The sequence below is a fragment of the Alnus glutinosa genome, chromosome 12, assembly GCF_958979055.1.
Source record: "Alnus glutinosa chromosome 12, dhAlnGlut1.1, whole genome shotgun sequence".
NCBI lineage: Eukaryota > Viridiplantae > Streptophyta > Magnoliopsida > Fagales > Betulaceae > Alnus > Alnus glutinosa.
The window spans coordinates 10,235,635-10,307,723 of NC_084897.1; the positions used below are offsets into that span (position 1 = coordinate 10,235,635).

Sequence of the window (72,089 nt, forward strand, 5' to 3'; positions counted from 1 at the left end):
TTTCGTCCTGACCTGCGTTAACTTGAATGTGCTTGTGGTTGATGCGAACCTTAACCGACATGCTTTGAGACCAAACAAACAATATTGGAATATTTGCCCCAAGAAAGCTAAAATTCAGATTTTGGATAGAAAACCCCAACCCAACGTTTATAAATGAAACGCGAACCGGACGTATAAAGTAACAAACCCCGACCCAATGATTATAATTGAATCACGAACAAAAGGTATAAAATTTGAACGCCACAAGGAAGAATCCTTTATAAGTTTACAAGTTCTCTGAAGAACCAATAGAGGAAACAAACCTCATGTTTTCTTTTATTTTCATTCAATGATATTTCATTAAAATGAGTGCAGGCTATTTATAACCTTTTTCAGCCTACATGCCCACTCTAAGGAAAAAGAAACTAGCGTATTTCAAAAATAAGAAAATAGATGAAAAAAAAATGACTAAAAACATAGGAGCCTAAAATATAGCACTAATAATAGGCAAGTCAATCAGCCAATTAATTGGTATAGAATTGGCAAGTCAATCAGCCAAATAATTGGTATGGAATTGAAAAGTCAATCAACCAATTAATTGGTCTGAAATTAGAAAGTAATTAGCTACTTTCTCCTTCTAATTCCATGCCCACTCAAGCTATAATCAGTCATTAATCCACACCATTGCTAAGAAAATTACGTCCGTCAATAGCTTGGATTAAATTTATTAGGCCTTCATCTTCCTTTGGACAAAGCTTGGAATGCCCCGTTATTAGAATCACCCCAAATCTCTTGAACCAGCCCATTAAGTCATTCTTTGATCTTCTTGGATCTTGCTCTAGTAATAGGCCCAACTGGAACATGCAATGGATCCTTTAATGGTGCTTGTTGATTCTTATCATTGCCCATCCCTTCAAAAGGATTCGACCTCGAATCGTCACCTACATCAAAAAGAGAAAGATCGGAAACATCAAATGTGGCACTAATGTCATACTCACTTGGAAGATCCAACTTATAAGCATTATCATTGATTCTCTCAAGGACTTGAAATGGATCGTCCCCTCTAGGATGTAGCTTAGACTACCTACGGGCTGGAAATCTTTCCTTTCCCATATGCACCCAAACCCAATCACCTAATTCAAAGATGACTTGTCTACAGCCCTTTCTGGCTTCGGTTGCATATTGCTCATATTTCTTTTCTATGTGTTGACGTACACTTTCATGGAGTTTCTTCACCATCTCAACCTTTTTTTGACCATCCAAACTAGTCCTTTCATTAACTAGCAAAGGCAGCAAATCCAAAGGAGTTAGTGGATTAAAACCATAAACAATCTCAGATGGTGAAAAATCAGTAATAGAATGAACACTCCGATTATATGCAAACTCAATGAATGGCAAACAATCCTCCCAATTTTTCAAGTTCTTTTGTATTATAGTACGCAATAAGGTAGATAAAGTTCTATTCACTACCTCAGTTTGTCCATCCGTTTGGGGGTAACAAGTTTTCGAAAATAACAATTTAGTTTCCAACTTTCCCCACATGACTTTCCAAAAATAGCTAAGGAACTTAACATCACAATCAGACACAATACTCCTAGGAACACCATGGAGCCGTACTATCTCTTTAAAGAACAAATCATCGATGTGGGTTGCATCGGTTTGATGACAAGATATGAAATGTACCATCTTAGAAAACCTATCAACAACCACAAAAATCGAATCACTAGCCTATAAATAGAGGCATCTAGGCATGTATTATTTACATAATTCGGTATTGAATTCTCTATAGCGTAGAGATGGTGTTTAGGGAGATATTGTGAAGATCTGTTAACTCTCTAGCTGTTGCGGGTGTGTGGTTACTTTGTTCGTGTGAAGTCTAGCTTAGGGAGGAGCCCTAAGCTAAAGGAATCCATTGAAGACCCCTTCAAGTAGGAGGCTTGGTTGGGAAGCATTCTCGTTGGGTTACGTGTCAGAGTGCAAGGTACGATCGCTGCATCGGGTATGTAAATGTTACTACTTTGTTACTAGCTTTGTCTTTTAAATGGTGAAATTCCTGGGTTCGATTGCCCCAGAGTGGTTTTTTCCTTAATTAAGTTTCCACTTCATTAACAAAATATCTGTCTCATTTAAATTCCGCACTTTGATATTTTGTTACACATTATTCACACACACACACACCGTAAATTAGAAGTCTTCTTTATTTTTCAATTTGTATCAGAGCTTGGTACACTCTGTGTAGATTAAATTCTTGAGTGTGATTCTTTTGACTTCTAATTATTTTTTATCATGTCTATCAATGTTGATTTGATGGAAAAATGTGAACTCCAAAGGACGTGTGTCAAATTGTTCAAACAATTTGAAGATTTTAAAAATTCTAGCATTTATCATCTACAAAGACTTAAAAATTTTGAAATAGAAAAAGATGTTCTTATTGAAAAAATTAAGTCCTTGGAAGATGCTATGATGAAATCAAAACTGCCTTTAGAAAAAAACCTTTTGATTCTGTTTTAAGTATTGATAGTGTTGCTTCTTCTTCACATGCTATGCCTGCCTATAGAACTATGTTTATTAAACCTAGCATGTCTAAACATCATACTCATTCTACTTGTGGGGACAAGGGTAAAAGTACTAAAGGGACAGGGTATAAAAATTTCAATTCTATCCATAATTCTTATCACTGTGGCATTAGTGGTAATATCATCCCTAATTACTTTCAAATACGCTCTCGGAAATGTTGGGATAAACTGCATATGCCTAGGAAAGATGAACCTGGTATTGAGAACCAAGTTATAACCTTAAGTGATCAAGTCAAACTCACTAGTGAAAAGCTAGGAAGCCTTACCCCTAATGAGGAGAAATCTGTCATGATCAATAAAAGAAAGAATACCACCAATAAACAAGTCTAGATTAAGAACGAAGACAACCTATGTTTGGTTGCCCATACTGGTTTGAAAATACTTGATACTTGTCTGTGGTATTTGAATAGTAGATGCTTTAAACATATAACAAGTGACAAAACACTTCTAAAGGATGTTCAGATGGGTAGAGGAGGAAGAATCACCTTTGGGAATGGAAGTCAATCCAAGGTCATTGGAAAAGGGCTTATTGATATTCCAGGACTAGGAGCATCTCAAGAAGTCTTATATGTGGAAGGACTTAAGGCGAATCTCCTCAGCATCAGCCAATTCTGTGACAATAACTTGGAGATTCAATTCTCCAAAAAGGAATGCAATATCTTTGACAGCAGTGGCAAGTGGCTAATGGGAGGAGAAATGACTGTTGACAACTGTTGTGGCCTCTCAGGCCTAACTTCAAAGCCTCAGATAATCTGTAACAAGACAACCATTGATGATAGTGAGTTATGGCATCAAAGGTTGGGACACTTAAACTTCACAGATATGCTCAAGATTGCTAGCAAGGAAATTGTCACAGATCTACCCAAGATGGAGAAAACTGGGAAAGGAGTTTGTGGTCCATGTCAGCTGGGAAAACAGACTCTAGCAACTCACAAGAAAACTTCAGGTATTCTCACTTTCAGTAACTTATAATTATTGCATATGAATCTCATGGGTCCTACTAGAACTACTAGTCTAGGTGGAAGAAAGTATATATTGGTGGTTGTGGATGACTATTCCAGGTTCACATGGGCTCTTATTCTCCAGGAAAAGTTTGATGCTTTTGATGCAGCTCAACAATTATTCAAGAAAATTCAGATTGAGCAAAACTGTCCCATCATGAGAATCCGCAGTGATCATGAAAGAGAATTTGAGAATGCCAGATTTGAAGATTTTTGCCACTCATATGGCGTTCAGCAAGAGTTTTCATCCCCTATCACTCCTCATTAGAATGGGGTTGTAGAGCAAAAAGACAGGGTTATACAAGAGATGGTTCGAGTAATGATCCATTCAAAGAATCTAGCTCAATACTTTTGGGGAGAAGCTGGCAACATTGCTTGCCACATCATTAATAGAGTCTACCTGCGGCCAGAAACAGACAAGACTCCTTATGAGATATGGTGAGGAAAGAAGCCCACAGTCAAGTACTTCCAGATCTTTGGAAGTAAGTGCTACATTCTTCGAGACAGAGAAAATCTGGAAAAGTTTGATCCCAAAAGTGATGAAGGAATATTCTTGGGATACTCCACCAACAGTCATGCTTACAGGGTTTTTAACAAAAAAAATAGAAATTGTGATGGAATCAATCAATGTGGTAATTGATGATGAAGAAGTTAGGTCACCTAGTAAGGGGGAGAAAACTCAGTCCTTCCCGAAAGAGCTGCCTACTTCTTCAGCCGATATGGTCAAGCCATCTTCTTCAACCCAAGAAACATCTGTCATTCCTTCAACAACCGATACTCTACCAGATCCTCCCGTCATCTCTTCAACAGCTGATTCTTTTCCAAATTCTCCAAAAATTGTGACTTTTGGGAATACTGCCAATGCATCTGAAGATGAGGATGAATCCACGAATCCTCCTAAAAGGTCATGGGTCAAGCTTAATCATCCTTCCCAATAGCTAATTGGGAATCTTGAAGAAGGACACCATCTAAGAAACAGAGTGCTCCAACCATCAAATGAAGTAGCCAATCAAGTCACATACAGCTGTTATCTTGCACAGGTTGAACCTAAAAAGGTTAATGAAGTTCTACAAGATGAGAGCTAGATCGCTGCAATGCATGAGGACCTGTATCAATTTACCAGAAATGATATATGGATTCTAGTTCCTAGACCTTCTAGTCACAATATCATTGGCACCGAGTGGATCTTCAAGAACAAATCAGATGAGCATGGTACAGTGATCAAAAACAAGGCTCGTCTCTTTTACTCAGGGGTACACTTAGATTGAACGGGTAGATTTTGATGAAACTTTTACTCCAGTTGCTCGTTTAGAGTCCTTCCGAATTTTGCTTTCCATTGCTTGACATCTTGGATTCAAAATGTATTAGATGGATGTTAAAAGTGACTTTCTCAATGGCATACTTCAGGAAGAGGTGTATGTCGAACAACCAAAAGGGTTTCAAGATCCTCAACATCCTTAACATGTCTACAATCTAAAGAAAGCATTGTACTGCCTCAAGCAAGCTCCCCGGGCATGGTACAAGTGTCTGACCACTTACCTTCTGGCTAAAGGGTTCACAAGAGGACAGGCTAATCGGACTCTATTCATCAGGAATCAAAGTAATCATAAGCTCATTGCTCCTATTTATGTAGATGATATCATATTTGGAGCAACTCTGGATTCCCAAGCTCATGATTTTTCTGAGGAGATGAAGCAAGAGTTTGAGATGAGCTTGATTGGTGAGTTGACTTACTTTCTGGGGCTTTAAGTTAAGCAAACTTCTGAATGGATATTTATCTCTCAATCCAAGCATGCCAAAGATCTGGTTTAGCAATTCAGTCTAGATGGGAAGAGTCATGCTCGTACTCCCATGAGCACAAGTGTCAAGATCAATGCTAATCTTACGGGCAAATAAGTTGATCCTACTCTTTGTAGAAGTATGAACAGGAGTCTTCTCTACCTTACAGCTAGCCGACCAGTGATGCCGCAATGATGACAGGTGAGGAGACTTCTTTTGTTGGAAGCTTTTTGACAGTCTCTGCAAATTTAAGATTAGCATTCTCACAATTAATATTGCCCTTACCTTTCATATCTCCTATGCGGAGGGACATATTGAGAAAGAATTTTTAACTTTACCTTTCCTTGGAGCATCCTACTTAATCCAAGGCCTGTGGGATTTCAACAAATAACAATTTGGTCTAATATGACCAATCTTCTAACAATTATGACAAGTAAGAACAAACTTACCTTGTATTTCTGATTCCTTGGACTTTGGCATCACATGATTATTTAAACAAGAATTTTTTAAACAAGTTGTATCTACTATCACAAGCTTAATAACAATAGAATCTTATTCAAAATCAATAGCATGTGAAGTAGAAGCACTCAAATCATCAATAATTAAATCAGGCTTGTTAGAAATATCTGTATGAATACAAAGCATGTTTTTCAAATTGTGATAAGTGCTGAATGTTACACATTCAAGCCCCTTAATTTACATATGTTAAGCTCTTAGTTTTGTTATAGTTTGATGTTTTGTATTGTTTTTGTGTTTTCTTGTATTTGACAGGTTTTGGAAGAAAATCCATCAAATTACAAGATTATAACGAAGTTGGCAAACTCACTTTTGGATAGATTCAATTCCAATCAATTTTGAATTTAAGGAAAGAAAAGTCGGCAAAAATTTGTTATTTTTGGAAAAAATCCAGAATGAGCATGTCTTAGTAATTTAATCATAACTTTTGGTTAATGTATCAGATTGCAACGAATTGGTGGCATTAGAAAGCTATGACAAAATTCAACAAATATGTCAGAAATAGGTTTTTCCTAATTCAAAATTTTAACATGCCAAAATTGCCCCACAATAAAAGGCCGCAAATTTGTACGAATTTTAGAATCATTTTCCTACTTGGATGGAAATTTCAGAAAATGAAAAGACTTGTAATTATTCTATTTGGACTAGAAGACCTATTTATAATTGTTCTAAGATTTCTAGAGCTTCTCTAATCCCTATAAATAGGCCCCTAACCTTTGAAGAAAAATACACACAAGCTTTGAGGAAGAATCAAAGGCTACATCAAGAAGGAGGTTCTTTCTAGTTTTTATTTTCTTTCTTCATTTATTTATTTTCTGTACGTATATAATTTTAGTTTATATTAGTTGTAACTAATACTTTAGCTAGGGCTCGATTGAAGCCCTAATCATGTCTCTTTAAGTTTTTCAATTTGCTTTGCTACAATTTATATATTAATGCTTAACATGATTAATTCTAGTTTCTTGCATTTCTCGCATGTTTATGTCTGGCCATCATATGCATGTGGTATAGATTTGTTATTTATGTCAATTTGGATGACCGAGTCCTGAGCGTAATAGAGTAATGAAAGAACCCCGACATAGGTTCTTGGATTAATCAACATAAAGACAAGTGGAATAGATACCATATTCCAATCTAAGTGTGTTTGCCGGTTTTCATAGATTTATGTTTTCTTGAAAAACAACTTAATAGATACCATGCTAAATCCTTCAAGAAATAAAAGAGTTAGAATAGATACCATGCCTAACTCGTTGGAATAGATACCATGCCTAATTCGTTGCTCAGGGAAATCAATAGCTTGAGGACAAGATATCATTCCCTTGTGGCTGGTAAACATTAAGCATCATGTTATGATTGTAGTATTGTGCATATTGAGAATCTTATTTGAGTATGATTAGCGGTGAATATTGAAGCCCTACCTTTTCTTCTTATTATTTTTAATTTAATCTTTTATCCCGCCTTATTAAACATATCACTTTTAGGAATATCTTTTTAAGCATAATTTACCAATCCTCGTAGGAATGATCTCGTATTTGCCTACTATACTATCTTTCTGATCTTGTACACTTGAGAGTAAAGCTGCTACTTAGTATCGGCAAAAGGTCTGAAAAAGTATCTAAAAATATCAAATTTAGATATTTGTACCCTGTCGAAGTAAGGAACCATGGCATATATGTTTGGAATAGATTCCATTTTGAGAGAGTTGAAAAAGCATTATCTTGCTGAAATGTTCTATACATCTGCCCTTTCTCAAGGCATTTCTTTAGACAAAGACTCTGTTTTTTCCTCTTTTCGGATGGTAAATATCTACCTATTTATTTAGGTAGATATTTGCACATGTTTTTGGCGCCATTGTCGGGGATCAAACCCGGGACACCCGCGTGACATGCGGGAATACTTACCACTAAAAAACTTGTTGTTCAAATACTACCAAAACTTGTTGTTCAAGTACACAAGATCAGAAAGATAGTATAGTAGGCAAATACGAGACCATTCCCACGAAGATCGGTAAATTATGCTTAAAAAGATATTCCTAAAAGAGATATGTTTAATAAGACAAGATAAAAGATTGAATTAAAAATAATAAGAAGAAAAGATACGGCTTCAATATCCACCGCTAATCATACTTAAATAAGATTCGCAATATGCACAATACTACAATCATAACATAATGCTTAATGTTTACCAGCCACAAGGGAATGGTATCTTCTCCTAAAGCTATTGATTTTCCTAAGCAACGAGTTAGGCAAGGTATCTAATCTAACTCTTTTCTTCCTTGAAGGATTTAGCATAGTATCTACTAAGTTGTTCTTCAAGAAAACATAAATCTATGGAAATCGGCAAACACACTCAGATTGGAATATGGTATCTATTCCTGTTGTCTTTATGTTGATTAATCAAATAACCTTTGTTGAGGTTCTTTTGTTACTCTAGTATGCCCAGGACTTAGTCATCCAAATTGACATAAATAAAAAATCCATACCACATGCATATGATGGCCAAACATAAACATTGGAGGAATTCAAGAAACTATAATTAATCAAGTTAAGCATCAATATATAAATTGTAGCAAAGCAAATTGAAAAACTTAAAGAAACATGAACATGCAATTCAATTATCACTTTTTTTTAAACGAAAAGTGTGTCTCATACTCCCAAACTTAAATTACACATTGTCTTCAATGTGTAGATAGAATAGAAAGGTCATACCCAGGAGATGAGAAAATTGGTTAGACTAGGTATGGCTCGTAGCATACCCACAAACTTGAATGCAAAAACACTTGTCCTTGAACCTAGAAAAACAAAACCAATGAAAGGAGAAATAAAAAATAAAAAAGAATAGAAACTAAAATTAACTACAATAAAACTAAAATTAACCAAAATAAAATGAACTATAATTAAAAACAAAACTAGAATTCTTTAAAGGATATGGATTTTTAGTGCATGCAATGGCCTCAGTACCACTAATCTGAGCAGATGTGCTTGAGCTCCTAGACTGCTCGAGCGCTGTTGGTAGTAGCTTTTGAATTTAAATTTGAAGAACCAATCTTTTTTTCTCTTGGACCATAGAGAGTGAATTCTACCTACAGAAAGGTAGTTTCTAATTTTCACAGATCGTGGTAAATCACTCTGAGTATTCTCAAATAGTTTCTCATCCAAAAGGGAATCATGAATTGAAATACTATGAGGAGAATACTTAAAAGAGTTTTTCTACTTTGATGACCTCAGTTTGCTCGTCTAATAGCAGTAATAGACTATTCTCATGGCCTCTTGGTAATTCGAGAATAGGAGTTAATGCTGAAGAAACCTCAGTGCTCACTTCCTTGCCTTTTTCCCGATGTAGATCATATGTGACCTTAATTTGCTCCTCCTTCCCCTCTTCCTTATGATTTTCGACCACTTCTTCACTCCTCAATGTTGTGATAGCTTGCTCTTGATAGAAAGAACTCCAATCCTTCACATAATATCCACTAGGATTAGCCACCAACTGACTTTGAAGCTCTCTTTCTCATTTGATGTGATTGATGATTTGTTCATAGTGAGCTTCCATTGAGAATTCGCCACTTTTTCTCACTTAACTCTTTGGCCAACTACCCCACTTGTGTTTCCAATCTTTGAATAGCTTGACTTGTCTGAGTATTTTTCTGTTGTTGCTCAATCAAAAATTCGAGTAGAGCATTGTAACAACCCGTTTTTTTACAAAAAAACGTAAGTAATTATATTTGGATAATTACGTGTCATTAACCATTCAGAGATGATAAATCTCGCAGCGGAAAATACGAATATCTTTTTTTTTTTTTCCTATACAAACGTCAGGGCCAATTCCCTTACAATACATTCAGAGCTATGACTGAAATTCCTCAAAAAATACATTAAAAGTTCTTTACACTAATTACAAAGAAACATGTGTCACATATGACACCAAAGCATACATAAAAACTCACTAAATACAAGTAAATTCCTAAACATGTTACATACAAAATAGTATAAACATTTACAAGTGCAAAGCATTAACATCTTAACTACATATATTTAAATCTCTTAAGCTAGCAGTTAATCTAATCCATAATCTTCAGAACCTGCGCAAACATTTATGAGACGGTGGTTATAACCACAACCCCATAGTTCCATAAGTGAGCTAACTGTCATTCAACATCATGATTTACGCGTTATTTAAGGAACATAGATAACATAATGATTAAGTGACAGTTTTCTATGCAAAGTTTAACAGTTCAATATAGTCATTGTACTCCTCTCGTTTAGAGCCGTTACCCTTCAATTTCGCCTTATTTGAGACATTCGACAACGTGTCTCCTACATTACATTTTATTAGCATCTTTTCGCACTAGCAGAGTACATTCCACGTCACTCTACTAGCACTTTGAAGGACAATAGCAATCAATATGAATTATTGGGTTTTCGAGTTCAGGCACTATTCCCATCCTGAACCTTTGAGAGACATTGCGCCCAATATTAATAGGTTGATTATTCACAGTATGCAATAATCAGTCGCACGCATCCAATTAAAATAAAACATAAACACAACGCTATTGAAATCCAGTACTACCCTTAGTAAGTAATTTATACTTACAGCCCTTTTGTGCAGTCACAGTTCATCATCTGCATCAAATACATACATATATGTGCATAGAAGGTCAATAACATTTCTTTTTGAAATTCATGCCTAAACATGAATCTTAATCACACATATATGCATACATAGAAGCAATTATGTTTGGAACATCATCTACATTAATTATTACTTAACATAACATGGTTAAGTCTCAATATAAACACTTAACACTTCTAACAAAACCTAATCATTTTTAGGAAACATCAATCCAAGCACCAAATCAATTAACAAAACATCCATTTTAAAACATATTAACTCTAACAATTATTTCAACCAACATATATTAGAAATCACTGTAAAATAGCATGCTCAATTTCTATAATTAATTTCATATTAAACCATATAACAACTCAACAACATTGCTCCTATATTTTCCTTAGACTATAAAATTCATTTGCATTATAGTCAACCCTTTTCATTTTAAAATAATTCATTTTTTTTTTGATAAGTAAGAGAAATATCATTAAAAAGCGCAAAGCGCAATCAAGTACACAGGAAGTATACAAGAAAGGCAACTAAGTGGAAGTAGAAAACAATACAAGGAAATCATTAAAATTAAACGATAAGGGTGCGAGGAACGCAGCCGACCAAGAGTACAAAGAATGAAAGAAAAAGGAAATGAGATCCTCAGTAGTTCTTTCTTTGTCCTCAAACTGCCTATCATTGCGTTCCCTCCATAAGCACCACATAAGGCAACAAGGGACCATCTTCCACACGACTACACTCCGGGAGCGACCACCCGTCCACCAGCAAGCGAATAAATCTACCACTTGAAGAGGCATAACCCAAGACAAACTGAAGCGACTAAAGATGGCGTTCCACAAAGCATGAGCTAACTCACAATGGAGAAGAAGATGATCCACTGACTCCCCATTCATTTTGCACATGCAACATCTATCAATCACTATGACCCGCTTCTTCCTGTGATTGTCCAAAGTAAGGATCTTCCCATGCGCTGCCGTCCAAGCAAAGAAAGCCACTTTCAAAGGAACCTTGGTCCGCCAGATACTTTTCCAAGGAAAATGAATAGCCTCTTTGCAAGCAAGAGTCTTATAGAAAGATCTAACATCAAATTTCCCTTTGTGAGAAGGAGACCACCATAGCTTATCCTCCCCATCATAATTCACTCTGGAAGAGTACAACAAAGAGAAAAAAGAGGCCAAAACATCCACCTCCCAGTCATGGGCCGCTCGGAAAAAGCTAACATCCCACTGATAAGACCCACTCACCACAACCAAATGGTCTGCTACAAGAGCATCCTTGTCACGCGCAATATCATACAAAACTGGAAAAGCTTCCTTGAGAGGCACCTCACCACGCCCCACATCATACCAAAAACGGATCCTAGATCCATTTCCCAACATGAGTCTGATATGGTTGCGAAACGAACTCCATCCCTTCCTAATATTCTTCCAAACCCCCACTCCGTGAGACCCAGGGGGGTCTAAAGAACACCAACCATCCCGAGTAGGTCCAAACTTTGCATCCACAACAGATTTCCACCAAGCCTCTCTCTCATGGACATAGCACCACAGCCACTTCCCTAAAAGAGCCTTATTGAAGAGCCTCAAATTCCTGATGCCCAAGCCACCACTTGAAATAGGGGAACAGACCTTGGGCCAATTAACCAGATGAAATTTAAATTCTTCACCTATGCCACTCCACAAGAAATCTCGATACAACTTCTCTATACGACTGGCTACACTGGAAGGAATAGGGAATAGAGATAGAAAGTACGTCGGAAGATTAGAGAGAGTGCTTTTTATCAAGGTTACTCTGCCACCCTTCGACAAATACAACCGCTTCTAGCTAGCCAGACGTCTCTCAATCTTCCCAACTACCTCATCCCAGCTAGACTTAGCCTTAAAAGGAGACCCCAATGGAAGACCGAGATACTTTAAAGGAAGAGACGAGACTCCACAACCCAAAATGCCAGCAAAATCATCCATATTATCCACAATACCCACAGCAGCCAAAACTGACTTATCCAAATTAATCTTCAAACCTGAAACAACTTCAAAGGACAGTAATAACATTCGAAGATAGAGAAGATGATCAAAACTTGCCCCGCAGAAAACTAAAGTATCGTCTGCGAATAAAAGGTGAGAAACATTAATCACTCCAGTGCTTCTAGAGCCCACAGAGAAGCCAAAGAGAAAGCCCCTTTGAACATAAATAGAGAACAGCTTACTAAAAGCCTCCATCACAATGACGAACAAAAGAGGCGACAGAGGATCACCTTGTCTAATACCACGAGAGCTGCTAAAAAAACCAGAAGGGGTGCCGTTCACCAAAACTGAGAAACGTACCGATGAAATACAATGCGCTATCCATGAACACCATCTCTCCCCGAAGCCACATCTTCTCAACATATACAATAAGAAGTCTCAGTTAACATGATCATAAGCCTTCTCAATATCCAATTTACACAGAAACCCAGGCTCACCTGATTTGATGCGGCTATCCAAACACTCATTCGCTATAAGAACAGAATAAAGAATTTGCCTTCCTTTCACAAAAGCATTTTGGGGATTCGAAATAATCTTCGCCACCACCTTTTTGAGTCTATTAGCAGGAACTTTAGCAATGATCTTGTAGACACCACTTGCAAGACTAATAGGCCAAAAATCTTTAAGATCCATAGCCCCAAACTTCTTCGGAATTAAGGCTAAAAAAGTGGCATTAATGCTTTTGACAAACTTACTATGAGTGTGGAAGTCCTGGAATACCCCCATGAGATCGGTCTTGATCACCTCCCAACAATCTTGGTAGAAAGCAAGAGTGAACCCATCAGGACCTGGAGCCTTATCACGATTCAAACCTTTAACCACCTCTAAGACCTCCCTCTCCTCAAAAGGAAGTTCTATTGAAGAAGCTTCACCCACATCCAAATTGTAAAAAACAAGGTTATCCAACCTAGGCCTCCAACTGAGAGGTTCTGCAAAAAGAGATTTATAAAATTGAGCAACATGATCCCTAATAACCTGCTGATCAGAAGAGATAGAACCATTGACAGAGAGAGACTCAATGGAATTGGATCTCCTATTCGAATTGGCTATACGATGAAAGAATTTGGTGCATTTATCACCCTCTCTAAGCCAAAGAGCCCTAGACTTCTGTCTCCAGCTAATCTCCTCCTGTAAAATAGAATTCTCCAAATCTCTGACGACCCCAAATTTCCTCGCCTTTTCTTCAGGAGTTAAACCCCTTTGTTCCTCCAAACAATCAAGAGCACACAATTCTTCCATATGCATTTTCTTACGGAATTCCACATTACCAAACTCCTGATCGTTCCATCTTTTGAGATCAATCTTCAATGCCTTAAGCTTTTGAGAAAAGATGAAGCTGGGCGAACCTTGAAAACGATAGGACTCCCACCACATACGCACCCTATCCACAAATCCTTCAGCCTTTAGCCACATATTCTCAAACTTGAACGGTCTGGGACCCCAATAAACACCACCACAATCAAGAAGAATAGGAAAATGATCTAAACACAGTCTTGGAAGCCTTTTCTGAATAGAACCTGGAAACTTGACTTCCCAATCTGGAGAAACAAGAAATCTATCAAGGCGAGACCAATAGGGGATCTCCTGATTATTAGACCACGTAAAAGGCCCTCCTACGAGAGGAAAATCCATAAGATCCTGCTCAAAGATAAAGTCCGAAAACTCCATCATAGCCGCATTAAATCGAACGTCTCTAGATCTTTCAGTAGGAAAGTGAGTGACATTGAAATCATCCCGATGCACCAAGGTAACTCCCACCAAGAAGAGAGGCCAGCCAACTCGTCCCAGAGGGAACTTCTAAGAGAATCAAAGTTAGGACCGTAGACTCCAGCAAAAGCCCAAGAGAAATTATCAGCAACGCTTCTGAAAGAGCAGGCAACAACAAACTCACCCACATACACTTCAATCTTCTCTACAATCCTTCTATCCCACATAATCAAGATACCACCAGAGGCCCCGCGAGAAGGTAAATAGCACCAATCAACAAAGTGACAACCCCACAGACTTCTCACTAAACTATTAGACACAAAATCCAGTTTAGTTTCTTGCAAGCATATAATGTCAGCCTTCCATTGCCTTAATAAATTCCTGACTTTCAACCGCTTGGGCCCCTCGTTTAACCCTCTAACATTCCAAGAGAGGATTTTAGGCTTCATAAAAACCACCATAAGCCCTTCCTTTGCACCTACCACGTGAGGTGCTGCCACTATGGACGTCATAATTAACAGAACAAGCTAATCTGTTTAATTCCCTTTTACCTTTGATGCTCAAGCTAGAGCTAGGATCCGCTTCCTTCTTATCATTACTGACGATGATAGCCTCGAACACAGCCGAAAGCTGATCTTCAAAGCCGTCGCAAGTAATCCCCACCCATTGGCAATACGCTAAAACCGCTCTCGAAAAGCCATCTGGATTCTTCATACCAGAAACTCCCCTGACCTTATCAATAAAAGACAGAGGTACAGGCTCTTCCTATGGAAGAAAAGCAAGTTCTATCCCCTTCCTACCTCCTGGACCAGAACTATGAGTCAACTCAAGAGGAGAGAGACCCGCAGAAACCAGAGAGTCCGGAGAACCCAAACCAGCCCACACAGTCAGCATATCAAGAGAATCCTTAAGGGGTTTGGCAGAACCAACCGAGTCTTTGGGAGAGATCTTCAGAACCGGAGTGGACAAAACAGTCCCCGAGCTCAGTACCGAGGGTCTTACTGGAACAGGGACTTCAGGGATGAAAATAGAATCTCCGGCCACCTCTGGCAACTTTGGAGCCAAACCCGACTTCTCAATCATACCCCTTTCTCCCTCCGACGTTTCTCCGTCAAATTCTAGCCGAGAAACCCGCTCAGGACATAAAGAGCACCCGACACACTGATTCCCCGGAGCATGGGTATCGAAAGAAAGAAAACCCAGCCCACCGGAGTTCTTCGGAGTCGCCGAAGAATGGCCTGAGCCCACTAATCCCTTCGCCGGCGACATACCCTCCTCGGTAGACAGAACCCGATCTTTCAAGTCTAAGTCAATGGGCTTCAGAACCTTCTGAATCCAACGAAGCCTCCTCTTCTTCTTGGGTTTATTCTTCCTCTTCCACCCATTAATCTTGGGCTTTATTCTTCCTCTTCCACCCATCACACACCCTGCTGTAAGCTTGGTCCACATCAGCCTTCAACTTCTTCAGCTGGCTTTTCCAGGTCAGGAGAGAGGAAAACCAGTTCAACTCTCCTGTCAGCTGATTTCCTGCGGAAGTCTCGCCATGGACGCAACCGGTCTTGTCATGAGCAGTAGAGTCCTTCTTGGCCTTCTCAAAATCAGAGCCATAACGGTAACAGTGGTCTTTACCCACCGGGTTCAATTGAAAAATCGCGTTTTCTGAACCACTCAAAATCACAACCGGCAGCTTCTGCTTCTCCGGGCGATCACCCTTGTCCTCAGCCAGAGGAATCGCTGGTTGAGACAGCGTCCTCTCCTCCTCCAAGCGGCCAGGTCCTGAACGCAGAACTGCTGCAAAGGAAGGCGCACCATCTTTGCTGAGAGTTCTTGAAGAATCACCTTGATCATACCCTCCTATGGCGCCATCACCATACCTCCTTGACTTCTCTATAACTGTATCATGATGGCCCATTCCGAACCTAAGCGGAACTTTTAGGAATGCACTGACTTTATCCAATTCAAGGACAAAACTCCTCCAGCCCCTCCCATCGCAACCTTCTGGAATGAAAATAATACCTCTCCGACCAGCCACACCATAAACTGCCCCTTCAAGAAACCTTCCAGCTGCATTGCCACCTCGTCTAACTATGAGTACCTTAGACCCCTCTCTGAGAGACCTGATAAAGTCCTTCTCCTCCGGGCACCACTGCAAGTTCTCCATTATCAACGCCAACCACTCTATGCTTTGAGCACTAAGAAGAACCAGCCCGGAGAATGACTTCCTCCTTTCTTCCACTCTCACCACCGAAGCACCTTCTACCACCGTGAACACAAAAGTCTTGGCCTCCACGCAACACCACCGCTCCATTACTCACCACTCACTCGAATTGGGGGACTTTTTGCATCTAAAATCAAAATTCAATCACCAATTTTCAAATAAAAAAAAAATAATTCATTTTAAAACACCATTATCAAATTGTTAACAACCAAGCATAATTTGTCAAAACCACATATAGGCAACATGGATCGTAATAGAGGTACATATGACAATTTCCATAATACATACATTCGGCTATATCAACTAAAATAGAAATACACTCACAACATCGAGCATGATCCAAAACTTAGTAAATCCACAATCATCCCAATATCCAGTCTTTAAATACTACTAAACTTCTAATAATTGAACAAAACCCAAACACTTACCAAATCATCCAAATCAAAACATCACCATACTCATAATTGGTCAAAACACTATACCTAGATACCAAATTAACCAACTTAAACCAGCAGCCTCATTAAAAGCCATAAATCCTCAATTTAAACATTAAATCAACCAACAATAAAACTCGTCAATTAATTTGGTTAGAACACCCAAATACCAACACCTATCTCTCAAAGATACCATAACTGAAATAGATACCAAAACAGTCAGCAAAACTCCTATCACAGTACACACAACCATCCAAAATACCCATAGCCAACATACAATCAATTGAATCCCAAATCAGTACACATATAGATAGTCAGAGAACCACCCAAAATCATTCCCTAGTTTCAATCGGCTAACATCAAATCAAAATCTCCTACTCAATTACATACCCAATCGGCTACTTCAAATAAAACAGGGAGTTCATCAACAAATCACCCACACGGGTACACAGTCAACTGAAACAGGGAAGAACACAATCGGAACAGGGGTTTTCATGCTTTAATCGAAACACAAAACCAATACACAGTTAACAAGAAACACCCACTGCCATCCACTGAAATTCCATACACAATACTCATCAAAACAGCATAGTACCCAATCGCCTAAGCCCACAAAATTATCAATACAACACTCACGGCTCAGCCAACAACAAAGAACAATCCCCAATCCATAATTTATCAACTAAAATCAACACCATAAAATTACTGATAATCAAACACAACCCAACATCACAACAACCGAACACCACATAAGCACTCACTGGCCGGAACAACACACACAGTAAATCACAAATCGTACCAAACCAAAATTGTCAATTCTTAAACCATGCATAGCCGAAACACAATCATAGAGAACGCCCAAAAATCATTAAACCCTAATTCAGCAATAATCAAATCAATCCACAAAATTATAGGATTTATATACCTTGGGGATTTTCTCAGAAAATCCACCGGAAATCATCTCTGATTCTGCCGAAAATCGGCTTAGCCTCGCCGGAAAACCGTTCCTGGAGGGTTGGGTTTCACGGGTCTCGGGCTTCACCGGTTCGTCGGGTCACGAGTCTCACGGCTACATCGGGTTACCGGGTCTCTTCGGGTTGCGGGCTCGCCGGAAATCGCCATTGGACCGTCGGATTTCGGCTCTGGCCGCTGATCATCGAGGATCGGACCTCCCCTGGGCTACGGGCACTCCGGTTCCACCTCCGGCTCCCTCTGGCTCTCGGGTCTCTCCTTTCTCTCTCCCAAGTCTCATCTCTCTCAATCTCTCAATCTCACTCTCTCTGATCTCTCTATATCTCTCTCTCAGTATCTCATCTCTCTCGATCTCACTCTGTAACGCCCCCAAACCGCTAAGGGTTAGGTTCGTCACTTTCTCTTTAAAAACTGCAAAGATTCGTAAGGTCTGCCAAATATCTTAACTAGTATGCTGATTTAAATAAATAAAAATAATAATGGTTTCAAAATCTCAGAGTTTTTAATAAATGCGGAAACGGTCATTTAATTGTAAAAATATAATAACTGAAAAATTTTGGGGTAACATAAATGAAATGTCCTAATGCATTCCTAGATCCCATCCCGGCCACCTACGTCTCTCTGTTCATAACCTGAAAACAAAAACAAAATAAGGGGTGAGCACAAAAACAACATGCTCAGTAAGGAATCCTCAACCATAAAACAGTTGAGTTAAATTCTTTTGAAAATCTTCAAACAATTGTCAAAAACTTCTTTTAAATATCTCCAAAACATTTGTCAAAAACTCCCTTTTATAAATCTCCAAAACATCTGTCAAAAACTCCCTTTTTATACACAAGATAATATATGTATATATATATATTTGAAATAATCATTACTCATAGTATGCCCAATACACTATTACGCCCTGTGTACGTAGGGTTGCGCGGTCGTTGCTGTGACCTTGGGTGAGTAACGCGGTTTACCTGTGGCCACAGGCCCCACCCCCGTCAGCTAATTAATTGAAGTGCACTTAGACTGACATAGAGACAGATACCGCTGTCACTAAGCGAACCAGCGGGTGCGCTTCCATCTCGAGCTACGGTACCGAGCTAAATCTTGAAGGGTCTCGAATCTCTGCGGGTCTAGGGCCCAAATAATAGTCTCCTCCACACACGTGCCCTTTTCAAAAATATTTCTCCTTTATATATAACTCAAAGAGTTTTCTCCCAAAACTTTCTCATTCTTTTCTTGTATAACTTCTCACAAAAACTTTCTCATTCTTTACTAGTATATATAGGGCAACGTGTTGGAGGGTTTTTTACTCAAAATCACGATTTCAAGAATATCATTTTTATACTCAAAACTTTTATATCAAAACCAACAAATCCTTTATATAAATAAAATAATTTGAAATACCGAATCAAAATAGTTAATCAAAATTTTGCAAATAAAGGAATAATTAAAATAATATAATAATTTGAGAAGGGGTAGAGGGTTTCCCTTACTTGGATTTCCCTAATATCGGGATCGAGCTTAATCCTCTTTGTATATTTCCTTGATTTATTAAATAAGAATTTCACTAGAAAAATCTAGTGAAAACGATGCGTTCGGTCACGGGAAAATCGCCGGAAAAATTCACCGGAAAGTCGCCGGAAAAGTCACCGGAAAGTCGCCGGAAAGTTTGCCGGAAAGTTCGCCGGAAAAGTCTGCAGGAGATGGGTCACCGGCAGGTCGGGTTCCGGGTTCCGGGTCTTGGGTTATGGAAGAGCTGCGATTTCTGCAGAGGGAATGTTCAGTTTTTATAGAACAACGATCGAGTGCTGTGGTTTATAATAAAATGAAGTGGAATTGGTTTGGTGAACACTGAACTTAGTGCTGCACTGATCGATTCAGTGGAAGATTAATATATCAGAGTGGAAAAGGTGGGAATAGTTGGTGCAGTGGAGAAATCATTCGAAGCAAATTGGAGAAGAATGGGAGATTAATGAATTCGCAGTGGAGGGGACGGACTGTAGTGCAAATTTTTTTATTAATAATTAATAAATCTGAATAATTTAAACAAAATATATTTGTATAATAATATATTACGAATTTATAAAAATAGGTAAATAAATTTTTTACGTCAATTATATTAACTCAGTAATAATTATTCGGTGATAAAATAATTTATCAGTTTTCAAAAACACCGGTTCATTAAAAATCAGTTTGAAAATATTTATAAAATAGTTTAGAAAACGAATGATAAATAATCATTTATATTTTTAAATATAAAAATATATTTTAAAAACTGGGGTATTACATTCTTCCCCCCTTAATAGAATTTCGTCCTCGAAATTATAAGCTATGCTTCGTATAAAGTTTATATAAATGAAAAGTTTAGATTTTTAAGACACAAGTCTAGTAATATAGTTTTATAACATCAAGAAGGTAAACGAGGATAGACCGTCTGATTAATTATCAATTATGGAATTTATGCTCATTGACAAGAAGTATACAAATGGGTAGGACGCAGAAAAGAAAACGTTTCATTTCTCATTACAGGAAATTTCTACAACAAATTTCTTTGTGAGGATGTTTTCTGATAATCTTGGTGGAAAGCTTGCTAAATGGAAACATGGAATCCAGGAAGGAAAGTTAAGTCAAGGCAAGCAATCCGGAAAGGATATAAGTGCGGTACTCATATCGTAGTGCTCTCTCTCTTCTGTCACAGATCGCCATCACCGGATTGAAAGTAGATGCCAGAAATGTTTATGGTGATGCGAAGGAAGAGAAAGATACTTCATCTCAGAAGCGTGATCAAGGATAATCTTGCTTCTGGATGATATGATCAAAAATAATCTTGCTTCGATGTTTGTGAATCTGGTTGTGATGCTGCATTTTTCTAACTTTAGGTTTGGAAATTTGGTTATGAAATTTTCATCTTCCCTCTCAGGAAGCGATGAAAGCTCAGACCATAAGAAAAATTTTGGCTCTCAAAGTATGAAGAGTTGAGAACTCAAAGGTGTGCTTTGCAATGAAGAAGATGAGCGAATTTATAGAAAGATTTGAGAAGGGTCGGTGCAAGTGGTGCCGACAGTGGATCGTAAAATCTTCCTACCTTTCTCGAAACGCTCATCCAGCTCATTCTCGGGATGCTCTTCCACGTCTGCTAGGCACGAAAAGTGCGGCGCGAAATCCGGAAAAGTCTTGGGTGAATTTGAAATTCGAGAAGGTGAAAATGGTGAAAGTTGAAAAAGAAGAAGTCTCGTGATTCGAGAGCTGTCTGTTAGTGTTAGTGGCAGCTACGCTCAGAATGACGTTTGATTAGATTGCGTCTCGTTCACTGATTAAGTCCTCTTTTCTTCAGATCTTTTCCAACAACAGCCTTATTTCTATCTTTTCTCCTTCAGGTCCTTTGAGGAATATCTTCATTTCTTAGTCTTTTCCAAAAAAATGGCTTCTTCATCTTCTCAAAATAATTTTGATCTAAATGATGCGCCTGTAGTACCAGAAATTTGGCGTCCCTTGTTCCTATCTCAGAGAGGTCCTCTTCTGACAAATGACTCTGTGATGCTGAATGATGCAGTAGCTGCATCCGTGGCTGAAGGCATCATAACTCCTCGAGATGAAAAGTTGTTGGCGGATAGGACGGATGCTCAAGCCATCAATGACTCTTTGGCTTTCAGTATTCAGGGCGCCTCTTCGGTTTCAAATATGGCTCGGCGTCTCCAAGTCCGGGGAAATGAAGTTCAAACGCTGAAAGCTCAAATTTCGACTTTGCAGCGAATGTATATAGATTTTAGGCGAAGAAATCGGGTTCTTCAAAAAGAGAATAAAAAGCTGAAGAAGTTGGTAGATTCGTATGCGAAAGACTTGGAAAAGAGGTACGCTGACTTGGAGCAGAATTCTAATCGTCTCCAAGAACAATACCAGGATCTCTTGCGTGCAGTCCAAGATCTTAGGGTTTTCCGCTCTGAGGCTTAGCCAGGTATTCTATTTGATCTAGCAGCTCTTTACTAACAAAAATAAATAACTAACTGCAGTACTATGAAATACCTGCAGGTATGAACTCTCCGGGAATGATGCAGAAACGGTCCGATTTGCAAGTCTATGTTTTTCTTAAATCTAAAGTTGTTCATTTGTAAGACAATAATTATTCTCTATGTACTATTCTTATCATCTAATATGTCTGTAATCTTTTGAACTATGGTCTTAAACTCGGTATAATCCTTATGGTACTATGTTCTTCTTTCTATTTCTGCATAATTACTATCATCCTCAAATTTCAATAGATTAAAACCTTAGTGTTACTCCAACTTAGTTATGCAGTCAATCAATACTTAGATCTGCTAATTATAAACTTATCTGCCAAGCAAGGTTATCTAAGAGAATCAATAAATCACATGATCAAAATTTTATTTGACTTAAGCTCCATAAAGACCTCAAATATATATAAACTTCTCCAAAGTTCGTCAGATGCATAGGGAAAATAATCTCTCCAAAAATCATTAAATCATTTGATCAACTAATTTCCTCAAATATATATAAATCAGTCATCTCCAAAAATCAATGTGTTATCAACATCTAATAATCAATTATCATATTCCTGTAGCCTGATTTAGGAACAACTTCCTTTTGTCCTTCACATAGCATTACTCACATTTTCTAAAATTCAACTAGGCATCAATATAAGTGGTATATCATAACCTATTCTCCATATATGTTTATTCCTTAGACCTCAAATACGAAAATCACATCAGGAAATTACACTAAGCATCAATCTATAAATCAAGATATGGTTTACCTCAATCATCCTCAAATTGATAACTAGAGCATTTCTCAAACTTAAGATCTTCCGAAAGATTCATCTTATCATGTGGATTATCTTATCCTCTGGAAAACTTCAATAATTCCTCAATATATTCTATCTTCACTAAAGTTATCTGATCACAAAAATATAATTGCTCCAAATATCCTCAATTTACTCGATCAACTTATTCTCTTATATGTCCTTAAAACACATGAATCAGTATCTATAGATTAAGTGTCCATCTCCAAAAGGATACCAGATTCCAGATCATAAATATCTTTGTTTACATCCCACAGTAAATCAAGAAATCTCTAAACCTCAATAATAATTACTAAGCACATAAAATATCTACGTGATGCTTAATATATTTATTGACTTAATATCCATAAATCTGCCAAGTTATTAAGCATCCGAATTTCTATAATCTTTATCTCTAAAAGCATTTCATAAATCATGACTATACCTCAAATATTGTGGCCATCAATACCTAATCACCCAAAACAAGTTGGTCTATAATCGATGCAATTTGCTATTCCTCGAGAAAGATTGTACAACTTAATACTTAGTTAACAAGTCTTGAAAACCTATCATACTTTGATACTGATCATAACTTACTCCTTAGTATTGATTCCAACTTAGAGACTTCAACCTTAATAAGATCAATCCTAGGGTTCACAAAGTCAAATTGCTATGATGCAATTCCCTATAGGGGTAGCTACTGCTAGGTCTACATCTAACTACTCAGACATCAAGTTATAGTCTCGTGAAAAGAGAGTATGACATAAATGAATGCGTTGTACCAGAGTCAAAGAGCACAGTAACCTGGTGGAATGAAATCAAAAGTGTACCCGTCACTACTTCGTTTGACGCGGCTACATCACCTGGAGTTAGAGTATATACACGTGCAGGCGTAGTATTCCGTTGTTCCCCTGCAAATCCTTAGCGAGGTGTTAAAAAAATAGGGAATGATTCCCTAGCACTGAATACAAAACAAGAAAAGACGGACTCTGCTAGGCCGGAATGTGATTTCCCATTACCCCACTAAGTCTATCTTAATGATTTAGCTCCTAAAGTCTACAGAACCTTATAACCATTGCTCTGGTACCAAAACTGTAACGCCCCCAAACCGCTAAGGGTTAGGTTCGTCACTTTCTCTTTAAAAACTGCAAAGATTCGTAAGGTCTGCCAAATATCTTAACTAGTATGCTGATTTAAATAAATAAAAATAATAATGGTTTCAAAATCTCAGAGTTTTTAATAAATGCGGAAACGGTCATTTAATTGTAAAAATACAATAACTGAAAATTTTGGGGTAACATAAATGAAATGTCCTAATGCATTCCTAGATCCCATCCCGGCCACCTACGTCTCTCTGTTCATAACCTGAAAACAAAAACAAAATAAGGGGTGAGCACAAAAACAACATGCTCAGTAAGGAATCCTCAACCATAAAACAGTTGAGTTAAATTCTTTTGAAAATCTTCAAACAATTGTCAAAAACTTCTTTTAAATATCTCCAAAACATTTGTCAAAAACTCCCTTTTATAAATCTCCAAAACATCTGTCAAAAACTCCCTTTTTATACACAAGATAATATATGTATATATATATATTTGAAATAATCATTACTCATAGTATGCCCAATACACTATTACGCCCTGTGTACGTAGGGTTGCGCAGTCGTTGCTGTGATCTTGGGTGAGTAACGCGGTTTACCTGTGGCCACAGGCCCCACCCCCGTCAGCTAATTAATTGAAGTGCACTTAGACTGACATAGAGACAGATACCGCTGTCACTAAGCGAACCAGCGGGTGCGCTTCCATCTCGAGCTACGGTACCGAGCTAAATCTTGAAGGGTCTCGAATCTCTGCGGGTCTAGGGCCCAAATAATAGTCTCCTCCACACACGTGCCCTTTTCAAAAATATTTCTCCTTTATATATAACTCAAAGAGTTTTCTCCCAAAACTTTCTCATTCTTTTCTTGTATAACTTCTCACAAAAACTTTCTCATTCTTTACTAGTATATATAGGGCAACGTGTTGGAGGGTTTTTTACTCAAAATCACGATTTCAAGAATATCATTTTTATACTCAAAACTTTTATATCAAAACCAACAAATCCTTTATATAAATAAAATAATTTGAAATACCGAATCAAAATAGTTAATCGAAATTTTGCAAATAAAGGAATAATTAAAATAATATAATAATTTGAGAAGGGGTAGAGGGTTTCCCTTACTTGGATTTCCCTAATATCAGGATCGAGCTTAATCCTCTTTGTATATTTCCTTGATTTATTAAATAAGAATTTCACTAGAAAAATCTAGTGAAAACGATGCGTTCGGTCACGGGAAAATCGCCGGAAAAATTCACCGAAAGTCGCCGGAAAGTTTGCCGGAAAGTTCGCCGGAAAAGTCTGCCGGAGATGGGTCACCGGCGGGTTGGGTTCCGGGTTCGGGTCTTGGGTTATGGAAGAGCTGCGATTTCTGCAGAGGGAATGTTCAGTTTTTATAGAACAACGATCGAGTGCTGTGGTTTATAATAAAATGAAGTGGAATTGGTTTGGTGAACACTGAACTTAGTGCTGCACTGATCGATTCAGTGGAAGATTAATATATCAGAGTGGAGAAGGTGGGAATAGTTGGTGCAGTGGAGAAATCATTCGAAGCAAATTGGAGAAGAATGGGAGATTAATGAATTCGCAGTGGAGGGGACGGACTGTAGTGCAAATTTTTTTATTAATAATTAATAAATCTGAATAATTTAAACAAAATATATTTGTATAATAATATATTACGAATTTATAAAAATAGGTAAATAAATTTTTTACGTCAATTATATTAACTCAGTAATAATTATTCGGTGATAAAATAATTTATCAGTTTTCAAAAACACCGGTTCATTAAAAATCAGTTTGAAAATATTTATAAAATAGTTTAGAAAACGAATGATAAATAATCATTTATATTTTTAAATATAAAAATATATTTTAAAAACTGGGGTATTACACACTCTCTCCGGTCTCTCTGTATCTCGTTGGAAGAGAATACAAGAAGAAGAAAGAAGAAATAAGGAAAGAAGAGGAGTGTGCTGGTGAAGATGACTCACAGAAGTCATCATGATTGTGATGACTCGAGAGGGTGAGTCATAGAATGCAACGATGACTTTATAAAATATCAGATATCAGTAGATATTTTATACAAAATTTTACTAATTACATTTTTACTATAGGTATTTTTTACATAGATATTTTCATATTGAATCTTTACCGTTATGTACAATTCATTAAAATTATAATCTAAGTCCGTTTTGAGTCTAGTTCGTTTCATTTATAATATTATTATTTCAATAATATTATAGCAGCATAAATATATACCTAATATATATATTTATTACATGATAATATTATACACAGTAAATATTACACAATAATATTATTCAATAATATTATTATATCAATTAGCCCACTAAATAATTCTGTCTATCTATTTATTAATCCTGTAATATTATTAGAGTCTAATAATATTATTCTTTATTTATAAAATTACGATTTATAAATAATAAGACCAAGGAATATTTATTTTCATAAATATCCATGTATTCCTTATTATTTATTAGGGAATTAAAATATCGTGTTTAAAGCCATGTATTTTATTAACTATTGTATGTGAATATTGTTTCCTACAATATTAAGCCGCTCGAATGTCGAGTCTTGAGAATCTAACATCAATTCTAAACTTTTCTATTTTATTCAGTCTTAAATTCTAATTTAAGACATTTTATTTAATTACTTAAAATCAGGGGCGCTACAAGCATCTTCGAGGTCATTCTTCTTTGGCTCTAGATTCGGTTGGACCGCTTGTGGTGGAGCTTAATAGTTATTTTCCTATTGGAAATTTCTTTGCTGCCCTTGGGGATTTTGCACATTCTAAGTGTTACTCCATGAAAAATTGGGGTGGGTTCGCCACACTGCATTGTAGGTGTTGGAGTATGGATTACTCTTTGGAGGGTATATTCTGGCCCACATAATTTGCTTGCTCCTGATCCGTAAATGAAAACATGGGGCAAGTCTCAGTGGTGTGGTCAGAATGAGAACATATGGCACATACCTCCACTTGAGCAATCTGTTGAATGGAAGAGATGTTATGAGTAGTCATGACTTTCACTAGCATATCCAGTTTCCTCTCCAAGGGAGCCATCTGAGTTTGAACTCCATTACTGCCATTCACTTCATAGACACCTTTTCTTTTGAGTCCTTGCCTCCCTCGGGATGAGAATTGTTGGGAGTTTTCGCTTAAAGTCTCAAACAGTTCTTTTGCCTCCTCGCTATCTTTTCCATTAATACACATCCACAAGCTGAATCTACAAGACTTTTGTTAGAATCATTTAAACCTTCATAGAAAGCTTGTACCTCATCGTCCTGAGATAGATTGTAATGTGTGCATTTTAGAAGTAGCTCCTTGAAGTACTCCCACACCTCAAAGAATAGGTCTCCATCTTTTTGTTGGAAGGTTTGAATCTCCCTCCTCAATTGCCTAGTCCGTTGGGCTGAAAAAACCTTTTTCAAGAACTTTGTGGTCAACTCCTCCCAATTGTGAATAAACCTTGTAGTCAAAAAAATTCAACCATAACTTAGCATTATCTTTCAAGGAAAAAGGGAAGAGAATTAACCTGATTCCTTCCGCATTTAAGCCATGGAAATTTTGAGTTTCGCAAAGATCAAAGAAGTCCCGAATGTGTAGATATGGATCCTCTGTAGGTGTGCCTCTATAGTGTGGAACCATATTGAGCAACGGAGACAAATCAAAAATTGCTTTGCAGATTCGGTTGAAAAGCAATGCAAGAGGGTTGATTTGGATTTTTTGGTATGAAGGAACTCTTCATTGGCTTCCGCTGGGGTCGATTCTCCACACGTACTTCTGCCATGTCTTCCTCAACTTTGAATATGTTTTCTAATTCTGAGGTGTCTCTACACTGTCGAATGGTGTGTTTGATCTCTGGATCGTATCTAATGATGTCTAAATTCTTAGATCGACGACCCACTGCACTTGATCCTAGTTGCGCTCGAGCGTATATGAATTGTATACTCGATCGCAAGACCAAAATCTAAAATCTACAGAAAAGATTTAGAAACAGAAGAGCATATGTTTTTTTTTTTTTTTAGATGAACATAATAAGAAATAACTAAAATAAAGGAAAATTTTAAAAACACAATTTAACACAATCCCTGGCAACGGTGCCAAAAACTTGTTGTGCAATTATCTACTTAAATAAATAGGCAAATACTTGTACGTTTTACTCGCAAGTGCACAAGATCAGAAAGATAGTACAATAGGCAAATACAAGATCATTCCCACGAGGATTGGTAAATTATGTTTAAAAAGATATTCCTAAAAGAGATATGTTTAATTAGACGGGATAAAAGATTGAATTAAAAATAATAAGAAGAAAAGGTAGGGCTTCAATATCCACCACTAATCATACTCAAATAAGATTCGCAATATGCACAATACTACAATCATAACATGATGCATAATGTTTACCAGCCACAAGGGAATTGTATCTTCTCCTTAAGTTATTGATTTCCCTGAGCAACGAGTTAGGCATGGTATCTACTCTAACTATTTTCTTCCTTGAAGGATTTAGCATGGTATCTACTAAGTTGTTCTTCAAGAAAACATAAATCTATGGAAACCGGCAAACACACTCAGATTGGAATATGGTATCTATTCTTGTTGTCTTTATGTTGATTAATCCAACCTGTGTCGGGGTTCTTTCATTACTCTATTATGCCCAGGACTCGGTCATCCAAATTGACATAAATAACAAATCCATATCACATGCATATGATGGCCAAACATAAACATGCGAGGAATTCAAGAAACTAGAATTAATCAAGTTAAACATCAATATATAAATTGTAGCAAAACAAATTAAAAAACTTAAAAAGACATGATTAGGGCTTCAATCGAGCCCTAACTAAAGTATTAGTTACAACTAATATAAACTAAAATTATATACATATAGAAAATAAATAAAGAAAGAAAGAAAATAAAAACTAGAAAGAACCTCCTTCTTTTGATTCTTCCTCAAAGCTTGTATGTATTTTTCTTCAAAGGTTAGAGGCCTATTTATAAGGATTAGAGAAGCTCTAGAAGATCTATAAATCCTATAACAATTATAAATAGGTCTTCTAGCCAAATAGAATAATTACAAGTCTTTTCCTTCTCTGAAATTTCCATCCAAGTAGGAAAAGGATTCTAAAATTCGAACAGATTTGGGGTCTTTTATTGTGGGGCAATTTTGGCATGGTAAACATCCGAATTAGGAAAACATATTTCTGATATATTTGTTGAATTTTGTCTTAGCTTTCCAACGCCAGCGATTTCGTTGCAATCCAATACTTGAGCCGAAAGTTATAATCAAATTACTGAGATGTGCTCATTCTGGATTCTTTCCAAAAATAACGAATTTTTGCCGACTTCTCTTTCCTTAAATTCAAAATTGATTGGAATTGAATCTATCCAAAAGTGAGTTTGCCAACTTTGTTATAATTTTGTAATTTAATGGATTTTCTTCCAAAACCAGTAAAATACAAGAAAACACAAAAACAACATAAAACATCAAACTATAACAAAACTAAGAGCTTAACATATGTAAATTCAAGGGCTTGAATGTGTGACATTCAACACTTATCAAATTATTACTAGAGAATTTTTCCAATTTATTCTCAAGTGCATCAATAGTATTAAGCAACATGGTATTCTCAGATTTCAAAGAGTCAATTAAAACATGTGATTCAAATAACTGAATAACCAAAGACTCTTTTTTTTGCTTCACCTTTTTTAGCTCTTTATGAGAAACTTTAGAATTTTTTCTTAATTTACCAAAAACTTTAACGAGCTCAATATCAGAATTCTCTTTAGATAATTGAGAAAAATTCATGATGAAAAGGTGTTAACAAAAAATAGAACTCACAAAAAGCTTCCAGATCTTCAAATCTCCCTAAACACCCTTTCTAAGCTATAGAGAATTCAATACCGAATTCTGTAAATAATACATGCCTAGAGGCCTCTATTTATAGACTATAGAAGAACTAAATCAACTCTGATTCGGTTTTCTCTAGGCGGTGTTTGGACGGCAGTTGAGGTCTTCCGGACGAACAACTGTGCAACCGACTTTTCAAATTCACTGAAATTCTTTCCTGAATAGAGCTGTGTTCGGAAGGTGTTGTCCTAGCGTCCAAACAGTTGCACTTTTGCTGCACGCAATTGCCATAACAAGGTCTGGGGTCCAACTGGTGTTGCCCTAACGTCCAGATGATTGCAATTCTTCTCCACGTCTTGCCTTATGAAGGATAGCATCTAGACAGTGTAAACCTGTCGTCAGGACGATTGCAGCTATCTTCCCATATCTGTGTTTGCGAAGGAAATCATTTTACTTGTCTAACACTGACTGGCATCCGAACGGTATTGCCATGTCGTCCAAACGGATGCACTTGACCACAGGATTCTATGGAACTCTGAAGAGCATCCGGACGCGTTGCTGCGACGTCCGGACAGATACAAGTTTGAACAATCCGAAGCTTCTAGACACTAATGGGAGTCCAGACGGAATAACCACATCGTCCGGACAGATGTTGCTTGAATGAAGAGTGTTTGAACGGTTGACAGGGACGTCCGGACGGATGCAAGGGATTCAACTTCTTTGTCTTGAAATCCAAACAAAATCTTCTTGAAGCACATAACAGACATGTAGACTCTGAGTAAAAACAGCATCCCTGATAAAAAAAAGCAACATTACATGGAAGTAATTTTGTCCAATAGAATGCAGCCAATCACAAACTAATAGACATGACTTCATCTGGTGATCCATCCACTATATCATACTTTGCATCCATATAGGCAGCTCCCTACGGAATTGATCATTGTCAAGCTTCTATGGCTTATTCAAGTAGTTCCTTCATTTGTTTTTCTTGGCTTTGCCATTCTAATTGGCAGGAACAAATCGTTGTTGATGCTACTGATGCTAAGGAGCCTAATGCCATGGGGCTTGATGTCGTGGCCCTGATGCCGCAGAGCCTGATGCCATGAAGCTTGATATTGGGGAGCCTGATGCTGGGCCAAAGGGCTAGTGCCGAATGTAGCTTGTCTTGACACCTCTTTCTTGACCTTTGATCTCTGAGGTTTGAGAAGGGAGCACTGAGGTCGGATGTGACCACTTAACCCACAATGGTGGCATATAGGAGGTCGTCTAATGGTAGGGAGCTTTTGACTGGCCTCTACAGTAGCTGGAATATCGCCACCAATAACTTCCTTTCTTTTATCCCATATGGTGGTTGGAGGCTCGAGGATGGTGGATTTGACAAATATAGTCCCAGAAGTAGAGGGAATATCAGAGGGAGAAGCTACATTCCTGAGTCTGGTCTTGTATGTTGGGCTTTTATTGTAACGCCCCACCGTTTGAAAAAGGGCGTAAGTGAAAATTTTCGAATTTTCACGTGACATTACTACAACCTCTTTAGAGTTTAGATTTGGCAGCGGAATAAAAAGGTATCCAATTGGTTTGGAATAAATAAAACGATAGAGCTTCTAACTGAAATACTTCTAGACGTTCATAAAGAAAATGTTTAGACAAATACACGTAAACATGTGTCAACAGTGACACAAGAGAATACCTGGAAATTATTAGCAATCTTGTCAACATAAAACATTATAAACATAGAAAACTATAAACAAATGCAAACTATGCGTCCTTAGCTTTAAAACCTCTTGAGCTTTATTCCTTGTCTATAAACCTGCACCAGTATACATATATATATAGAAACAAAACACAAAACACTAAAGTGAGTCCACTATTTCCAATAATAATATGAGTGCTGGTTTATTTAATATATGCAACATAATGCAATAACTTTATAATCACATCTATGCGCAATATATGAACCATGGTAGCTAATCATAGTCATATATTGAATATAAACATAACCATAAAGCAATAATGTGATAGTTTTAAATGTAGAGTTTTAGGTGTTTCCCTTTTTCCACTACTCTGTTGGCCTTGGCACGGTTAGCGTGTTATTTGAAACCTTGGTTTCCTCACTAAACTTTTAATTATATTCTTTGGGAGCCTTGGCTCCTAGAAACCTTGATTTCCCTGGTGACCTTGGTACACCAGTTTTTGTATTTATTATTCTTTTCAGGTACCTCCTCATTCACTGAGAACCTTGGAACTCACATGAAGCCTCGCATACCCACCGTGGATCTTGATCCAACAGCTTGTTATTAGATAGGTTATTAAAATAATAAAATATGCAAAATCACATGCGCAAACAAGTAAATAAAGCAGTAAACATAATATTATAGGAAAGTCAACCAGCTTCGTCCTCAGTAAGTATAGAGATACTTACAGCCCTTTGGTGCAGTTCTCATAATAGCTTATTCTCTGCAATAAATATATATTTGTATATAAAATATTAGCACCATTACTTGTAAATATTAATTATAGGCTTATCTTCTTACCTAATCGTTTTAGTTGGAAAGCTACTTAACATAATATGTTTGTCTTGACGTTAATTCCCAATATCAAAACTCTTTCTCAAGAAATTATCAATTTTCCATATCATTTCACATATTATTTAATCACCCAATATCGGTTAAAATTATAAACATAATATACTTTAATAAGACAATTACCAAAATACCCAATTCTAGACTCAACCAAATCACTCCCAATTATGCAATAAAATTACAGCATACAACAACACATATAGTCAGCCGTACCACAATAGAACAGGGGAGAACAATCCAATCGTGTACCCAAAATAGAACACTCAGCCAAGATACTCATAACTATCCAAGAGGGATCATCAAGATACACATACCCCCACAATACCCAACTCAAATCAATTCTTGGCTACTATCAACAACCCACCTAACATCAAAACAACCAAAAACACCACATCACACGGCCAACCTTTCCAAAACACACACACACAATCAATTAATTGAATCCACACTAAGGGATCCTTGCTGGGCATTCTGAAAATCAACCAAAACCGTCAACACCCAAAACAGAGAAGAGGAATCATCAATAACCGATCAAGAACCACCAACAGGAAAATCAAACATAGTAGATTGATTAAATCAAAACTAAACTACAAGATTCAACTAGAGAATTTTCATTTAATTACAAAGAAACCCACCGAAAATCAGTGAGCTAGGACCTCCGGAATTCGCCTATGGAAGTCGTCGAAAAAGCTACTGGAAGTCGTCGGTTTTTCGGCCAGAACCGCCGAAAATCGTGTCCCACGTTCCACCGGAGTTGACCCATCAGAAATTGGCCAGAAATCGTCACTGGGACCAGCCGGAATCACGCCTCTGGGTTTCGTCGGTGGGTCGGGCCTCTTTCGGGTTTGACGGGTTTCGGTTCCTCTCTCTAATGCTCTCTCTCAATCTCTCGATCTCTTATTCTCTCTCTCACGATCTCTCCCTCTCTTTTCTGATCTCTCTGCCTAAGTCGGCTTCTCTCTCTCTCTGGCCCCTCGGTCTCTCTCTCGGTGAGAAACAGAAAAGAAGACCGAAAAGGAGAAGGAAGAAGAAAGGAGATAGGGGAAAGAAAAGGGGACCGGGTCTCTCCTCTCTTTTCACTCTCATATTTTCTCCCTCAACTTCACTCTCACTTCTCCCTTTTCCCACGATCGTCCCCTTCTGGAAACTCGGACGGAAACAGGAAAAGAAGAGCAAAAGGAAGAAAAGAGAAAAGAGGAGGAAGAAAGAAGACCAAACAGAGAAGGAGAAAGAATCTCAATAACAGAGTAACTATAACTGAGTGGTGCGAGAATTTAGAAGAGTTTGGAGGTTTAATTTATAGAGGTAGTAAACTATGGTTAATTTTTACCTTAGTTAAATTAACACGAGTTAAAAGTAAAATATCGGATTTAACTCATGGTTAAATTTACCTTAGTTAGACTAACCTTAGTTAATTTTAAAAATATCTAGTTAACCTATGGTTAACTTTTATCTAGTTAAATTAACTAGAGTTACTTTTTAATAAAAACTAATCATTAATAATCATGAGTATCTTTATATAAAATCTTTTTCATTAATGACTCAATAGGGTGTAATTTTAAATCCGTTTTGAGTTCAGTTCGTTTCATAAATAATGTTAATTTTTGAATAACATTATTACACTAATGATATTATTATACTAAATAATATTAGGCTAAAATAATATTATATGTCAATAATATTATTACAAAATAATAATATTAGGAATGTTATTATTCCAATTAATTTACCAAATATTTAGGTTTTGGAACAAATGGCACATAAAGATACAATTATCAGAATAATGTCGATCGAGCGATTTTAAAGTCAATCGAGCGATTATCAATTGACAAGTCGATCGAGCGATAGATATTGTCGATCGAGCGATGATAGAGAGATAAGTCGATCGATCGGCAGAAGTGGTCAATCGAGCGATTGATCACCTCGGATTTTAAATTCTATTTAAGGCGTCTTGTCTTAAAATCTGGGGTATTACATCCCCACCCCCTTAAAGAATTTCGTCCTCGAAATTCGGAAACCGTAAAGTTTCCCTAACAAAGATTTAGATTTCCAAATCTAAAGTCACGGGTCAGATTTTAAGACGCAGAATTTAATAGTCGAACATGAATTACTCTAATTATCACCACTTAAAAGAAAATAACGCAAATTTTCTATCATCTTGTCATAACATCTTATCCATCTTATATGATCTTTTGCTTGACCTTTACCATCCACATCGTTTCCATTTCCATTTCTCTGCTTCAACGTAAAGGTCTGCTCTTATTGTAGACCTTTATCTACTTTGTCCGTCCGTTTTAGCAGTACCTGATCTGATCATTGTACTTCCAAATGCCTCAAGTAACATGTTGAAATTTCATCTTATCTTCTATTGTTAAAATTCCATCTTATGTTATTGAAATTCCAGCTCCCAATCCTAGGGAAGAATCTTATTCAAGGTTCAACGTCTCGACTATAGTGTACGTCCTTAGTCATCTTTAAGGGTCGGAATGTTCATTAGAAAATCCTTGAACATAAATCCGGTCTTATTTCTTTAAACCTCAAATAAGAATTAGTCCATAATTCTTCTGACCTCAAAACATATATCATAAATTACACTAAGCAAGAATTTCAAATCAAAGCATCACTTACCTCAATTATCCTCAAATGCAGCTTACAGATTTCCTTGTTATTGACCTTGGGTCATGTCTTAATCTTTGAGATTCTCCAAATGTCAAAATTCCAATAGTTAGTCGCCTCATCTAATCAACTATGTTGACACCATATATCTCAGAAGTTCATCTCGAATTCAGATCTGCATTAGCATAGGTACTTTGGTCTAAACAATCATGATTTCTCTTAAGATTCATGATACCATTAACTAGGGTGTCCAGATTAACGCCAATTCCAACCGAATACTCCTTGTTTCACTTATCTTCAAGAAAAGCTGTAAGGCTTCAATATCAAGTTCCACAATAACCCTTATTCAATTAACTCATGTTCCTCTTTATCCTCAAAAAGGGTGTAAGAAAATAATGTATCTTAATTCTATCTTCAAATTAGTTCATAAACCTCAATTAAACACCATCCTTGCATTCCATTGCAAGGTCTAACCTTGATATAGTTCCGCTAGTGACCAAGACATTTACTTAATGGTCTATTCAAGAAATCAGTTACTCCAAAATTAACAAGGTATCACTTCTAACTTCAAAATCAATTACCTGGTTTAGAAACAATCTTCATTTATCTACCACGTAGCATTTCTCACTTTCCTAAGGATCAACTAAGCATCGATATTGGCGGTATATCATAACCTAGTCTCCACAGTGCCATAATTATTCTATCGTGATTCCAAATATCAGACACTTAAAACTATAAAATCTTAAAAATAATTTTATCCAAATGAACTCCAACAATATAACACTCGAGTTTTTTTTCTACATGATCATCAGAAATCCTTTTAGTAATTCGAATCATAGCTCATAACTCAGAAATTAAAGATTACCTCAAAATATCAACTTATCCTCAAACCTTCAATATTTAATGTATATCATAAAATCAATGTTTAATCTCTGTAAATCCTCAAATTTATCATTACTAAAACTGAGAAATCAAGAATTCCAAAATTATACCAATTTCATTACTCCATTTATTCCAGAAAGTCTTGGTGTGTACTGATTCTATATAATTAAGGTTATCATGCAAATAATGTATCTATTAGGGATATAAATTCTTAATCCAAAAGTCAAGTACTCGCTCTACTCAATTATATCCAAGGGGGTTTACGTACTTACCTTGTACACTTTAACCGATAGCAATCTTGCCTCGTATCAACTCTTGGTCTTCTTGGTGAAAGAGTAGGTATTCGCATTAAGGATGCGTGATTCTGATTTTACTGACCATTGCTTCCTTTCGGGGTTTCACTAACCCAGCGGTTTGTGTGTCTGCGAAGGATAAAGTAACATTACCTTTTTCCAAGGCCCAGCCCTTCAAGACGTAAGAGTTTCCGCTATCTTTAATGATGTGAAAAATCCTTCTTGGTTCCGAACGTTGCAAGCCTTTGTCGACGTCGTCCTCATCGTTGTTCAATTATGACGAAGAACAATTAATCAATCAATCAAACAAACGCAGTAACAAGGATAATTAATCGACCATTCAAGTGATACAAAATAATACAATGAATATAATGTCAGTCATAATATATAAGACCTATCATCTTGCGATTCTTATGACTTAGAATTAAAAGCAAATCAATCTATACCTCAAAAGGGAAGGTTTGAATATCAATATCCTTTCAAAAGATTAACTCCAAAATTCCTATCTCCATATTTAAATCAGCAACTCATTGTCTGCTTAACTTCAAAGTTCACAGATCCAAATATCTCTTGGGTATCATACCTTATTATTATTATCAAAACTTTAGCAATAAAAATCTGAAAATATCTGGATGATCAATAATCCATACCACAAAGTATTGCAATCCTCTTTGTGATTTCATTACATTTCCTCAATCACATTTAATCAGTCTTGTCAAGAGGCTGCAAGAAAATAATGATTTTCTACATATCGTTCTATTTCAATATCCCAGATCTCCTAAGATTGCCATAGTCCTTTGAACTACAATTTCTTCTTGATACTTACAATTCTTATATAGTACCATGATCTTCTTATTATCTCTGTATAAATACTATTATCCTAAAAAATCATTAGATTAGACCCTAAATATCAATTCAATTTAATTGTGTAGCCCATCACGCTTCCATTGCGCCACTCTGATAAATAACATATCTATCCATCAAGCAAGGATTTCAAAGAGAATCACATATTTAATTCTTAACTTAAGCTCTAGAAAACCTCAACGATTCATCAATATGTAATCTTTCCAAAATCCATCAGATGCATAGGAAGATTATCTCTCCAAATATCATCAACTTATTTGATCGACTAATTTCCTCAATATATATATATAAATCTACAATTTATACACCTATCTTCAAAAGATATCGGATTTGAATTAATAGATACCCATTAGCCATATCATATCTAGGGTTAATCGGATAAACTTCAAAGTCTCAAAATTTTTCTTTGATCCATAGGTTATACTTATTATGGTCATCAAAATATTATCTCTAAGCATATGAAATATCGGCAAAGTGCTTAATAAATTTACCAACTTAATATCCACAAATTCTGTCAAGGTACTAAACATCTGGATTCTGTAATCTATATCTCCAAAAAGCATTTCATGACTATACCTCAAGATAAAACTAAATATCAAATTGTCTTAATCATGAAATTACTTCTATTTACATACCTCAAGCTTCTTATCCGTCTTACACTCAGATCATCATCAGAGTAGGGGATCTCTGCACTAAGATATCTAAATCTGTTAGATCTTGATAACTAATGCTTATCAAATATTAATACAATCAGATGAACTTGCAATACTCATTCAATATGTATAAAAATTATAAATATGAAAACTGATGATATTCATTTAAAAATCAAAAAGCGGTATTATGTATCATACATATTTTAAGATACACATCTTAAAAGCTTAAACCTTTGCTTTTATAAAAACTCCATCGTTTTCCAAAATCTTTAAAAACATATCTCGAAATCCTTTTGAAACATATTAGTAATATATGAACGAGTATTTCTCATTATTTTCCAAAATCCTCTGAAAATATTTTACTAACGTATGGATAAGTATTAATTCTCTTTCTAGAATAAGAGTTTGATTTCCTCTTATCCAGTGGATTTGTTTTCGCTGCTGTTAAACAATAGATATACGAATATAAATACGATATAGTTATCATTTTCCCAAAGCTTCATCCTTAAATTGTTTTATTATATCTAAACTTTATTTTTGCAATCAAGGTAACAAATGTTGAAAGTTTATTCTTAAAACATTTTTCTTTATTTCGAAAATCAATTCATAATAAAAGCATTTTCATTTAGTATGCAAATTAGATCAATATGTTTTCATTTTTTTTTTTTGCAAAACATTGAGAGGCGTACATTCAAACATCATCGAGGATGGAAACATTCAACAAACAATACCTGACCACAGAAAGCATTTTCAGAGAAAAGTAATTCATATTTCCTATAGCTCTTTGTGTTATTCCTAGATTTCTAGGGTCAAGTCTTAGGGTCCTCAGAGCAAACTGCTCTGGTACTAAACTGTAACTAGTCCTCAGAGCTAACCGCTTTGATACCAAAATGTAACGCCCCGCCTTTTGCAAAAAGGCGTAAGTGAAAATTTTCGAATTTTCACGTGACATTACTACAACCTCTTTAGAGTTAAGATTTGGCAGCGAAATAAAAAGGTGTCCAATTGGTTTGGAATAAATAACACGACAGAGCTTCTAACTGAAATACTTCTAGACGTTCATAAAGAAAATGTTTAGACAAATACACGTAAACATGTGTCAACAGTGACACAAGAGAATACATGGAAATTATTAGCAATCTTGTCAACATAAAACATTATAAACATAGAAAACTATAAACAAATGCAAACTATGCGTCCTTAGCATTAAAACCTCTTGAGCTTTATTCCTTGTCTATAAACCTGCACCAGTATACATATATATATAGAAACAAAACACAAAACACTAAAGAGAGTCCACTATTTCCAATAATAATATGAGTGCTGGTTTATTTAATATATGCAACATAATGCAATAACTTTATAATCACATCTATGCGCAATATATGAACCATGGTAGCTAATCATAGTCATATATTGAATATAAACATAACCATAAAGCAATAATGTGATAGTTTTAAATGTAGAGTTTTAGGTGTTTCCCTTTTTCCACTACTCTGTTGGCCTTGGCACGGTTAGTGTGTTATTTGAAACCTTGGTTTCCTCACTCAACTTTTAATTATATTCTTTGGGAGCCTTGGCTCCAGGAAACCTTGGTTTCCCTGGTGACCTTGGTACACCAATTTTTGTATTTATTATTCTTTTCAGGTACCTCCTCATTCACTGAGAACCTTGGAACTCACATGAAGCCTCGCATACCCACCGTGGATCTTGATCCAACAGCTTGTTATTAGACAGGTTATTAAAATAATAAAATATGCAAAATCACATGCGCAAACAAGTAAATAAAGCAGTAAACATAATATTATAGGAAAGTGAACCAGCTTCATCCTCAGTAAGTATAGAGATACTTACAGCCCTTTGGTACAGTTCTCATAATAGCTTATTCTCTGCAATAAATATATATTTGTATATAAAATATTAGCACCATTACTTCTAAATATTAATTATAGGCTTATCTTCGTACCTAATCGTTTTAGTTAGAAAGCTACTTAACATAATATGCTTGTCTTGACGTTAATTCCCAATATCAAAAATCTTTTTCAAGAAATTATCAATTTTCCATATCATTTCACATATTATTTAATCACCCAATATCGGTTAAAATTATAAACATAATATACTTTAATAAGACAATTACTAAAATACCCAATTCTAGACTCAACAAAATCACTCCCAATTATGCAATAAAATTACAGCATACAACAACACATATAGTCAGCCGTGAACCACAATAGAACAGGGGAGAACAATCCAATCGTGTACCCAAAATAGAACACTCAGCCAAGATACTCATAACTATCCAAGAGGGATCATCAAGATACACATACCCCTACAATACCCAACTCAAATCAACTCTTGGCTACTATCAACAACCCACCTAACATCAAAACAACCAAAAACACCACATCACACGGCCAACCTTTCCAAAACACACACACACAATCAATTAATTGAATCCACACTAAGGGATCCTTGCTGGGCATTCTGAAAATCAACCAAAACCGTCAACACCCAAAACAGAGAAGAGGAATCATCAATAACCGATCAAGAACCACCAACAGGAAAATCAAACATAATAGATTGATTAAATCAAAACTAAACTACAAGATTCAACTACAGAATTTTCATTTAATTACAAAGAAACCCACCGAAAATCAGTGAGCTAGGACCTCCGGAATTCGCCTATGGAAGTCGTCAGAAAAGCTACTGGAAGTCATCGGTTTTTCGGCCAGAACCGCCGGAAATCGTGTCCCACGTTCCACCGGAGTTGACCCATCATAAATTGGCCAGAAATCGTCACTGGGACGGGCCGGAATCGCGCCTCTGGGTTTCATCGGTGGGTCGGGCCTCTTTCGGGTTTGACGGGTTTCGGTTCCTCCCTCTAATGCTCTCTCTCAATCTCTCGATCTCTTATTCTCTCTCTCATGATCTCTCCCTCTCTTTTCTGATCTCTCTGCCTCAGTCGGCTTCTCTCTCTCTCTGGCCCCTCGGTCTCTCTCTCGGTGAGAAACAGAAAAGAAGACCGAAAAGGAGAAGGAAGAAGAAAGGAGATAGGGGAAAGAAAAGGGGACCGGGTCTCTCCTCTCTTTTCACTCTCAGATTTTCTCCCTCAACTTCACTCTCACTTCTCCCTTTTCCCACGATTGTCCCCTTCCGGAAACTCGGACGGAAACAGGAAAAGAAGAGCAAAAGGAAGAAAAGAGAAAAGAGGAGGAAGAAAGAAGACCAAACAGAGAAGGAGAAAGAATCTCAGTAACAGAGTAACTATAACTGAGTGGTGCGAGAATTTAGAAGAGTTTGGAGGTTTAATTTATAAAGGTAGTAAACTATGGTTAATTTTTACCTCAGTTAAATTAACACGAGTTAAAAGTAAAATATCGGATTTAACTCATGGTTAAATTTACCTTAGTTAGACTAACCTTAGTTAATTTTAAAAATATCTAGTTAACCTATGGTTAACTTTTATCTAGTTAAATTAACTAGAGTTACTTTTTAATAAAAACTAATCATTAATAATCATGAGTATCTTTATATAAAATCTTTTTCATTAATGACTCACTAGGGTGTAATTTTAAATCCGTTTTGAGTCCAGTTCGTTTCATAAATAATGTTAATTTTTGAATAACATTACTACACTAATGATATTATTATACTAAATAATATTAGGCTAAAATAATATTATATGTCAATAATATTTTACAAAATAATAATATTAGGAATGTTATTATTCCAATTAATTTACCAAATATTTAGGTTTTGGAACAAATGGCACATAAAGATACAATTATCAGAATAATGTCGATCAAGCGATTTTAAAGTCGATCGAGCGATTATCAATTGACAAGTCGATCGAGCGATAGATATTGTCGATCGAACGATGATAGAGAGATAAGTCGATCGATCGGCAGAAGTGGTCGATCGAGCGATTGATCACCTCGGGTTTTAAATTCTATTTAAGGCGTCCTGTCTTAAAATTTTGGGTATTACATTTATGGATTGACATCACTGTGCTCAAAGTAATAGGATTGAGAATCCTCCTGGTCTTCATGTGGAGTCACAAAGGCTAGAAATTGATCTTGAGCAGGAGTTTCTTCTTCTTCTTCTGACTCATCACTAAGAGTCACATTATAGGCCTTCCCTTTTCCCTGCTTGAGATTCCCATAGCCAGCCCGTATATGCCCAAAGCTTGAGCATTCAAAACATTTGGGGCCTTTTGAGCCTTTCTTCTTAGCTTCTTCAGGCTCAGATTCTTTGGGGGCCTTCTTCAGTCTTTTGGAGAATTTCATTTTGAATTTATCGTTTCTTATTAATCTCCCGAAAATTTTGGCCAGCATTGCCACATCATCTTCTTCATTATCAAAGTCTTCCTCAGATGACACTCTAGCCTTTTTCTTGGATGCCTTGAGGGCAATAGTCTTGACCTTCTTGACTGGAGGCAGGGAAAGCTCATATGTTTGAAGATATCCCACCAACTCTTCAATCTTCATCTCTTTTAGATCTTTGCTTTCTTCAATGGTAGTCACCTTAATTCTGAAACGCTCAGGCAAAGATCTTAGAATTTTTTGGATGAATTTTACATCCAAGAAGGTCTTCCCGAGACTCACCATCGAGTTTCTTAAGTCACTCATCTTAGTGTAAAACTCTCTAAATGTCTCATCTTCAAGCATCTTAATCTCTTCAAATCTATAAATCAAAATTTGGAGCTTGGCAAATTTAACAAGTTTTGTGCCCTCATATGTTGTTTCTAGGATTTTCCATGCTTCTTGAGTGACTTCACAGTTTGAAATTTTAGCAAATTCAGACGGTGAAAGAGCTTGAAAATGATCATGGAGGGCTTTATCATTAGCAAGTCGTGCGTTTCTTGTAGGAATCAGTTCGAGAGTTGCATCATTTAGTTTAGACCAACCAGATTCAATAATTTGCCAACAATCAATGGATTTTAAAAAGAAACGCATGTGAGTTTTCCAATAGCCATAGTTTGTACCATCAAAGGCAGGAACAATATTAAGATTTTGAGACATAGCAAAAAATAGAAGTCAAATGGATTACACTTAAGAAATAAATCTAACTAGAGTTGAAAAATGAAATTGACTTTTAAAATAAAGGCAAGTGTGTGCACAAAGTGTTAACAAAAATTAACAATGCGGAAAAATAAACAACACAAGAATTTTTGTTAACGAAGTGGAAACTCAAGATGAGAAAAATCACTCCGGGGCAGCCAAACCCAGGACATACATTATTCAGAAGACAAGACTAGTTACAAGATAGTAGCACTCACATACCCCTGATGCAGTGGTCGTACCTTGCACTCTAACGTGTAGCCTAACACGAACGCCTCCCAACCAGGTCTCCTACCTGAAGGGGTCTTCAATGGAATCCTTTACCTTAGGGTCGACCCCTAAGATAGACTTCAGTTTAAGTGCAACAACAACACACACAACAACGGCTTTAAAGAGAACAATTCAGCTCAATAACCTCACAAAATAACTCTATAAGCAATAGTGGAATTCAATACCGAATTCTTGCAATTCTCAAGCACATGAGCCTCTATTTATAGGCTGAGGGCTCAAATGAGCGTCTGGCTTGATAAAGCTGGGCGCCGTCAGGACGAAGGTCATAGGCCGTCCGGGCGGACAACTGTGCGACCGAAATTCTGAAAATTTTGCTGAAGATCTTTCCTGTTTAAGAGTCGCGTCCGGAAGGAAAGGCACTGTCGTCCTGAAGGTCGTACGTCCACTGCAAGTAATTTCCTTGTAAAGGCTTCGCGCATCCGGACCAGAAGGATGATCGTCCGGACAGGTGATCTGCTGCACGCAATTTCCATATCTGTCATACCTGCGTCTGGACCATGGTAGGTTAGCGTCCGGACGGTTGAATTTGAATTGCGAACTTGCCTTAAGGAGTAGCGCGTCCATATGGGAATCCATGTCGTCCGGACGATTGCAACAATCTTCCCATATTTGATTTTGGAAAGAAATTATGACGCTTGGTCGAACACTGAGAGTCGTTCGAACGGGCTGCTGAAACGTTCGGATGGATGCAAGCTGGAGCAGTTCGAAGCTTATCGACATAGAGAAAGGTCCGGACGGGAATCGACGCCGTCCAGACGGATGATGCTTTAGTTTAATGTGCGTCCGGACGGTTTGTCACATCGTCCGGACGGATGAAGCATTGGACAGCTGGGCGTCCGGACGGGATGACACGTCGTCCGGACGGCTGACAAGGAATCAAATTTTCTAACTTGTAATCTGCCAGAATCTTCTTGAATTACTCTGAATAGTGGAATCCCTGTTAAAAAGTATCTTTACAACGAACTAATTTTGTCCAACAGAATGTGGCCAATTACAAACTAACAAACTCCCCATTTGGCCATTCTGGGACAAAAATCACTTGACCGGTTAGAAATACAATCCCGGTCCAAAAATAAAAATTACTCCCCCTTTTTGTCACAAAGGGACAAAGGGTAAAACAGAGTAATTAAAAATAACCACTCCAAAAATTACTCCCCATAACGGTCTCTGAAGGACCAGGGTAAGCAGAGTAATAAAGTCCATAAGTTTTAAAAACAAGAAAAAGGACTAAATAAGGAAACATCAAGCTGAGCAGAGAGAGAAGAGCAGCATGGCTAGGTCTTTCACAAGTACAATAGCACATGCATGTATCCCTGTTTGAGAAAATAGTCAAAGAGTATGTCAGAATTATGCAAACATATAGTCGATAGACAAGGATAAGATAAGCAAAGATTCCCCTGCAAACATAACAATGAAAATAGCTTTCTTAGCTCATGCAATGTGTGGGTGTGTGAAAACGTTCCCCATAAGGTATAACTATCACTGATATGACAAAGAGCAACCAGATTTTCTAGACAAGAGAGAAAATCAGTGAAAGATAAGTCAAAAGTCAAACCTTATAACTTACTACAGCCTAGTCACCCTCATCTGATACACTCCCCCTAAGATGCAGCACACAATTGTTTTACTTGTACCATGAAGGACAAGGTAATTTTTTACTTGCACATAGAGGGCAAGGCATATTGCAAAATCAGCACATAAGCAATGAATATTCAAATGAGAGTGCAGAATTCATAACTTTTACTGCTTGATTCTTATGGTGCTGCAACCTAGAGAGAATGCAAGATTTTTTAGGTTCTAGGTTCAACTAGCATGTGGTCAATTTGGCTATCTTATCAAAGACCTCTTCTCTTATCCAAAAACTCTAGAAACAAAAAGTCAGAGAAGGAAATATGTGCCTTTAGGGGAGTCGTGGATAGTGCACATTTTCATCGCATGAGAAAAGAAACTATCAATCATTACAGGTGAGCAGGAAAACTTTGCATATGTCAGACTTCTGTTCTCAACCATTTGTAAGAATAATTCATCAAGGCATAATGGACTAATAACCCAAATAAAATACATGAGATAGTTGACATACCTTAGAAAGGACCAACCTGTTACAAAACTCCCAATTTTTTATTTTTTATTAATACAAAAACAACATCATGCTATCAAAGGACAAGACAAAAATCTCATCCTAGCATGGAAAAGCATGTCTAGGACATGGCACAAACACCAATGGCTTTCCTGAGAGACTCAAACCTGCTACCATTTAGAGGTTTGGTAAGAATGTCAGCCAATTGGTTGTCAGTGGGGATGAAAGAGAGAGATACTACCTTAGATTCCACAAGATCACGCAGGAAGTGATGTCTGATATCGATGTGCTTGGTCTGAGAGTGCTGAACTGGATTCTTGGATATGCTGATAGCACTAGTATTATCACAGTTGATAATCATAGTATCTTGAGAGAATCCGTAGTCGCCTAGTAGTGTCTTCATCCACAGTAATTGGGTACAACAGCTACCCGCAGCAATATATTCAGTCTTAACAGTGGAGAGAGATATAGAGGCTTGTTTCTTGCTCATCCAAGCTACAAGATTGTTTCCCACAAAGAAACATCCTCCTGAGGTGCTCTTTCTATCATCAGCATTTCCAGCCCAGTCTGCATCAGAGTATCCTGCAACAACAAGATTTGTTTCTCTAGAATACCAAATGCCATAAGGAAGGGTATCATTTACATACCTGATGATAAGCTTGACTACAGTGAGATGAGATTCCTTAGGATTTGCCTGAAAGCGAGCACAAACTCCGACACTGAAGGCAATGTCTGGTCGGCTGGCTGTAAGATATAGGAGACTCTCTATCATACTCTTGTAAAGGGATGGGTCAACGGATTTTCCTACAGGATCACTACTAATCTTGACACTGGTGCTCATGGGAGTTCGGGCACAACTCTTCCCATCCAAACCAAACCATTTGACCAAATCCTTAGCATACTTGGACTAAGAGATGAAGATGCCTTCAGCAGTTTGCTTGACTTGAAGGCCAAGAAAATAGTTCAGCTCCCCAATCATGCTTATCTCAAATTCCTGCTTCATTTCTTTAGAAAACTCATGGGCAAGAGAGTCTAAGGTAGCTCCAAAAATGATGTCGTCCATATATTTGAGCAATGAGTTTGTGAATACCTTGTTTTTTGATGAACAAGGTTCGATCAGCTTGTCCCCTTGTAAATCCCTTAGCCAGGAGATAAGTGGTGAGCCGCTCTTACCAAGCCTGAGGAGCCTACTTAAGCCCATATAGAGCCTTTTTTAGCTTGTACACATGATGGGGATGATGAGGATCTTGGAATCCTTTCGGCTGTTCTACATAAACCTCTTCTTGAAGAACACCGTTCAGAAATGCACTCTTTACATCCATCTGATACAACTTGAACCCAAGATGGCAAGCAATGGAGAGGAGAATTCAGATAGATTCTAACCTGGCAACCGGGGCAAAGGTTTCATCAAAGTCTACTCCTTTTATCTGAGTATATCCCTGGGCAACAAGACGAGCTTTATTTTGGACCACAGTACCATGCTCATCAGTTTTGTTCTTGAAGATCCACTTGGTACCAATGATATTCTGTTCTACAAGACGGGGAACCAAGGTCCAAACATCATTTCTGGTGAATTGATGGAGCTCCTGAGGCATGGCAGATACCCAGCCCTCATCTTGCAGTGCTTCATCAACTTTCTTGGGCTCAGTTTGTATAAGGTGCAGCTGTAGGAGACTTGATTAGCTACTTCACTAGTAGGCTGAATGACTCTGCTTCTTAGCCTACGCCCTTCATCTATGGTCCCAAGAAGCTGCTGAGGAGGATGATTGTGCTTCACCCATGATCGCTTGGGAGGATCTGCAGGAGTATCTTCATCTTCGGAAGCACTGGAAGTTGTATCCGAGGTTGTGGGAGTGGAAGGAGGCTCATCTGGAGACACACGTGGAGAAGCCTTGATATTATCAGATGATACCTTTGTAACTTCAACTGAAACGAGCTGATTTTCTTCCCCCCTACTTGGTCTTTCAACCTCTTCATCATCAATAACAACATTTATGGATTCCATCACAATCTCTGTTCTTTTATTGAAAACCCTGTAAGCACGACTGGTTGAGGAATATCCCAAAAATATGCATTCGTCGCTCTTTAGATCAAATTTCCCAAGATTCTCCTTGTCAAGAAGGATATAGCATTTACTTCCAAAAGTTCTGAAGTACTTGACTGTGGGCTTTTTACCTCGCCAAATTTCATAGGGAGTCTTGCTTGTTTTAGGCCTCAGGTAGACCCTGTTGATAATATGACATGCAGTGTTCACTGCTTCTCCCCAGAAGTGTTGAGCAAGATTCTTTGAGTGGATCATCACACGAGCCATCTCCTGAATTACCCTGTTCTTTCTTTCGACAACTCCATTCTGCTGAGGAGTGATAGGAGAAGAAAATTCATGCTTGATTCCATACGAGAGACAAAATTCTTCGAACTTGGAATTTTTGAATTCTCTTCCATGATCACTACGGATTCTCATAATCTGGCAATTTTGCTTAACCTGAATCTTCTTGAATAAATGCTGAGCTGCATCAAAAGCATCAGTTTTCCAGAAGAGGAATAGCCCATGTATATCGAGAGAAATCATCCACAATTACCTGTATATACCTTTTCCTACCTAGACTAGCAGTTCTAGTGGGACCAATGAGATCCATGTGCAGTAATTCTAAATTTCTGAAAGTTTGAATACCTGAGGTCTTCTTATGGGCTGCTTGAGTTTGTTTCCCTAGTTAGCAAGAACCACAGATTCCTTTCCCAGTCTTCTCCATTTTGGGCAGATCTTTAACAATGTCTTTGCCTACAATCTTTAACATATCGGAGAAATTTAGATGCCCTAACCTTTGGTGCCACAGTTCACTGTCATCTATGGTTGCCTTGTTGCAAAAAATCTGAGGATCTGTAGTAAGACTAGGAAGACCATAGCAATTGTCAGCAGTTCTTTCTCCCACCATAAGCCATTTGCCACTGTTGTCAAATATATTACATTCCTTCTTAGAGAATTGCACCACCAAATCATTGTCACAAAATTGGTTGATGCTGAGGAGATTTGCCTTGAACCCCTCTACATAGAAAGCTTCTTGAGATGTTCCGAGACCTGGAATGTCGATGATTCCTTTTCCAATGACTTTGGATTGGCTCGCATCTCCATAGGTGATCCGTCCACCCTTACCCATCTAAATTTCTTTCAATAAAGTCTTGTCACCTGTCATGTGTTTAGAACAGCCACTATCCAAATACCACAAACAAGTATCAAAAATTTTCAGTGCAGTATGAGAAATTAAACACAGATTATCTTCCTTTTTGACCCAGACTTGTTTGGAAGCTTTTTTATGATTATTTACCAGGACAGGTCTTTGTTCATTAGGGGAGAAGTTAGCTAATTTCTCACTAATGAGTTTAACTTGATCACTTAACTTCTTTACTTGTTCTTCAAAACCTGGTTCATCTTTTCTAGGAGCATGAGATTCATTCAAAGGTTTTTGAGAACGAATATGGAAGCAATTGGGGCGAATGTGACCATTTACACTGTAGTGCTGACATGTAGGTATAGAATGACTTGCCCCTTTATCTTGAGTATGATTATGAGACATGCTAGGTTTAATGAACATAGTTCTATGAACAGACATAGCGTGAGAAATAGAAGCAACTTTATCCATACTCAAATCAGACATGATAGAAGTCAAAAAAATAACACTCAAGAAATTAATCTTCTCATAGTGTACCAAGCTCTGATACCAATTGAAAAATGAAATTGACTTCTAAAATAAAGGCAAGTGTGTGCACGAAGTGTTAACAAAAATTAACGACGCGGAAAAATAAACAACACAAGAATTTTTGTTAATGAAGTGGAAACTCAAGATGAGAAAAACCATTCCAGGGTAGCCAAACCCAGGATATCCACTATTCAGAAGACAAGACTAGTTACAAGATAGTAGCACTCACATACCCTTGATGCAGTGGTCGTACCTTGCATTCTAACGAGTAGCCTAACACAAACGCCTTCCAACCAGGTCTCCTACCTGAAGGGGTCTTCAATGGAATCCTTTACCTTAAGGCCAACCCCTAAGATAGACTTCAGTTTAAGCGCAGCAACAACACACACAGCAACGGCCTTAGAGAGAACAATTCAGCTCAATAACCTCACAAAATAACTCTCTAAGCAATAGTGGAATTCAATACCGAATTCTTGCAATTCTCAAGCATAGGGGCCTCTATTTATAGGCTGAGGGCTCAAATGAGCATCTGTCTTGATAAAGCTGGGCGCTGTCCGGATGGTGGTTATAGGCCGTCCAGACGGACAACTATGCGACCAAAATTCCAAAAATTTCGCTGAGGATCTTTCCTGTTTGAGAGCCGCGTTCGGACGGTAAGGCACTGTCGTCCTGACGGTCGCACGTCCGTTGCAAGTAATTTCCTTGTAAAGGCTTCGCGCCTCCGGACCAGGAGGATGGCCGTCCGGACGGGTGATCTGCTGCACGCAATTTCCATATCTGTCATACGCGCGTCCGGACCATGGTAGGCTGGCGTCCGGTCGGTTGAATTTGAATTGCGAACTTGCCTTAAGGAGTAGCGTGTCTGAACGGGTATCCACATCGTCCGGAAGATTGCAGCAATCTTCCCATATTTGATTTTGGAAAGAAAATCTGAAGCTTGGTTGAACACTGAGAGTCATCCAAACGAGCTGCTGAAACGTCTGGACGGATGCAAGGTGGAGCAGTTCGAAGCTTCTCGACATAGAGGAAGGTCCGGACGGGAATCCACGTCGTCTGGACGGATGATGCTTTAGTCTGATGTGCGTCCAGACGGTCTGTCACATCGTCCGGACGACTGAAGCATTGGACAGCTGGGCGTCCGGACGGGATGACACGTCGTCCGGACGGCTAACAGGGAATCGAATTTTCTGACTTGTAATCTGCGCAGAATCTTCTTGAAGTATTCTGAATAGTGGAATCCCAGTTAAAAAGAATCTTTACAACGAAGTGATTTTGTCCAATAGAATGTGGCCAATTACAAACTAACAAGAGTGTACCAAGCTCTGACACCAATTGAAAAATAGATAACTTCTAATTTAACCATGTGTGTGTGCACAATGTGTAACAAAATAATGTAAAAGCGAAATTTAAACGACACAATTATTTTGTTAACGAAGTGGAAACTCAGTTAAGAGAAAAACCACTCCAGGGCAGCCAAACCCAGGTAATCCCACTATCAAAATACAAAGCTAGTACATAGAGAGTAACACTCACATACCTGATGCAGCGATCGTATCTAGCACTCTGACACGTAACCCAATGTGAATGCCTCCCAACTAAGTCTCCTACTTGAAGGGGTCTTCTATGGATTCCTTTACCTTAGGGCTTCTCCTTAAGATAGAGTTCAATTGACGAGCACAGCAATAGCACACAACGGCAGCGGCTTGAGAGCAAGCGGATCAACATAATAACTCCTAAAATATACTTTCTAAGCTCTAAAGAATTCATTACCAAATTCTGTAAATAATACATGCCTAGAGACCTCTATATATAGGCTACAGAAGACCAAAATCGACTCTGATTTGGTTTTCTATAGGCGGCATCCAGACTTAAGCTGAGGCTGTCCAGATGGTGAACTGTGCAACCGGCTTTCCATAAAGTATTGAAATTCTTTCCTGAAAAAGGCCGCGTCAAGACGGTGTTGCCCTAGCGTCCGGATAGTTGTACTTCAGCTGCATGCAATTTCCATAATAAGGACTGGCATCTGGACGGTGTTGCCTTGACGTCCGGACGGTTGCAAATCTTCTCCAAATCTTGCCTTATCAAGGATAGCGTCCAGATGGTGTAGACCTTTCATCCAGAAGGTTGTAGCTGTTTTCCCATATCTGTGTCTGCGAAAAAAAATCCTTTTACTTGTCAAATAATGACTGCTGTCCGGACGGTATTGCCATGTCGTCCGAACGGATGCACTTGAATGCTGGATTCTTCTTGAACTCTGAAGAGTGTCCGAGCGTGTTGCTGAAATGTCTGGACGGATGCAAGCTTGAACAGTAGACACTGATGGGCGTCTGAACAAATGACTGGGCCGTCCGGACGGAAGCTTGGAATCCAATTTCTTCTGACTTGGAAACTATACAAAATCTTTATTGAACTTTTTGAAGTACATTTCTGAAATGAAGACTCTAAAATAAAATGGTATCCCTGAATATGTAGCAATATTACATACAAGTGATTTTATCATATAGAATGCAGCCAATCACAAACTAACAGTCAGTAAACTCAATGACAGCAAGTTTTACCTTTTTCTCTTCGGAGTAATTGTAGCACTCAAAAATCAACTCCACCTTCTTCTCCCATTCCAAGTACACTTTAGGATCGTTTTTGCCTTGGAACAATGATATCTTCATCTTTATGTTTCCTAGGTTTCTGTCAGTCCCATCTTGCCATCTCGGATCTCTTCAGAAACCTCTACCACGCCTTTCTGCTCTCACCATTCAATGATGCTCTTCATCTTTGAACTCATGCTCGTGGTCATCATCAGAATCATCCACGGGTGCACGCCTTTCTTGCCTTTTAGCATTAAGGACTCTTTAGGGATGGTCCATGCACCAAGCGGCAATAACAATGTCTTGCCTATCCATTGGATCCCGAATCTCATTAAACACCATGTTCATGCGTGCAAATTGTTGTTGCATAGCCTGCAACACGAAGGACGACTCGTCCCTTCGTTCTTGGTTCGATGTGTCACCCATATTTTTGAAACTGTAGAAAAATGTTAGAAATAATTCCTCACAACACTCTTGCATGTGTTTGCACTCAAATTATGTCAATCATACTCGTGTTTCACTCTTAAATTGGCTTTTTCTCGATATTAGTCTCGCACTCTCTTGTCTTTTTCCACTCGTAGTTTCCCCTTTTCAGTTCTTTATTAAACTAAAAAACTTGATCAAGAAATTCAACTTGTTGTATTTAAACCAATACTAACGGCAAGAAAATATTATAGCAAAAACAAATCAAAGGAAGAGGACGAAAATTTTATATATATATATTTATATTTTTTAGAGAGAAACTGAAACTACAAAAGTCACGATTCAAGAAAAAATTAACTTTGATAAGCACGGTGAATGATGGTATCTGTTGTTTCAGTAACACCTTTTTTTTTTTCTCTTTTTTTTTTTTTGACATCAATTGGTGCACGAAACAGAACAAGAATAAGGAATAATGAACACAAACGGAACAAGATAGGATGATAACAAGAACGATGAATAATGAACACAAACGGAATAAGATAAGATGATAACAAGAAACAAAAGATAAAAGGATAGGAAACCTGATTTTAGAACTTGGCTCTAATACCAAATGATGTGAACCACAACCAACACGCTTTGAGACCCAACAAACAATATTGAAATATTTGCCCCAAGAAAGCTAAAATTCAGATTTTTGATAGAAAGCCCCGACCCAACATTCATAAATGAAACGTGAACCGAAGGTATAAAGCAACAAACCCCGACCCAATGATTATAATTGAATCATGAACTGAAGGTATAAAATTTGAACGCCACAAGGAAGAATCCTTGATAAGTTCACTAAAGAATCAATAGAGGAAACAAACCTCACGTTTTCTTTTATTTTTATTCAATGATACTTCATTACAATGAGTGCAGGATATTTATAACCTTTTTAGCCCTACATCCCACTATAAGAAAAAGGAAACTTACGGATCTCAAAAATAAGAAAATAGATAAAAATAAATAAATAAAATAAAAATTGACTAAAAATATAGGAGCCTAAAATTTAGCATTAATAATAGGCAAGTCAATCAGCCAATTAATTGGTATGGAATTGGCAAGTCAATTAGCCAATTAATTGGTATAGAATTGGCAAGTCAATCAGCCAAATAATTTTTATGGAATTGGAAAGTCAATAGGCCAATTAATTGGTCTGAAATTAGAAAGCAATCAGCTACTTTCTCCTTCTAATTTCGTGCCTACTCAAGCCATAATCAGTCATTAATCCACGCCATTGCTAAGGAAATTAAGCCAATTAATAGCTTGGATTAAATTTATTACGCATTCATCTTCCTTTGGGCAAAGCTTGGAATGCCCCATTTTAGAATCTCCCCAAATCTCTTGAATTAACCCATTAAGTACTCATTTGATCTTCTTGGATCTTGCTCTAGTAATAGGCCTAACTGGAACATGCAATGGATCCTTTAATGGTGCTTGTTGATTCTCATTAGTGGTTATTACCACAATCTTATACTATAAAAACAGTGAGTCAACTGCATCCAATAATTAAATGACATAATGATTCATCTAACAATACACAATACTATAACATGATGTATGATGGATTCATATGCATAGTCTTATTAACACTAGTTTTGTGCAGTCTCATTAATTTGTGTTGATGGATAAATAGATGTCGTGAGACTCTAACTCATGATACGGTCTTATCAAGTGTCGTGGGTCTTTTACCATCTCCGGTTTTACCATAGATAGTTGTTTGAGGACTTTAACCACCTCTTTTTCTTTCATTGGTTTTGTGGACTCTAACCACCTCTTTTTCTTTCATTCGTTCATTCATGCCTTAGGACTTTAACCTTCAGTTCCTATTATTAACAGTATAATATACTGCCATTTATATCGCATACCATTCATATCTCATAGTAATCATGATCACCATATAACCAAACAAACCAATATCACCATATAATCACACAAGCATCATTCCTAGTAGGTATTCTAGAAAGCACTTGCCTACACATATACTTAAACAATTGCATACCATTAAATAAACCTATATAACACTACATTAAAGAACTCAGTATCATTCTCAATGAGTAGAATACTCACAGTTCTTTCCTGCAACAAAGATTGATCCATAGAAAAGACAACTGCATAGTTGTACACATGAGATTAGTATAAAATACTAAGAACCTATTTAACACTTTTCTTTTCACTTATGACTTATCAACCACTTAACCTAATTTCTAATGTTGCTTAGACATTATCACGACATATAAAATTAGTCCAATTGCATTTTGTTACTAATATTTTTATGCAGACCTTATCACAACATTTATTGAAGCCTATAAATATCTTTTTACTATTAAAACAATTCTCATAATATCATAATATTCTTTATAGACATAACAATTAATATAACCGCTAATAACCGGCAACAATCGGTAACCGAAAAAAATTGAGAAATCAAAAATAACCGTAACCGGATACCGGGTACCCGGTTATGGTTACCAGTTATTGTAGTTTAAAAATCCATTAATAACCGAGTAATGGCAACCGGTTTTTATTATTATATATAATTATAATATATACAAAAAATTGAAGCCCAAGTACAGTGTGTTTAGCCATATCAAACTATTTCATTCCTTGACCGGTTTTGGTTGGCCATTACAAGTTCTTTTTTGAAAGAAGAGAAAAATAAAAATATATTGACAAGGAAGCCATCCAATTGGAAATTTGTGTTGTAGATATTAGTAAACCCAACATAACATATCTGTCATGGCAAGAAATAGTTGGTTCCTTTCTGACACTAGATAACTCAAAGTTCCAGGAGACAATCTCCAAATCCCAAAGCATCTCTCAAGGGGAACCCTTGTAGACAAGGCATCTGACGCTTTGGTCAAAGGTAAAGTAATTTAGGCTCGAACACAAATTCTGCTTTGTGAATGTCGCAAAAGCCAAGTTAGAACGACAAGTACACAGTACAAAGCAATATATGAAATAACCAGTAACAACAGCATAATAGAAAGGTATCATGACAAGACCAATAAGTTAAAGAGTGTTTTCTGATTGCTCAAAATAAAATCAAAACAGAGCAGAGTCTATTTAAAAATTTTGAAAAAAAAATGCAACAATAAAAGAAAACCAGTTATCCGGTTAATAACAGGTTTAAAAAAACTGGATAACAGTCGGTTGGTAAAAACCGCAACCGGTAGGCCAGTTGCGATTGTGGTTGTTAAAATAAGAATAACCGGGGACCCCAGTTGTGGTAGCGGCTATGAGCAAATAACTGCTACCGCAACCAGTTATACACCCCTAACTCAGCCCACACATCTTTTGAGGCCTCACACCACCATAAAGAATGCCCACTAGTTTCCGGATGATTCCCACACATAGGGCAGTTTGATTCAGCCACTATCTTGCGTCGGAGTAACTTATCTTTAATAGGTAAGATATCGTTACAAGTTCTCCAAATAAATGACCTATACTGATTTGATTAGAAATAAATGTGATACACAAGAAAGTAAACAGTGAAAAAAAGCCAAGTCCTTGGACTGGGATGGAGGTGGTTTAGCTATTTTTTAAGGGCTAAATACGTTTGACCCTCTGTGGTTTCATGCCTTTATTTTTTATCCCCTGTGGTTCATTTCGTATTGTAGATGGTACCTTGTTTATGTTTAAAGACGAAGATGGTACTTCCATCGAAAAATTGTCAAAAGTCCACATTGTTAGTATTTTATATTGGCAACATTCTGGTTGACAAAAACACTTTATGTAATGATTGTTTTTTAACAGGATTATTGGTTCTATTCAGAGTCTTCAAGTAATATGGACAGTCTCTCATTTCATGCCATGTGTATGGTCACAAGTTTCTAAGAAGATGTCCATGAAGATTCCATGCAATTTCCAAGTTAGAACAGCCGGTTCCTGTGCAACCGTCTGGATGGGCCTTTGAAGGCCTTCGGACGCCACGCAATGTCTTGAAGCTTCAGCGTTGAAGACGTCCAGACGTCAGACCAACACCGTCCAGACGCTAGGTCAAGCTGCTCCAATTTCTACATGGAGTTGGATTTCAGGATTCGACACTGTTTGGGAAGTTTCTGCAAGACGTCCGGACGACGTGGCAACACGTCCGGACGATATCCAGCATTCCAGAATATTTCGAGTTTCCTTTATGAGCGCGGAAAGGAGATACAACGAAGACTGTTCGGACACTCGGCCAAGCCGTCCGGACGTTGACCTGTTATGGGAAGAATTGCGCTATTTTGGAAAGGCGATTGCAGTTGACCGTTCGGACGCTCGGTCAAGCCGTTCGGAAGCCCTCCAGTATTTTGATCATAACTTTCTACTCAAATATCGGATTAGGATGAAATTGGTGTCATTGGAAAGCTAACAAAAAATACTACAACTTAACTATACAGACGGCCAAGAGAAACGTCCGAACACGCACCCAGAGTCCGAGTCTTTGTTGGTGTAGGACTCCTAATTGAGTTGAAATAGGATTTCTAAAGCCTATATAAAGAGGGCTCTAGGCATGCATTATGTACAGAATTCGGTATTGAATTCTCTTAGCTTTGAGAGGGTGTTTAGGGAGAATCGAAGGTCCGCTAGCTCTCAAGCCATTGCCGGTATATGCTCAACAGTTCGTGTGAAGTTCATCTTAGGGGTCGGCCTTAAGGTAAAAGAATCCATCAAAAACCCCTTCTGGTGGAAGATCTGGTTGGGAAGCGTTCACAATAGACTTCATGTCAGAGTTAAAGGTATGACTACTGCATAAGGGTATGTGAGTACGAGTGTCTTGTAACTAGCTTTGTTTTTGGATAGTGGAGTTCATGGGTTTGGCTGCCCCTGAGTGGCTTTTCTCTTCACATAGTTTCCACTTCGTAACAAATATCTTGTCTTATTTAAATTCCATATTAAAGATATTTTGTTGCACACAAACACACACACTTGGTTAAATTAGAAGTCAATATTTATTTTCACACGTCAACACCTCTAAGAAACTGACATGTGTCTTATGCATTAAAAAATAATAATAAAAATAAAAACATTTAAAAATAGAGAAAAAAAAATAGAAGGGTGGCTCGAGCCACCCCTTTGGCCAAAATACACCCCTACTTTGCCAGAAACAACAAAAGAGAACTTCCTTACTCATCCATGGTGGCTCCTTGGCTTTTCTTCCCCTTCTCCTTCCTCAGCATAACTTGTTCATCTCTATCATCAAAACCCAATGCCATCAATGTCACAAATTTCCCGGCTTCATCATTTGGGGATGATGATCCATGGTGAGGTATGCTCGATCCCCCAGCTACTTCATCTAGAACCAGATCGCGCAACCTCATTTCTCCTGCTCCACAAATTTCCAGGCTGTCGGATCCGCATGCCAGCCCTTTGCGCAACTCCCATATTCCACCTCACGCACGAGCTGGGTCACCGGTCTAATGGCAAGACCATTGAGTGGTTGTTCCGAATGGCCAAGCCCTCCATCATCGCCGCCACGGGATATAGGACCATCTCGAAAGCTGTGTCCACCTCCTCCCTCGCACTTGCTTCCTCTTCTCACTTCATGTGGTGCTGACAACTGAGGGTCTCCTTCTCCTTCTCTTTGATATTTCCTAAAGGATACCTACTTCTTGGATGTTGGATGGGGGATTCAACATGATTGGGCCTTAGGTTTCTCGATCGATTAAAGAAGTAGGTATTTTTAGATGATTGGACCTATTTCTAGGTAATGTTCCACAAGAAATCTCCATTTCCATCAAAAAAATTTCTTAACAAATTCAACAATTTTGAGAAATAAAATAGATCTTATAGAGTTGGAGTGTAACGCCCCGAATTTGAGCCTGCAAATCCGTAAGCAGAAACCTCCGATTTCCACGTGACATTACTACATCAGAGATAAACTCTCGCAGCGGAATATATTTTTTTTCTTCTAAAGCCTTAGGAATTGATAGCATAACACATTTAGAGCTGACTGAAATACCTCGGTACATTTATTAAAAGTTACTTATGTTTATCTTTACATGTCATATGCACACTAGGTGCATCAAAATTAGTGCCACAAACAGCACATAAGCTTATAACATAAAACACGCTAAACATGACACCGTTATACATATTTACATGCCATAAAACAAAACATAAGCATAACTAGTAATTTCTAAACTAGCACATAATCGTTCGTTGAATGGTTTTAAAAACCATCAAAACTGGCATATGGGTCCATGCCTTCATTCTCCAAATCTGCATCAGTAACTATGCAAATATGGCGTTATCATATTTGCATAGACAAACAAGTGAGTCATCTATTTTCATATCTACGTTACCATCAATCTAATAACAGTTCATATAGAATGCAAATGTAAGGGTTGTATGAATATGCATCGTAGTAACTATTTAGTTTGTGTTTTAGGATCATCTTACTTCAGACCTCTCGTTCTAGGTTATCTGAACCCGTTCACGTCCTTTGCCTCACACTTAAAGTCTTACCTGTTTGCACTGGAATCCTACTGGTCCCAGCATTAGTTATATATTAGGCCTTCGGATACCCCTGGGTCACTCTGAACCCCCTGGATCCACTGACTAGCCTTCCTTCCCCTTGCTACTACATCAGCTTGTTGATGGCTATCTCATCAGCCGTTATATTAATTGGACACAACATGCAATGCATGAACAACCACATGCAATAAACACACACCACACAGTCCTAATGAAACATAGAATCATTCCTCAGTAAGTACATCCATACTTACTCTCCTTGGTGTAGTTTCTTAGCTCCTTTTCTGTAACAAAATATATACAAAGAAGATGATATATACATCAGTACTTTTTTCAATATTAAAAATGTGTATATTTTTACATCACTTTACTCATCGTTTTTAGTTTATCAATTAAAAGGTAATTACTTCAACATGAATCCTAACAGGATAATATTTTTATGTAAAGGGATAGGGAAATTAGCGGCATAGCCACTTTGTAGGAATACAATAAATGATAAAATAAATATGCAAAGGAATAGGAAAATTAGCGGCATAGCCACTTTGTAGGAATACAATAAATTATAAAATAAATATGCAAAGGGATAGAGAAATTAGCGGCATAGCCACTTTGTAGGAATACAATAAATGATAAAATAAATATGCAAAGGAATAGGAAAATTAGCGGCATAGCCACTTTGTAGGAATACAATAAATGATAAAATAAATATGCAAAGGAATAGGAAAATTAGCGGCATAGCCACTTTGTAGGAATACAATAAATTATAAAATAAATACGGAAAGGGATAGAAAATTAGCGGCATAGCCACTTTGTAGTAAGGCAATAAATTTATAAAATAAATATGCAAAAGAATAGGAAAATTAGCGGCATAGCCACTTTGTAGGAATACAACAAATTATAAAATAAATATGCAAAGGAATAGGAAAATTAGCGGCATAGCCACTTTGTAGGAATACAATAAATTATAAATATGCAAAGGGATAGAGAAATTAGCGGCATAGCCACTTTGTAGGAATACAATAAATTATAAAATAAATATGTAAAGGGATAGAGAAATTAGCGGCATAGCCACTTTGTAGGAATACAATAAATTATAAAATAAATATGCAAAGGGATAGAGAAATTAGCGGCATAGCCACTTTGTAGGAATACAATAAATTATAAAATAAATATGCAAAGGGATAGAAAATTAGCGGCATAGCCACTTTGTAGGAATACAATAAATGATAAAATAAATACGGGGGATTAAACCAACTCCGTAGTAACGCAATAAATAAACAAGTAAATAAATACGGGGGATTAAACTAACTCCGTAGTAACGCAATACATAAACAAGTAAATAAATACGGGGGATTAAACCAACTCCGTAGTAATAAATACAAATGAAATCAAATAGTAAGGAAGAGGTATCAAGATTTACTCACCAATTTGATTTGGAGAGAAAAATAACTTCAAGAACACCAAAGTGGTTGTGTGGTAGAAGGAGAGAAAAAGGGAGAGAAAACCAAAGCACAAAGCTTTCAAGGAAGTTGTCTAGGATTTTGTGTGGAAAACAAGGAGCCTTGCATGCTTATTTATAGGAGGAAGGTAGGGGTATTTAGGTCCAAAATGTAATAAAAGAATTACCCTATTGGATAAGTTCTTGCAAATAAGTCCTTGCTTTATTATCTAATTGCATTTTGGGATTTTCGTCCAAATGGGGGCAGCTTACTCCGAGAATTATTTCAATGGTCAAACTGACTCCGATTAACGTGAAATTTTGAGGGTAGATAGAGGACTTCAAGGCAAACATTTTCTCTTTTTGGTTCGTCTCATTTTGAGTTCGTTTTGACGTAGTTTTGGTCAAGTCAAAGTTTCTGTCTATAAAGCCAAAATATCTTTTATCCACTTTCAGCGTTCACACTGGCTTTATTGATTTTTCCTCCTTTTCATGATTACTCTATGAGATATCCTATCCTTTCATCATTACTCTTGTTTTTTATACATAAATGTTTCTAGAAGCATGGAGATATTATTCTTGACAATTTTTCGTTTAATATCGACAGTTGGGTTATTTAGGCTCGGGTCAAAAAGTCAACTGGTGGACTTTTTTACTAACTTTTGCCATATGATAGATCTTTCTTTTGTAAGTACAACGGTCTTTGAATTATCTAAATCTGAGTTCGTTTGACCTATTTTCGGTTCAATCAAAGTTTAAAGCTTAAATGTAACTTTTAAGTTTTTAAGGGTTTTTAGGTTTTGATCTTTTAATTTTTCGAAACAACTTTAGGTTTGCTTATAAAAATATGTGGATATTGTCTCCTCAACAATATCAATGATTTCTTAAGAGCTTGAATTTACTGGGCGTTACATGGAGCTAGCTTTGTAACTGAAAAATCAAGAATGCAGATACTGTACAAATAATGCGAAACAGATTTGAGGAGGAGAAACTAGTGAAAGAAAGCGAGTATCAGGCAACTGATAAGGGCACAGTACTTGAAAATGTGGGTTTGGCGGTGATGATCACAAGGCAAATCATATGGGAAGGCATGGACGCGAGGAGTGATGGCTGTTGTGGACGAGACTCATGGCAGAAAATGGGGTGGCTCAGCCACTCCTCCTCTATTTTTTTTTTTTACTTAATTTTTTTCTTTAATTTTTTAATGCTTTATTTTTTTTTTTTGGATAGAAATTTCCTACAAACTGATTTGTAGGAAATTTCATACAACTCATATATAAGATTGACATGTGTCCTTTAAACATGTGAGAATTACGTTTTTTTATTAATGCTATTAAAAAAACATGTGCTTCTCACAAGCTATTAAAACAACATATGCTTTTCACATGCAAAGGGACACATGTCAATCTTATATGTGAGTTGTATGAAATATCCTACAAACCGGTTTATAGGAAATTAATGTCCTTTATTTTTGTAGTTTTCTTATTTTTATTAATTTAATTTTTTTTAATGCATAAGACATATGTCAGCTTTTGAGAAGTATTGACGTAGACTTCCATCAATTTTGAAGGGCTTGAGTCACCCCTTTGGCCAAAATGGGGGTGGCCGGCCATCCCCACTTTGCCAGAAACAGTAAAAGAGAACTTCCCCACTCATCCATGGGGGCTCCTTGGCTTTTCTTCCACTTCTCTTTCCTCACCACGACTTGTTCATCTCTATCAACCAAACCCAACGCCATCAATGTCACAAATTTCTCGGCTTCATCATTTGGGGACGATGATCCATGGCGATGTATGCTCGATCCCCCAGCCACGTCATCTAGAACCAGATCGCGCCACCTCATTTCTCCTGCTCTACAAATTTCCAAGTTGATGGATCCGCATGCCAGTGCTCAGCGCGACTCCCATATTCCAGCTCACGCGGGAGCTGGGTCACCGATCTGATGGCAAGACCATCGAGTGGTTGCCCCAAATGGCCGAGCCCTCCAACATTGCCGCCACGGGATATAGGACCATCTCCAAAGCTATGTCCACCTCCTCCCCTGCACTTGCTTCCTCTTCTCACTCCATGTCGTGCTAACAGCTGAGGTCTCCTTCTCCTTCTCTTTGATATTTCCTAAAGGATACCTACTTCTTGGATGTTGGATGGGGGATTCAGCACTATTGGGCCATAGGTTTCTCGATCGATTAAAGAAGTAGGTATTTTCAGATGATTGGACCTATTTCTACGTGATGTTCCACAAGAAATCTCCATTTCCATCAAATTTTTTTCTTTACAAATTCAATAATTTGGAGAAATAAAATAGATCTTATAGAGCTGGAGCTAACTCTGTAACTGAAAAATCAAGAATGCAGATATTGTACAAATAATGCGAAACAGATCTGAGGAGATGAAACTAGTGAAAGAATGCGAGTATCACGCAATTGATAAGGGCACAGTACTTGAAAATGTGGGTTTGGCAGTGATGATCACAAGGCAAGTCATATGGGAAGGCATGGTCGCGAGGTGAAGGCTGTTGGCGACGGAACTCATGGCAGAAAACGGGGTGGCTCAGCCACCCCTCCTCTATTTTTTTTTTTACTTAATTTTTTATATAATTTTTTAATGCTTTTATTTTTTATTTTTTAGGTTTTAATATTATAATTATTTTAATTTTTTTAACGCATCAGACACGTCTCAGCTTTGGAAAAGTATTGACGTAGACTTCCGTCCATTTTGAAGGGCTCGAGCCACCCCTTTGGCCAAACTGGGGGTGGCCGGCCACCCTACTTTGCTAGAAAAAGCAAAAGAGAACTTCCCCACTCATCCATGGTGGCTCCTTGGCTTTTCTTCCTCTTCTCTTTCCTCACCATAACTTGTTCATCTCTATCAACCAAACCCAACGCCATCAATGTCACAAATTTCCTGGCTTCATCATTTGGGGATGATGATCCATGGCGAGGTATGCTTGATCCCCCGCCACTTCATCTAGAACCAAATCGGGCCACCTCATTTCTGTTGCTCTACAAATTTCTCGGCTGACGGATCTAATATTCCATCTCATGCGCGACCTGGGTCACCGGTCTGATGGGAAGACCATCGAGTGGCTACTCCAAATGGCCGAGCCCTCCATCATTGTCGCCACGGGATATTGGACCATCTCGAATGCTATGTCCACCTCCTCCCCCGCACTTGCTTCCTTTTCTCACTCCATGTCGTGCTGATAGCTAAGGGTCTCCTTCTCCTTCTCTTTGATATTTCCTAAAACATACCTACTTCTTGGATGTTGGATGGGGGATTCAGCACTATTGGGCCTTAGGTTTCTCGATCGATTAAAGAAGTAGGTATTTTCAGATGATTGGACCTATTTCTAGGTGATGTTCCACAAGAAATCCCCATTTCCATCAAATTTTTTTCTGTACAAATTCAATAATTTGGCGAAATGAAATAGATCTTATAGAGTTGGAGCTAGCTCTTTAACTGAAAAATCAAGAATGCAGATATTGTACAAATAATGACAAATAGATCTAAGGAGGTGAAACTAGAGAAAGAAAGCGAGTATCACGCAATTGATAATGGCACAGTACTTGAAAATGTGGGTTTGGCAGTGATGACCACAAGGCAGGTCATATGGGAAGGCATGGTCGCGAGGAGTGAAGACTGTTGACGACGGGACTCATGGCAGAAAATGGGGGGGCTCAGCCACCCATCCTCTATTTTTATTTTACTTAATTTTTTAATGCTTTAATTTTTGATTTTTTAAGTTTTATTATTATTATTTTAACTTTTTTAATGCATAAGACACGTCTCAGCTTTAGAGAAGTATTGACGTAGGCTTCCGTCAATTTTGAAGGGCTCGAGCCACCCCTTTGGCCAAAATGGGGGTGGCCGACCACCTCCACTTTTCTAGAAACAGCAAAAGAGAACTTCCCCACTCATCCATGGTGGCTCCTTGGCTTTTCTTCCTCTTCTCTTTCCTCACCATAACTTGTTCATCTCTATCAACCAAACCCAGGGCCATCAATGTCACAAATTTCCCGGCTTCATCATTTGGGGATGATGATCCATGGTGAGGTATGCTTGATCCCCCAGCCACTTCGTCTAGAACCAAATCGCGCCACCTCATTTCTGCTGCTCTACAAATTTCCCGGCTGACGGATCTACATGCCAGCCCCTTTGCGCAACTCCTATATTCCATATCATGCGTGAGCTGGGTCACCGGTTTGATGGCAAGACCATCGAGTGGCTGCTCCAAATGGCCGAGCCCTCCATCATTGCCACCACGGGATATAGGACCATCTCAAAAGTTGTGTCCACCACCTCCCCCGCACTTGCTTCCTCTTCTCACTCCATGTCGTGCTGATAGCTGAAGGTCTCCTTCTCCTTCTCTTTGATATTTCCTAAAGGATACCTACTTCTTGGATGTTGGATGGGGGATTGAGCAATATTGGGCCTTAGGTTTCTCGATCGATTAAAGAAGTAGGTATTTTCAGATGATTGGACCTATTTCTAGGTGATGTTTCACAAGAAATCTCCATTTCCATCAAAATTTTTTCTTTACAAATTCAACAATTTGGAGAAATAAAATAGATCTTATAGAGCTGGAGCTAGCTCTATAATTGAAAAATCAAGAATGCAGATAGTGTACAATTAATACGAAATAGATCTAACGAGGTGAAACTAGTGAATGAAAGCGAGTATTGCGCAATTGATAAGGGCACCGTACTTGAAAATGTGGGTTTGGCGGTGATGATCACAAGGCAGGTCATATGGGAAGGCATGGTCGCAAGGATGAAGGCTATTGACGACGGGACTCATGGCAGAAAATGAGGTGGCTCAGCCACCCCTCCTCTATTTTTTTTTTACTTAATTTTTTAATTCTTTAATTTTTTAATTTTTTTTTATTTTAATTTTGTTTATTTTTTAATGCATAAGACACGTCTCAGCTTTGGAGAAGTATTGACATAAACTTCCGTCAATTTTGAAGGGCTCGAGCCACCCCTTTGGCCAAAATGGGGATGGCCGGCCACCCCCACTTTGTTAGAAACAGCAAAAGTGAACTTCCGCACTCATCCATGGCAGCTCCTTGGCTTTTCTTCCTCTTCTCTTTCCTCCCCATAACTTGCTTATCTCTATCAACCAAACCCAATGCCATCAATGTCACAAATTTCCCAGCTTCATCATTTGGGGATGATGATCCATGGTGAGGCATGCTCGATCCCCTAGCCACTTCATCTTGAACCAGATTGCGCCACCTCATTACTCCTACTCTTCAAATTTCCAGGCTGACAGATTTGCATGCCAGCCCTCTGCGCTTCTCCTATATTCAGTCTCATGCGCGAGCTGGGTCACCGGTCTGATGGCAAGACCATCGAGTGTCTGCTCCAAATGGTCGAGCCCTCCATCATCGCCGCCAAGGGAAATAGGACCATCTCGAAAGCTATGTCCACCTCCTCCCCCGCACTTGCTTCCTCTTCTCACTCCATGTCATGTTGATAGCTGAGGGTCTCCTTCTCCTTCTCTTTGATATTTCCTAAAGGATACCTACTTCTTGGATGTTGGATGGGGGATTCAGCACTATTGGGCCTTAGGTTTCTCGATTGATTAAAGAAGTAGGTATTTTTAGATGATTGGACCTATTTCTAGGTGATGTTCCACAAGAAATCTCCATTTCCATCAATTTTTTTTTTCATTACAAATTCAATAATTTGGAGAAATAAAATAGATCTTATAGATCTGGAGCTAGCTCTGTAACTGAAAAATCAAGAATGCAGATATTGTGCAAATAGTGTGAAATAGATCTGAGAAGGTAAAACTAATGAAAGAAAGCGAGTATTACGCAATATATAAGGGCACAGTACCCGAAAATGTGGGTTTGGCGGTGATGATCAGAAGGCAGGTCCTATGGGAAGGCATGGTCTCGAGGAGTGAAGGCTGTTGAGGACGGGACTCGTGGTAGAAAATTGAGTGGCTGAGCCACCCCTCTATTTTTTTTTTTTTTTTTAATGCTTTTATTTATTTTAAGTTTTATTATTTTGATTATTTTTAATTTTTTTAATGCATAAGACACGTGTCAGCTTCTGAGAAGCATTGACGTGAACTTTCGTCAATTTTGAGCAGAAGTTTGGTCAGAGGTATCATCTTCGTCTTTAGCTATAAACAAGATACTATCTACAATACGAAATGAATCATATGGAGAAAAAAATAAAAGCGTTAAATCACATGGAACGAAGAAAAACATATTTAACCATTTTTTTAAAAAAAAATAAATAAATAAAATAAAAATAAAATGTGAAGTAACTTGATGGGAGTTGGTGAATGGTGATGCAACCAAGAGGAAGCAGTAAAACGTGGGGAATGTTAGGTAGGCAACGTAGTTGGTGCACCAAGTCCAAAAGTCAGGTCCGCAACATACCCGGTTGCCGGTAGGGTCGACAGAAATTTAACAAACTGTTTTGTTAGAAATTTTTATAATTTAATTTTTAAAACTAATATGTATTTTTTAATAAGTGAAAAATACTTATTTTTTTCATATTTTTTAGTATATATATAAAGACCGATTTATAAAAATTTTCTATACCCTAATGTTTAAGAAATTGAAATATGATACATTATCATCTTAAGTAATAATTCTTGACCACTTTGATTTATGTGTCAATTTTTATTTTTATTTAAAAAAAAAAAACTCTAAAACTAGTTTAAAAATCCACCGTATTAAGTAGGCAAAGTAATAAGAGTTGTGGTGCCAAAACATCGTATTTCTACGAACTTTGTGTCCGGTCAAACAGTGGGTAGGTAATTCAAAGGGTAAATGAAACACAGGCTTATATATTTTGGTCAAAGATGGGGGAAACTGTCGGCTAAAATAATAATAATAATAAAAAAAAAAGGCTAGTTAAAAAAGTCTCTATATTGGTGGCTACCAAACCGAGCACAAAGCCACAAGAGAAAACCCATCTTCTTCATCAGAATTCACAATCCCATTACTGCAGTCTACATCTAGTCTTCATTTGCCATGGCAGAAGTGGACAACAAGCAAATCCTATTCAAAGGGTACATAGAGAGAACCCCAGAAGAGACAGACATGGAAATCAAGGTTACCAAGGTTAAGCTCGAGGCTCCAAAAGGGTCAGGGGCTTTTCTGGTCAAGAATCTCTACCTCTCTTGTGACCCTTACATGAGAGGCCGTATGCGTGATGTCCATGACTCTTATATCCCTCCCTTTGTCCCTGGTCAGGTAACCCCGCTGTCTCTAATGTTCTTCTTGCTATTCACCTTTCCACGCTTGTACAATGAATCCTTGTTCAAGATCTTTCAGGATTTCAAGTCCTCCATTTTTTCCAGTTGAATCCTTGTTCATTCAACTTTAGCCAAATTGGAGCCATAGGTCCATAGTACATGTTAATTTTAGCTGTTGTATGGACATTTATAGCTTACCATGTCTATGGGAGATGATCCTGATTGGTTCTCAAACTAATTTAGAATGCTCGTCACCATGCATATAAGAACAATCATCTACCTGTTCACTTATCTTTCGAAATTCTTTCATCTACCAAGTAGGATTTCGATCGGTATAAATCTCTATTGTTTCTACTACTATTATGACTTACGCCACAATGATTTTGTTACTCACAATTTCTTGACAATGATGTGTTTTGAGGAAGCCCTTCGAAGGATTTGGCGTATCCAAAGTTGTAGATTCTGATAATCCAAATTTCAAGACTGGCGATTTAGTTTCAGGGATTACTGGCTGGGAAGAATACAGCTTGATTCACAGAACTGAACAGTTGAGGAAAATTGAGCCAGATGATGATATTCCTCTCTCATACCATGTTGGTCTTCTTGGTATTATTCTATCCATCGTGTTTTGGGATTGCTTCTCTTTTACCCGAACTTACATAAAAACATATTTCATATTTTTTTCAATTATTTTAACAACGAATCTTTTTAGTATCAGTCATGCTTTAAACTTTTACTCTGTCATAAAGTTCCCTGAAACATTTCACAATCTTACTAGTACGTATAAAGATGAGTTATGATCTTAAATCCTGTCTAAGGATTAGACTTGCGTTAATAATGTCGTTAATCATAGATTTCATGCTCTGATCTTTCTCCATAAAAAATAAATAAATAAATTGAAACAAATAAAAATTTCAATTTGGCACGGATGGTTTGGATTTCAAGGGCCAAATTACTTCTCCGTTGTCCGATTTCAATATTATCTCCATGTAAACTGCAAGTATTAATCGCTAATGATTTAACATCAGCTGTTGAAACCACTTCCATTAGTTGATTAGACGATTCTCAAGTTTGTTGTGTATAACTCTGTAGTTTGTTAATCAAAAAGATTTTCCTTTTCTTTTTTCTTTGGCTGATGTTTATCAAGAACTTTAACCCCTTACTTCCAATATGCGAATAAATGATATTTTCAGTAAGATTGTACTTTAGACATATTATCTAAAGCAGAAGTTATTTTATACATGCAGGTATGCCAGGTTTTACTTCTTATGCAGGATTCTTTGAGGTCTGCACCCCAAAGAATGGAGAGTATGTCTTTGTTTCTGCAGCTTCTGGAGCCGTTGGTCAGCTTGTTGGCCAACTTGCGAAGTTGCATGGTTGCTATGTAGTTGGAAGTGCTGGCACAAGCCAAAAAGTAGGGATTCATATTATGACTCATCTTTTATCTTTGGAAGAATTGTTTAAACAATATATATATATGGACCTTTTGTTGTTCAGTAAAATAACATAAATGGGCCATGCTAGATTGATCTTTTGAAGAATAAGCTTGGATTCGATGAAGCTTTTAACTACAAGGAAGAACGAGATCTTGATGCAGCATTGAAAAGGTTAATTATGAGCTTTTTCTTTGGTTTATATTTTTTCTTCTTTTCGTTTTCTCCTTCAAATTAAGATCCAAGTTTTAAATTTCTTAATTTGGCTGACTCACATAACAGGTACTTTCCGCAAGGCATTGACATCTACTTTGATAATGTGGGTGGGGAAATGCTGGATGCAGCACTTCTTAACATGAGGATTCATGGCCGGGTTGCCGTTTGTGGGGTGGTGTCCCAGCAGAATTTCTCAAAGCCGCGAGGGATTTACAACTGGTTCAATCTCATAACAAAGCGCATCAAGATGCAGGGATTCCTGCAACATGATTACTTGCATCTGTACCCAAGCTTCATGGAACATGTCATAAGTAATTACAAGAAAGGAAAAATTGTTTTCATCGAAGACATGAATGAAGGCCTGGACAGTGCTCCGGCTGCCTTTGTCGGGTTATTTTATGGCAAAAATGTTGGTAAGCAGGTCATTCGTGTAGCCCATGAATGATTACTGCCTAATGTGGTGTACGTGTTCAAATTTCAATCATCAATCTTCCATTACTATGTTAACCGGACCATTTGAAATAAAAAATGTCGGATCATTACTGAGTTTGTACCCGGTTGTGTCTTTTGTTTATTATTGGTGCCAGCTATTCCCAAATATATATATATTGGAGAGGTAGCAGGTCGAGTGTGTAAGTCTTAAAAGTGGATAGGATCCTCTTCCTCTATTTTAAGTGATAGGGAGATATGGACATTTCATAATCAATATTTTATTTTATTTCTTTTGTTGCATCTAATACTATATATATAATGTTATATTAATTAAGTTTTTTAAATGATGTGGCAATATATTTATCATATGGAATCATACATCGGGGGAGCCAAGATTTTGGGTGAGGGGGGTCAAGAATTGTTTCTTTTCAATGAATAAAAAAAATCTAAAGTTGAATAAAAATTAATTAGAAATTTTAACTAACGCAATAAATAAATAATTGATCCAAATTAAACTAATTTTTAAGACATCTAAATGTAACTTACAATTTAATTGAGTTGTCCTCGACGAGTCTTCATTCCTTGAAATTGCTGCATGATTTTTTCATTGTTTATAGTCTTGAATATATCATTCTCAATGTACGTGACCAAACAATCATTCATCCACTGATTCCTTATTCTGTTACGTAAACGATTTTTAACAATATTCACTGCTGAAAATGCTCTTTCAACAGTTGCTGCCGCAACTAGCAGAATCAATGACAATGTCACCAATGAATAAACCAATGGATAGGTGATATCTTTTTCATCTCCACCATCTTCTCAGCAAGTTGTCCAATCCCTTTAAGTGTGACAAATTCTTCACTAGAACGCATGTCAATGATATATGTTTCAAGTTGGTTGTCCAAGGTCATAAGTTGAACTGCTAAAAAATCATTCGAATAAAACTGAGCAAGACGAAGTATATTATCCTTATTAAAAGCAGCAAACAAGTCATCTCGACTCAGGCACACAACACAAAGTAATAATTCAGAATTCGCCTCAGTAAAGCGATTGTTAAGTTCTTGGAATTGCATGTCTATAACAGTATAATAAAGCTCCACACAGTAACGACGCAAATTTGACATGCTTTGAGCTTTTCCCTGTGATCAAGGTTGGTTCATATCATTCATATTGGGCACAACAATATTTTTTTTGGCACAAAACACAGAAACTTCTTCAAATAAAGAATTCCACCATTCTTCTCTCATAGCCTATAAACGCTACTTTGAAACTTCAACCAACTTCATTGCATTCAGAATATTTTGATCTTTTCATTGTAATGCTTGAGATAACTCATTTGTAATCTCCAAAACATTTTTCATTAAATGTAAATTGAAAGCAAATTCAAAAGTCTATAGTGACTGAATCAATATATTTGCTTCTGTTCTCTGTTCAAAATATAAACCATCTTCCACAATATCTTCAACCTCCTCGATGATAGAAGAAAACATGAGAATAAGATTAATAATTGCACCATAATGAGAACTCTAACGTGTATCTCCAAATCTCTTTAGATTCATTTCTTGATTCAAGCCATGACCAGTAGAAATTTCATTATGTTAGTTTTTATGTTGGTTGCATTATGTTAGACAAAATCACTTCTTTGTAATGATGTTTTTAAATAGGGATTCCGTTATTCAGAGTGCTTCTAGAAGATTCTGCACAATCTACAAGTCAGAAAAATTGGATCCTTTACAGCTAGAGATGAGCATGGGGTGGGGGGGGGGGGGGGGGGTGGGTCGGGGATGGGGATTTTTTGACCCCGCACCCCGCAGAAAACCCCATGCACCCGTATGGGGCGGGGTTGCGGGGCGGGGATCCTCGTGGGTATGCGGGGATCCCCGCGGGCTATGACCCATTGACCCTTGTCACCCTTTAGAAGTAGCATATTAGACGAGGAAACTGACTCTTGCTCCATTGTGTTCATTATTTTCTTAATCTTGATAACAGGTAATTAATAATCCAAATTTTTCTATTTTTACTTTTGATTCATTCAACAAGACAGCCCCTGTTGTCACCCTTGCAAATTGCAAGTTGCAATTGAACTCCCTTGATTTTGAAATGCAAAGGTTCTAACAAATTCATGAATGGGTATGATGTTTTCTTCTTCCCCCTTGGTAATTCTTTGTATTCATGCTCAGCCCTAATTATCATGAAGAAACATTTTGGCCACCAGAAGGTAAGAAAATAAAGGAAACTAAAAGAGAATAAAAAGATTAAAATTTAGAGAGCATCAATATCATGAAGAAACACAAGAAGGTAAGAAAATGAAAATAGAAAAATCTTAAGCTTTATCATCAAAGACTCAAAGCAACCACTAACCAGATCAATTCAAATAAAGGAAAATAAAATTAATTGCCACTTTATAATAGAGAACCCTAATTCAAATTCCAACATCTATTAAAATGTAAGGGGAAAAAAACTTAAAAAGAAGAAAGAAAGCATTTTTGCTTGCAATGTTTTCAATCACTTAGTGCAGAAAAAATTGAAAAAAAAAAAAAAAAAACAGATTACAAAGCAAAAACATAGTAGATTAGTAGGGTTTAACTGCTAATTATGAATAGAAATTCAATCCCATAAATGAACAAATTACTGACAAAGCAAAGAACATAATATTACAAGATGAAGAAAACCCAAATGTTAAATGTTCCAAAGCATCAAGCACCTCCCAATCGGTCACCACAAGCATCAAGCACCCAAGTTTCAACCAAAATTTTGAGTCTTCACTTCACTAATCCTCCTCAAGCAAAAGATTGATGTTCTTCAAATTTATTTCTACAAAGATTGGAACCGATAATTAGAAATTTAGAATATTTAAATAGCAAAATAAATTAAGAAGTGAATAATAGAAAGCTAAAGGCCTAAAAGCTTACCTGACTCGAGCTTATAACTTTCAAGATCTTCAACCATCTCTGTGTCATAACCACTGATGGGTTTTGATCTTAACCAATTTTGTGTACACACCAATGCTTCAACCGTTATTGGGGCCAATAAACTTCGAAAAGGATCCAACACACTCCCTCCAGTGTTAAATGTCGACTCTGAAGCAACTGTAGTAATGGGAATGGCCAACACAATACGTGCTATTTGGGCTAGTACTGGGCATTTGGTTGAGTTCACCTTCCACCAATTTAAATTATCAAATTTCTCATTTAGTTTTTCAATCTCCTCCATCAAATACCTATCTAACTCCGATTTGTGTTGAACA

At 37.4% G+C, this 72,089-nt stretch overlaps 1 protein-coding gene and 1 long non-coding RNA gene across 2 annotated transcripts; one reads left to right on the forward strand and one right to left on the reverse strand.

The window, feature by feature from the left end:
- Positions 1 to 9,656: 9,656 nt before the first annotated feature.
- LOC133852135 (uncharacterized) lies at positions 9,657 to 18,177 on the reverse strand. Its single transcript, XR_009895896.1, has 3 exons — positions 17,777 to 18,177; positions 10,442 to 10,470; positions 9,657 to 9,929 (listed from the first exon to the last, which is right to left on the reverse strand). It is a non-coding gene; the product is annotated as an uncharacterized LOC133852135 (long non-coding RNA).
- Positions 18,178 to 66,442: 48,265 nt separating this feature from the next.
- On the forward strand, positions 66,443 to 68,960 carry LOC133851842 (2-alkenal reductase (NADP(+)-dependent)-like). The gene is made up of 5 exons (XM_062288436.1): positions 66,443 to 66,756; positions 67,184 to 67,364; positions 68,006 to 68,172; positions 68,283 to 68,365; positions 68,474 to 68,960. Exons 1-5 carry the CDS (start codon positions 66,535 to 66,537, stop codon positions 68,850 to 68,852), a joined length of 1,032 nt encoding a protein of 343 aa, XP_062144420.1. The 5' UTR covers positions 66,443 to 66,534; the 3' UTR covers positions 68,853 to 68,960.
- Positions 68,961 to 72,089: the final 3,129 nt, after the last annotated feature.

Coding starts and splice junctions, on each gene's coding strand:
- LOC133851842 (XM_062288436.1), top strand. CDS start 66,535: ATGGCAGAAGTGGACAACAAGCAAATCCTATTCAAAGGGTACATAGAG. Junction 67,365..68,005: donor ATACCATGTTGGTCTTCTTG/GTATTATTCTAT, acceptor TTATACATGCAG/GTATGCCAGGTTTTACTTCT. Junction 68,173..68,282: donor GTGCTGGCACAAGCCAAAAA/GTAGGGATTCAT, acceptor GGGCCATGCTAG/ATTGATCTTTTGAAGAATAA.